The 70,938-nt window shown below is 49.3% G+C and overlaps 2 protein-coding genes and 1 non-coding gene across 7 annotated transcripts in view; 1 reads left to right on the top strand and 2 right to left on the bottom strand.

The window, feature by feature from the left end:
- INSYN1 (inhibitory synaptic factor 1) overlaps positions 1 to 1,079 on the top strand; it is a 16,053-nt gene extending 14,974 nt beyond the window's left edge. Inside the window, exons 2-3 of one of the 2 annotated variants that reach the window (XM_066278108.1) lie at positions 7 to 145; positions 316 to 1,079. In XM_066278108.1, coding sequence (XP_066134205.1) covers positions 460 to 1,038 — 579 coding nt within the window. In that variant the 5' untranslated portion in view covers positions 7 to 145; positions 316 to 459 and the 3' untranslated portion in view covers positions 1,039 to 1,079. The remainder of the gene's footprint in view (positions 1 to 6; positions 146 to 315) is intronic. The other variant, XM_066278107.1, reaches the window with a different exon arrangement.
- A 19,492-nt stretch (positions 1,080 to 20,571) lies between these two features.
- On the bottom strand, positions 20,572 to 67,391 carry CD276 (CD276 molecule). Of its 4 annotated transcripts, XM_066278104.1 has the most exons (11): positions 67,196 to 67,391; positions 50,571 to 50,692; positions 47,994 to 48,114; positions 32,462 to 32,803; positions 31,983 to 32,297; positions 31,063 to 31,401; positions 30,602 to 30,898; positions 26,159 to 26,293; positions 25,044 to 25,085; positions 23,637 to 23,672; positions 20,572 to 21,894 (listed from the first exon to the last, which is right to left on the bottom strand). In XM_066278104.1, exons 3-11 carry the CDS (start codon positions 48,058 to 48,060, stop codon positions 21,872 to 21,874), a joined length of 1,596 nt encoding a protein of 531 aa, XP_066134201.1. In that variant the 5' UTR covers positions 48,061 to 48,114; positions 50,571 to 50,692; positions 67,196 to 67,391; the 3' UTR covers positions 20,572 to 21,871. The 4 variants fall into 4 exon arrangements, with proteins under 4 accessions (XP_066134201.1, XP_066134199.1, XP_066134200.1 ...); XM_066278102.1 differs by lacking the exon at positions 50,571 to 50,692 and having other exon boundaries at positions 67,196 to 67,322; XM_066278103.1 differs by lacking the exons at positions 50,571 to 50,692; positions 67,196 to 67,391 and adding an exon at positions 64,951 to 64,969.
- Positions 28,519 to 28,656, bottom strand: LOC136336688 (small nucleolar RNA SNORA48). The gene has a single exon (XR_010731519.1). It is a non-coding gene; the product is annotated as a small nucleolar RNA SNORA48 (small nucleolar RNA).
- Positions 67,392 to 70,938: the final 3,547 nt, after the last annotated feature.

Genomic DNA, 70,938 nt, shown 5'->3' with positions numbered 1-70,938 from the left:
CCTCAGTCAAAGGAGGATCAAGTCTCCAGAGCAGCAGCTGACCATGGGGGAGAGAGTTGTGTGAATGGACGGAGTGCAGGGCTGGAGGGCAGTCCCCCGCCAACCAGGAGACTGAGGAGTGAAAAACTGGAATGGCTGGAACAAGGTCCGTTCCCCCCAGCCCAGTCTGGGCCTCCACAGGGCAAAGAAGCCTGTGACCTCACCATCCTATAGGGTCACCAGCTGGGGGATGTGGGCGGGAGCATGATCACACCCAAGTGATGCCAGATCCCGCCTGCCCCTCTCACGCCTCATGCCTCTGCCCTTCCCGGCCAGGTGGTGAGCCAGATAGATAAGCTAACCTCAGACTTTGACTTTGAACTGGAGCCGGATGACTGGACCACAGCCACTGTGAGCAGCACCTCCAGCAGCGACAAGGCTGGTGTGGGCGGCCCCTTTGACTTGGGCCACCTGGACTTCATGACAGCCGACATCCTATCAGACAGCTGGGAGTTCTGCTCCTTCCTGGATGTCTCTACCCCGCCAGACTCCGTGGATGGCCTTGAGCCAGCCCGACCAGGAACTGTCCCTGACTACCGACTCATGAACGGCGGCATGCCTATCCCCAATGGGCCACAGGTGGAGACCCCAGACTCCTCCAGTGAAGAGGCCTTCAGCACCGGCCCTGTTAAGGGCCAGCTGCCCCAGCGGACCCCAGGCACACGGGAGAGAGTGCGATTCAGCGACAAAGTGCTCTACCATGCTCTGTGCTGTGACGACGAGGAGGAGGATGGCGAGGAGGCAGCGGCAGAGGAGGAGGTGGGCCTGTCCCCAGAGCCTTCCCATACAGAGGCCCACGTGGGCCTCCTCAAGACCTCCCTGACCCCCAGCAAGCTGAAGCGCTCTCCACTGACTGGCCGACACTCAGGCCCCGCCTCGGTTCCCGAGCAGACTCGAAGGGTCACGAGGAACAGCAGCACCCAAACAGTGTCAGACAAGAGCACGCAGACGATGCTCCCCTACACGGCCACCAGACAGAAAGCCAAGGGGAAAAACTAGGGGCAAGGAGGGGCTGGGGGTGGCGGGTGCATAGAGTTATAAATATATATATATATATGTATGTATATATATATTTAAACAAACACGGTCGTAATAAAATTTTAAAATGCTAAGAATCCAGTCCCACAGGCCCCAAACCTTTCTTGGAGCTCATCTTAGGCAGAGTTGCCGGCTTGCCTCCTAGGGCCCAGGAATCATATCCAGAACCTCCTTCCTTTCCTTCTCGTCACAGTGCTCCTGAGAGGGGGCAGTGTCCCAAAGTGGATCAGTCAGGTCAGGTGGGTCTAACCTGGGACTCTTCTCAAGTCTGACTGCTGACGTGGGCCAGGTCCCCGAGGGACTCAGCTGCTGAGGCAGGCTGTCAAGGAGCAGCATGCAAGACTAAGGCTAACTGGGATGCCAGGGAGACCGGAGGCCTGAGGGCCCAGGGCAGGTGTCACTCCAGGCTGGGCCGACTTTGCCTCTCCTTCCCAGAGGTAAACCTAACTGGATATATACAGCCCTACCCCCTGCCTGACTCCATCTCAGGGTCACCCAAGACACGGAGAAGCAGCAAGCTGCTCCCCTGGGCCGGATGTGCATGCTGGGAAGCTGGGCTTACACAGACCCTGGAGGACCAGGCTGGGCTGGGCAGGTGTTTGGAGAACCTGGACCACTCCCATACCTTCAGGCTCCATGCCTACCCAGCCTTGTCCTCTAGGGTTCAATGACTCCCCGTAGAGCCTCAGCCAGCCCCTGGATCAGCCCTGAGCACTGCTTAGATCCATGTGGGAGAGCCAGCAGCGGCTGCCATGGGCCAGACAGGCCGTTGACCACCATCAGCAGGCAGGCTGCTCCTGAGAAGAATCTGATGGCCTTGCTCTAGTGCGGCTCCTTCATGCTGGGGCAGGTTATGAATGACACCCACAGAGATAACATGGGAGCCTGGAGGTACCAGGGCTTCACCGGGGGCATGGTCCCTCAGACAGCATCTGAATATCCTTGGGCTAATCATCCCAATTGCTGCTCATGGTATTGAGCTGATCGCTGTGCCACTCCTGTGCCAAATACATTGTATAGCCTAATCTCATCTGATCTTCACCTGACAAGACAGGAACTAATGCTATCCCCATTTTCCAAATGAGAAAACTGAGGCTCAGAGAGGTTAAGTGAGTGGCCCAAGGTCGCAGAGCCTGTGCCCCTCTGCCCCCCTGAGCATGTAGTTTCCAGGTTATACCTGGCTCTGCTAGCTATTAGCTGTGTGATCTTGGTCAAGTCCATTTGACTCTCTGAGGCTATCTACCTCATCTGTGAAATGGGTCTGACAGTGTTCACTTACCTCACCAGCTGCTATGGGGCTTCAGCAGGGTGGGGACTGTGAAAGCACTTGGCAAATGCCAACCACTGGACAGGTATTGTGGTCAATGGGACCTCAATTCAGATTCTAGTTTTTTCCAGAGCCGGGAGCCCTAAGCTGGGAGGGAAAGAAGTCACTGTCATCTGCTGGGAGCTGTCCCTGGGCCACAGCTTGCTGGTCTCCCTCCCACTGGCTCAGAGGGGGATGGCCATGGCAGTGCAAGGGTCACTGCTTAGGGTGTCCCTACGGCACGTTCAGTGAAGACAGAGGCACAGCCCACTGAGGACTGTCAGGGATCTCTGCTCCACGCTTGGGATCCTGGGAGAGCCCATCAGAAGGGAGCTGCCCAGCCCTGAGGTAGGAGGTAGACTGTGCCGGCCAGTCTGGGGCTGATGCCAGAGACAAGCCCAGCCTAGGAGGCTCTGCAGGCCTTAAAGAGCCAGCCAAGGTGCAGTCTCTAGGGCAGAAATCCAGAGCAGGGGATCATGACTAGCTGGTAATGCTCAGGCCTGAGAGCAAGAGGTCTGAGCTCCCCTCTCAGCCCCAGGACACTCTGGGGCAGTGGTGGTTATGAGCGATAGGACCATGGCTCAAACGAGGAATGCAAGGGGCTCCCTGAGGGATGGCCTGCTGGGCCCTTCCCTGCCTGACCATGACGATGGGCAGGCCAGGCAGGCCATGCCCAGGTATGGGCATACCTGGCTTTGGGACTCACTTTTGCTCTCCAATGGCGAGGCTGTTTATAGAATTCCAGTCTCTCAGCTTTACAGCAGTCAAGGAAAAACTGTCTGCAGGGAGCACCATCTCACCTGGAGGAATCTGAGAGAGCCCTAGGGAAGACGCTGTCCTCTCCTGGGAGACCCCGCCCCACTCTGCTGTGTGATTACATGTGGCCACCGCTGACATCTACTACCTGGTGACTTGCCCCAAATGGGGCAGTAGTGCTAGGGTGTCCTGGAGGAACAGGGAGTGGGTACTGAGATGGGTATAGGTTCTCAAAGGCCTGGAAAGTACTTGGCTGCCCTTGTTTTACACCAGAACCAGTCTGGGCCTGACAGAGGGGTGGATCCCTGAGGCTTTCTTATGACTTGAAATGCAGAACGTGGCTGCTGACTCAGGGAACTGTGACTGTCTGAGCTGCGGGAGCATACTTGGCTTCAGGGTAGTGAGCTCCCCATCCTGGAAGCAGACACAGCCATCCTGGGACTTCCTCTAGAACAGGGGTCGGGAACCTTTTCGGCTGAGAGAGCCATGAACGCCACATATTTTAAAATGTAATTCCATGAGAGCCATACAACGACCTGTGTACATTATGCATTATCCAATAAAAATTTGGTGTTGTCCCGGAGGACAGCAGTGATTGGCTCCAGCCACCGGCAACCATGAACATGAGCAGTAGGAAATGAATGGATTGTAATACATGAGAATGTTTTATATTTTTAACGTTATTTTTTTTTATTAAAGATTTGTCTGCGAGCCAGATGCAGCCATCAAAAGAGCCACATCTGGCTCACGAGCCATAGGTTCCCGACCCCTGTTCTAGACCTTCCTACTCCATCAGGTAGGCGCTGCCTGCTCTTGCCACCTCTGGTTTCTGGGTTCCCTCTCCCAGGATGCCCTACCAGACCTCCCCGTTTTCAGGAAGTCTTATTCTACCAACCACTGTGAGCTCAGGCTGTGACATCTGGTAATGTGGAGGAAGCAGACAGGTGCTGTGAGACAGAGGGAGCCAACAAGACAGTTCTGTTCACTGGACATGCACTATGCACTGGGCATGTTCTAAGCATATGTCTTATTGCATTTATGTCCTCACAGGAAATGTGAGATTATATTTATACCCATTTTCCAGATGTGGAAATTGAGGCTTTGAGTTCACAACTTGTCTAAGGGATAGATATGGCACCAGAGTTTGATCCCAAACTCAGTTTGACCTGGCACTCAAACATATGCTATAGTCCAGTCGATGGTGGAGAGAGTGCCCTGGCTTCTGGGGGCAAGAAGGGGCTGAGATCCAGGTGGGCCTTTGTGGGGTGTGGGTGTTGGGAGCAGGAAACCTGCAAATGCCATTCAGTATTTGGAGAACTTGGCCACTACGAAAGGTCCTGGCACCAAATAAATTGTGCGTTCAATAAATGTTTGTTGAATGAATGAATGAGCCCCATTTGCAGAGGGGACATTCATTCAATCAGCTTTCATTGCAGACCTCCCCATGCCAGATCTCGTGTTGGTTGTGCGTGCACCCACACATACCCAGCACCCCTGGGAGGGTCTGGTTGTGTGTGACCTTGCAGCCAGACAAACTCCAAGCAAAGGGGTATAGGGTTTCAGCATTGAGAAGCCAAAGGTGGTTGTGTGAGCAGCCTGTGGTCCCTGGGAGAGAAGCCAGGAACATGAGACATAAGGCCAGCTTGGTGAGGAGACCACTCTGGAGTATGGGAGGAGTGAAGAGGGGTCCGCAGCCTGACACCAGTTTCACGGGACAAGATTGTGGCAGTGTTTCCAATGTCTGAGAATGAGGAGACCCTGCTGTCTCCACTCTACAGGCAAGGGACACACTGTCCAGTTTTACAAAGGTCCAATGGAACTATGGAGCAGAAAGGGGGGCAAACTATTCTGAGACCCCAGCACCATCCCCCACCCTTAGGGACAAAGTGGGGCCCTGTCAGTGGAAGGGAAAAGGGTCAAGGGGAGCTGGGAATTTAAGTAGGTCGGGACCGCCACACTACCCTTCCTAAGTTCCCACTCTCTGACCCTCACACTGCCCCTCACCGCCCCCACCAGCTCCCATCCTCCAGCTACAACTTGAGTAAGAAAACTGACATTTATTGACCACCTTGTAGATGCCAAGCCCAGTGTCATGTCTTTTAACTAACACTAAGTGACAGATGTAGTTGTGCCCAACACATAATAGGTTGCTCAATAATTATCTATTGAATAAATGGATGACCCACAATCTTCATTAAGGTGAGAAAGCTGATGGACTAATAAGGAATTTGTTTCAAAGTTGCACAGTCAGACATTGGCAAAGATTTGGGATTACTATTATTTATTATTTATACTATGTAAGAGTTGCTATTTCTAGAACACCTATAATTTGATGCATTAGGCAGTTTACATAAATTATCTTACCTGCTTTAAAGCAACCCTCCAAGTAACCCAGACAATACCAATTAAACACATAAGAAAACAGAGACTCAGCAAGGTGTATTATCATGCCCAGAATAACCAGCCCTTGTGCAGGAACAGGACCTGGACCTAGACTTTGCCCTGCTTATCACACTCCTTGCTTCAGGGGACCTAGAGCCCCTGCAAACAGAGGCCTTGCTGGAGTTCAGATTTGCCCTCAGCACCACTGAGCAGTGCTCACCGGGGGTCAGGCCCCTGGAAGCATTAGTCCAACCTCCTAGAACTCATCTCCAGTTCCTTGTGGGTGTGGGGCACTGACTAGACAACCAGCCCAAACAGCTCCAAGTCCAGTGCCCTTTCCTCTTCTTGTCTTAGTGATAGAGCCTGGAAGACTAGGCTGCCCTCAAGCCCTTTCTGGTCTGGGCTGAACTGGCTTTGGGTTCAGGGTTGGAGTATATCTTAGGAAGGCTTCTGGGAGGAGGAGGGAACTGAAATGAAATTCCTTGGCAACACAGTAGAACCTGGACACCTAGAAGTGGAAACTGAGGGCATCTGGTCCAAAAATGGCTGGGGTAGCCATACAAGGACTAGAGAGAGGCCCTGCCGAAACAGAGGGTACTGGTGGGAAAGATGTGAGTGCTGCACAGGGGACTTGAGAGTCCCTTAGCCTCTTAGAGCCACTCCGTCCTCTTGACTGTGGGAGAAGGAATGGGGGTTTCCTGTCTAGTCTGAGGTGGGAGGCTAGATTTGAGAGAGCTCAGTAAGCAGGGACCCGCTGTCGTGAACAGATATGACCAGCACATAACTACACATTGGTAAGGGGAAAAGGTATGCTAAATCCCTTGGAAATCCTGTGCCTCACAAATAGGTTAAACATCCCTCATGCAGGCATTCTTCCTGAACTGCTCTTTCCCCAGAGACGGTGAGGACACTGGGGCCTCACTGCCTCACTCCAGATAAGCTAGCTGAGATCCTGATGAGACCGGACTATGCCCCCACCTGCCTGCCCTGAGTCCTGACTGAAGACCTAGCCACCATCACCACCTGCCTCTCCCACTGCTCCTGTCCCCAGCTATCCCAGCCAGGGAGACCCCAGGCCATGCTGTCTGCCATGCCTGATCAGACCTGACTCCCTGCCAGAACAGCTCAAGCTCACGTACCAGCCTGTGGCCCTCTGTCCCCTGTTCAGGCTGCACCCTCTCCTGTCCCTTTGCATCTGTATCAAAGACTGTGGCCCAGCAGGGCATCCTTCTGCAACCTCTTAAAAGCACATAGAAACCCAGTCTCCAGGTGCTGGCTCACCTGCCACGTTACTGTACCCCTCCTGCTCTCTACCTCAAAGAAGGCAGTGCAGCCTGACCAGGCGGTGGTGCAGTGGATAGAGCGTCGGACTGGGATGCCAAGGACCCAGGTTCAAGACCCTGAGGTCGCCAGTTTGAGCGTGGGCTCATCTGGTTTGAGCAAAAGCTCACCAGCTTGAACCCAAGGTCGCTGACTCAAGCAAGGGGTTACTCAGTCTGCTGAAGGCCCACGGTCAAGGCACATATGAGAAAGCAATCAATGAACAACTAAGGTGTCACAATGCGCAATGAAAAACTAATGATTGATGCTTCTCATCTCTCCGTTCCTGTCTGTCTGTCCCTGTCTATCCCTTTCTCTGACTCTCTCTCTCTGTCTCTGTAAAAAAAAATAATAATAATAATAATAAAGAAAGAAAGAAAGAAAGAAAGAAAGAAAGAAAGAAAGAAAGAAAGAAAGAAAGAAAGAAAGAAAAAGGAAGAAAGAAAGAAGGCAGTGCAGACACCCCCCCACTCCCAGGCCACAGTTACCTGACTCACCCTCCAATTCTCTGAGCATTTCTCTTCCTATCCAGAGGTTGCAAATTGTTGACCCGCACACCTGTTTTGCCCCCCCACCACAGTTTTGTTATATTTTATTTATGGTCAATATTGCGGAGTAGGTAGAAGCACCGTACTCACCTCCTTCTGTGACTCCATCAAAATTGCAACTAAAGTATAGAACAATCATCCTAGAGAGCCACTTCACTGAACAGAAGTCCTGTAACTAAGGATATGAATAAGAAGCCACAACCAGATAGGTAGGATGGGCAGAGTCACAGAACGAGCTGGTCCCACACCCACGGGTGATGGTGAAGAATCAGGAGGAATTTCTTAGCTGTGGAGATCCCCCCGGGGGAGCAAAGGGTCCCAGCCTCACCTCAGCTCCCCAGCCCCACCAGTACCAGAAGAGGAACCCCCACCACAGCTGCTGTTGAAACCAGTGGGGATTCCATTCTGGTGAGATAAAAGGCTGCTGTAGACATGGATGTCTTCTTAAAGGGTTCGAGCATAGACTCTAAGCCCTGGCCAGGTGGCTCAGCTGGTTAGAGCATTGTTCCATTACACCAAGGTTATAGGTTCAATCCTCAGCGAGGGTACGTATAAGAGTCAAACAATGAATACATAAATAAGTGGAACAACAAATTGATGTCTCTCTCTCTCCCTCCCCCCTTCTCTCCCTCTAATATCAATCAATAAACAGAAATTAAACCAAAAAAAAAATAAAGGAAGAAAGGAAAGAAGGAAAGAAGGAAGGAAGGAAGGAAGGAAGGAAGGAAGGAAGGAAGGAAGGAAGGAAGGAAAGGAGGGAGGAAAGGAGGGAGGAAAGGAGGGAGGAAAGGAAGGAAGGAAGAAGAAGAAGGAAGGAGGGAGGGAGGGAGGAATGGAGGGAGGAAAGGAAGGAAGAAGAGGAAGGAAGGAAGGAAGGAGGGAGGAATGGAGGGAGGAAAGGAAGGAAGAAGAAGAAGGAAGGAAGGAAGGAGGGAGGGAGGGAGGGAGGGAGGGAAGAAAGAAAGGAAGAAGAAGAAGGAAGGAAGGAAGGAAGTAGGGAGAGAGGGAGGAAAGGAGGGAGGAAAGGAAGGAAGAAGAAGAAAGAAGGAGGGAGGGAGGGAGGAATGGAGGGAGGAAAGGAAGGAAGAAGAAGGAAGGAAGGAAGGAGGGAGGGAGGGAGGGAGGGAGGGAGGGAAGAAAGGAAGGAAGAAGAAGAGGAAGGAAGGAAGGAAGGAAGGAAGGAAGGAAGGAAGGAAGGAAGGAAGGAAGGAAAAAGAAAGAAAGAAAGAAAGAAAGAAAGAAAGAAAGAAAGAAAGAAAGAAAGAAAGAAAGAAAGCCCAAGCCTTCCCCTCTCGCCACACACTCACTCTAAGTGCCAGCAAAGGCCCAGCAGCTCAGAAAGCCCCAGGGACATATGGAGAGAAGATGAACTGTCTGCCTTCAAGGCAAGGGCTGCAGGGACAGCTTTCTTCCAGAAAGAAATGCTAGCAGAAGCTATTACCTTTGCTGAGTTCTCCCACGACCAGGCCAGCAAGTGGATGCCAAATCTGAGTCATCATCAACCTGACTAGCCCTGCGCAGCCCGCCCTGAGACCCCACCTAACCCAACTAAGCATCGACCAAACCTCTTTCAGCAGCTGTTTGTCATGAATAAATAAATAAATAAAGAAGGCAGTGCAGACACCTTCCCACTCCCACCTAGGCTCATGCTGTGGACTTTCCTAAAGTCTCTCAAAGATCCACCCCCCCCTGTAAAATCAATAAATAAAATTTTTTAAAAACCCAATACATTAAAAAGATCATACACCATGATCAAGTGGGATTTATTCCCAGGATGCAAGCTTTGTTTAATATCTGCAAATCAATTAATGTTATACATCACATAAGAAATTAAGGAGAAACCTCATATAACAATTTAACAGAAGCAGAAAAAGCACTGGACAAAATCCAGCATTTACTTATGGAACAAACTCTCAGCAAAGTGGGAAAAGAGGGAACATACTTCAACATAATACAGTCCATATATGACAGACCTACAGCCAACATCATACTCAATGGTGAAAAGTTAAAAGCATTTTCCTTAAGATCACACACAAGACAGGAGTGCCCACTTTTACCACCTTTACTCAACGGAGTGCTGGAAGTCCTAGTCGTAGCAATCATACAAGAAAAAATAAATAAATAAAAGGCATCCAAATTGGAAATTAAGGAGCAAAGTTGTCATTATTTTCCACTGACATTATGCTATATATCAGGGGTCCCCAAACTTTTTACACAGGGGGCCAGTTCACTGTCCCTCAGACTGTTGGAGGGCCGGACATTAAAAAAAAACTATGAACAAATCCCTATGCACACTGCATATATCTTATTTTAAAGTAAAAAAAACAAAACGGGAACAAATACAATATTTAAAATAAAGAACAAGTAAATTTAAATCAATAAACTGACCAGTATTTCAATGGGAACTATGCTCCTCTCACTGACCACCAATGAAAGAGGTGCCCCTTCCGAAAGTGTGGCGGGGGCCAGATAAATGGCCTCAGGGGGCCGCATGTGGCCCATGGGCCGTAGTTTGGGGACCCCTGCTATATAGAGAGAATCCTAAAGATTCTACCACAAAACTATTCAAACAGGTAAATAAATTCAGGAAAGTAGCAGGATATAAAATTAACATTCAGAAATCAATTGCATTTTTATAAACCAATAACAAACTATCAGAAAGTGAAATTTTAAAAATAATTTCATTTACAATTACAAAAAATAAATAAAATACTTAAGAATAAATGTAACCAAGGAGGCAAAAGACCTGTACTAGGAAATTATAAAATATTGAAGGAGAAAAAATCAAAGAAGATACAAATAAATGGAAGTATATATTATTCTCAAGAGTAGGAAGAGGCCCTGGCTGGTTGGCTCAGTTGTAGAGCATTGACCTGGTGTGTGGAAATCCCGGGTTTGATTCTCGGTCAGGGCACACAGAAGAAGTGGCCATCTGCTTCTCCACCCCACCTTCTCCCCCTTCTCTCTCTTCCCCTCCAGCAGCCATGGCTTGAATGGTCCAAGCAATTTGATCCTGGGCACTGAGGATGGCTCCATGGCCTTGCCTCAGGCTCTGAAATAACTCAGTTGCCAAACAATGGAGCAGTGGCCTCAGATAGGCAGAACATCACCCTGTAGGGGGCTTGCTGGGTGGGTCCCTGTCAAGGAACATGCTGATCTGTCTCTCTGCCTCCCTGCCTCCCCACCTCTCACTTAATAATAATAATAATAATAATAATAATAATAAAGAGTAGGAAGAATTAGCATTTTTTAAATGTTCATACTACCCAAAGTAATCCCTAGATTCAATGCAATCCCTATAAAATATCAATAGTATTTTCACAGAACTAGGACAAATAATCCTAAAGTTTATACAAAACCACAAAAGACCCAAGTAGCCAAATAATCCTGAGAAAGAGAACAGAGTCAGAAGTATCACACATCCTGATCTAAAACTACACTACTATATTAATCAATGCTATAATAATCAAATAGTATGGTACTGTCACAAAAACAGACACAAAGATCAATGGAACAGAACAGAAAGCCCAGAAATAAACCTCACGTATATGATCAACTAATTTATGACAAAGGAGGTAACAATATACAACGGAGTAAGGACAGTCTCTTTAATAAAGTGTGTTGGAAAAACTGGACAGCTACCTACAAAAAAAAGTGAAACTAGACCACTTTCTTACACCATGTACAAAAATAAACTAAAAATGAATTAAAGACTTAAGTGTAAGACCTGAAACCATAAAACTGGGTGGCCTGAGGTATTCCCGATGAGGTTTCAACAGACAGGATGACCTCCATCCTGACGCTCAGCACACTTCAAATTAATAATTAAAATGCTTCCTGTCAGATTCCAGCCTATAATTAGAGCTGCTCTGGGCTTTAGGCAATGGTGATGAAAACAGTTTTTGTTAGAAAGAGACATTTCTGGGGACGCGTGGGATGAGGATAGAACCCTCCTCCCCAAATTTCTTCTTCAGGCCCTCCCCTCCATCCACACTGCAGAGATTTAGGACAGGGAATCTCCTTCTCCCTGGGGAAGGGTGGGGATCTAGACCAGAGCATCTATTTCCCCACCTGCACAGGAAGAGGGTGGGAAGGTCCACTTTTGCTGAAGTGAGCAGGCAGAACAGAGGTGAATGCAAGAAGGGCAGGCATGACTCCTTGGCATTTCAAAGGCCAGACAAGCAAATCTGGGGGCAGCTGCAGGCCCCAAATCCCACCCCCAACATGTACACAACCAGATATTGCTCTGATAGCCTTTCCTCCTAGGGCTGATAGGGAGGAGCTGAGCTCAGCCACCACCTGTTCAGTGGCCCCGCCCACCAGCCCACGACATCTACTGCTGCCTTCTAAATAGAGCACAGCCTTCCCCACTCCTATCAAAAAGATGGAGGCACTGACCCGAGAGTCCTAGCTCCCAGCTCCCTGGCTTTTTTGTCACCCAGGAGCAGAGCTTGGAGTGCTGTCCATGGTTCCAGAGAACTCGTAGTTTTCAGCCTCCTCCCTTGCTGTCAGTTCTTCCAAAGCCTCAGCTGGTCTCCTCACTCTCTGGACCCCTTCGCTCTGAGAATCCATTCTTTGAGCCCAGCCCAACTGTCACACCTCCTCACCTGCTGCCAGGCCTGCCCCTTCCCACAGAGAAGGAAGGGATACCCTCTTCTTAGCTCACTAGGAAAGATCCCTGAGGGCCCGCCCTGGGGCTTCCCCCGTGGGCCTGCCCAGAGGCACTTGGAAATCGGAGCTTACGCCAAAGTTACCTATCAGAAGAAACTCATTTTAAGGCAGTGTTGTGCTACTCCACTGAAGTTGCCTTCATAAATATTTTATTTTTTTAAGTGTTTATTAGAAAAACCACAGGAGCAGAGCGGAAGCAGCTGAGGGTGGGAGGGGAGGTGCCCTGTGAGGTCCCACTGCCTTTGCCACCAATGAAACCTTGACTCTTCAGAGGGGCTGAAGCTGTGGGGTGGCAGAAAGGCAGAGCCCACTTTCGGGGCTGCCCCACCCCTCAAAGAATAGGCTGGGCAAATACACACATCCCTGTCCCTGGATCAAACCCCATAAGGTTACATATCAGAGTTCTACAGACACAGAGCAGGGACTTCTAGGTCCTCCTCTGAGCTTTGCTCCCCTTCTCAGAACTCAGTGATGCAATGGAGAAGAAGCAGGAGGTCACTCCTGGGCAGGCTGACAGTTCTAGCTCAGTAGCTGCTGCCCTTGGCTCTCTCCCCCACCCCCTGACCCTTCCCTCTCTCCTGCTCACGACCTATCTGGGGCCTGTCAGATCATCCAGGAGAGCAGAACCAGGGCAGGTACTCAGAGCCAGCCAAATGGTTCCAGGAACACCCCAGCCACCCTCGCCCTACTCCAGCCGGCAGCAGAGCCAGCTTGGGGCCTGGGGAGGGGTAAGAATGGTGTCTGCCTGCTGCCCCACTGGCTCTCTAACATGGGTGGAGCCAAGAGGGAGACACCATGACTGCCTGTGACACAGCTCTTCTCCTTAAGAGAGAGCCTTTCTCTTCCCCGAACCAAAGCCAGCAAGCCAATTAAACCTCAAGACAGCAGAACTGATCTGCAGGCCACAGGATGACATAGACCTGCTCTGCTGGGACCCAGGGGCCATGTCTGCTTCCTCACGAGCCTGGGGCTCCTCTATTGCCCTCTTCCTCTGAGCTGTGAACCATCCTCCAGCCCCCATCTCTGTCCTATGCACCTTCCCCCACCTCCAAACACCTGTCTCACTGCCTGGCCCCCCTGTTGGTCGCAAGGCAAATCTCTCTGCTCTGTCCAGGCTGAACCTGATGCCACCTGCTCACACCTATCCATTCACATTGTGTTGTGAGTGCAGGTGGGGTGACCCCATGTAGCCTCTGTCCCCTGGGTGATCGCTTTCCACATCAGTCCACCAGGGAAGGGGGGTACTCCTCTTGACTCCATTGCACAGGTGCAATAACACAGGTCTCAGCATTCAGCTCCCCATGGGTCAGCAGGCACTAGTCTTCTACACAGAGCACAGAAGGTGGGCGAACAGAGCTTAGGGAGCCTTCTCTGGTAAACATAGAGAGTGACTTTGCAATTACCCCATCCACTGTTTAGGAGCAAATAGGGGCTTCTATGAGATTTTAAAAATAGATCGCTGCTTTAAGTAGGTTAAGCACCTTTTGGCAGCCTTAATTTCATTATCCAATTCGCTGGGAAATCCTGTTTTCAAGGATATTGATTTCAACTTCAGCTGGTCCTTCCCATTCAGAGACTGAATGGATGTGGTCTGGGGACTTCCTGCTGGCACTGGGCTGAGGGGTGGGAGGCAAATGCTGACCTGCTCTGGGGAGGAGATGGACTCCCGGAGAACAAGGAAGGAGCCACTGCCCTGTCCCGGCTGCGAAGCCAGGTGCAGTCAGAGACTGTGTGATACAAGGGAGGGTGTGTGTATGATTTGCACGGGCAGAGGAGACGGGGTAGACGAGGCGAAGAGCCCAAGCCAAGCTTATAACCAAGACTGAAATGGGTCCATGCAACTTCTTCCCCCAGAGGTCACCTCTGTCCCCTTCTCCTCATTACCCATCCTCCTGACACAGCAGAACACACCTCTCTCCCTATACTGTGGAGCCTGTTCCACAAACACCAGAGGCCCCAGAATCCCTGGCTGCTGGCATAGTCTGTCTTGGGACCAATCCAGATCTTCTTGGCCACAATGGGCAGGGGACACTCAGAAGGATGGCATTTAAAGGACCAAGGCAATCAGCACCCTAGCCAAGCCTTTGGGGTCACCAAGGCCCTTAACATGGGCAAACAAGGGGGCTAAGCTCTCTTAGCAACCAACTGGCTTTGGGTTCCCACAATGTTTGCTCAAGCTACCGTGGTGAGCACATGTGCTGCAAAGCTATTGCAAAAGCTAGAGGAACAAGATGTGGTACATCCATTCATTAGCGGCAAGTTACACTAAAATATCTTCGCAAATGAGGCAAAATATTGGTTCAGTGGCTGGCAGAGATGCATGTCGTTCCGCCCACACCACTCAACTAGGGGCCACATTTTGCAGGACATGTTTAGGAAAGAATATTAAAATACGGGAGGCAGAAAGGGAGCCTGAGAGCCCGTGAATTATAGGTAAGTGCCAGCTAGGTAAATGTTGAGCTCGAGGAAGGACTCGCAGCTAGAGACCCTGCAGGAGGGCTGTGGGGGGCACTGCAGAGGGGAGAGGCTCTACTCTGGTCACTCTCGATATCACTGGTCTGCAGGACAGTAGTGACCCCAGGGTACTCCGGAGCAGAAGCGAATTTGAGACAAGGAGAGAAGAAGGCGGGGGGGGGGGGGCACTGAGTCAGCCTTCCTGCACCTGGCACATGCGTGTAACGATGGTGACCGAGGCAGACGATGCCCTTGCCAGATAGAGAACACAGTGCTAAAGTGGGAGGAGCCAGAACCAGCCACATGAGTGTGCATATCTGGAGGCCTTGGATGACAAAGGAGAGAGACACAGGGAGGCCAGAGGGGAACAGCCCCTCATTTTCTATACTGAACTGAGAGGGACTGAGCCATTGTCCACGGTGCCCCATCCTTCCTTCCTCCTCCAGAGCCTGGGTGCTGGTCTGACAGAGGGCAGGGACTCAGGCAGTGGTGGGATTCAGCCGGTTTGCACCGGTTCAGCAGAAATGATACCTAAGTTTTTGTTGAGTTTGGCGAACTGGTTGTTAAAATGGCACTTGTAATCAGGGTTCTCTCTAAAGTGAGCGCCTGGGTTAAATCACAAATTTACATTCCTTATACTCTTTTTTAACGTTCATCTGTGCAACAGCATATTCTAAGCCCCCATAGTAATGTTCATTCCATCCATAGCTGAAAAAAATCTGACGAAACTATGCTTATATTTATTTATTCATTTCATAAAACTTATTATACCTTTGAATCCAATCAAACCAATCTTACCAATAGGGGTTTAATTACCTATACTTTAACATGTATGTGAGCCAACACCTTAGGGCCCTAAGAAGATTTTATAAGGCAATATGGGAATATGGGATAACAGTTTTATTGTTTTTTGTCAGGTGTTATTTAATATTTTTCCATTAGTATTTTTTTATTGATTTTTAGAGAGAGAGAGGAGGGGGAGAGAGAGAGAGAGAGAAGGGGGGAGGAGCAGGAAGCATCAACTCCCATATGTGCCTTGACCAGGCAAGCCCAAGGTTTTGAACCGGCAACCTCAGTGTTCCATGTCGACGCTTTATCCCACTGCGCCACCACAGGTCAGGCATAATATTTTTCCATTAGTATTTTAAAACTCTTTCTTATAACATAATCTAGTTTTGTGTACCTCTTTTATTGTTCTTATTTAAGTATTAAATGCATGAAATAATAAACCATCTTTCAGTATTTTTTTTATACTTAAAACAGTCATTAGGGCAGAGAAGTGGTTTAGTTATTTAAATCCCACCACTGGACTTGGAATTCCTATTCTCCCCTGGGCCCCATGGTGCAGGGCACAGCCCCCTCTTCTCCACACTGACCGTGCTAGTGTCCCTCAGTCCTCCTTGCACCTGGACTTTCTGTGCACCCTTTATTGAGAAAACAAAAACATTTCTTGGTCTAATTCCGGGATCACTGAGAACAGCTGGCTCATCTCAAGTACCTGGTCTCAGGGTTGCCCTCTGAGTCCTAGTTTGCACTAACTCGGTTACGACAGCAAGAGCCTCTGGGAGATGCCCATGAAATATTTAGTGATGATCTCAACCAACTGCACCAGAACTTCTAGGGATGGAACCCAGATACCTCTATCTTTAAAAATCCCCTAAGTGATTTTAATGTGCAGCTGGGGTTAAGAACAACAGGATCAATAGGGCCCAGAGCTATATCTTGAGGAGCATGGTACTCAGGATCAAGGAAGTGAGAGGCTGATCAATTATGAGCTGAAATATTACAATCCATGCCAGGGTCTCAATCTAAAAGGACAATGGTGGGACATGTGCAGAGCGTGGCAGTGGGGTGGAAAAATCATACCAGCTCAGAGAGGTGGTGTGGTGAGGGGTGATATTGCTGCTCAGATGCTAGGGAAAGGCTGGGACAAAGGCCACAGGCACTCTGATTGCCCCATGGGGCTCAGGGTTTCCTGTGCTCTAACAAGCATCACCTCATTAGTGATGAAATATTGTCACCATAATTACCTGGAGCTGGTGCAGCTAGATGGCAGGTTAAGGATGTCCTCAGACAGCAAATGCAGGAGATTTAACTTGCCCTGAGGCACCTGCGCCAGGGGAGGTGCCCATGAGCCACCCCCATCCATTGTGGTCAGGTGTTCCTGGCCCAGGATGCACTCTGACAGACTGCCTCATCCCACAACAGGGAGATACACTCACCTCTACGAATGGGGTCCCAGGAAGGTGAAGCTAGCTCCTGGGGAACTGAGGTGTCTGACGCCGCAGGACAGATGCTGAAAGAGAAAGCGGTCCAGACCAGGTGGGAGAGGAAGAGATGACTACAGGCCCATCTGCTGCTGCATCAGGCCCTGACCAGCTAGGGGTGGGAATTCCCAGCACCTTTACTGCCTTGTCTGTAATCAATTTTGCTAGTGGCCCTAAATATTCTTTGCTTCACATTCCTGCTGCCACAAGGACTGGGCAAAAAAAAAGGGAGCCCAAACAATAAGGCAACTCTACCAATATTTAAATTGCACAGGCCTGCCTAATCTGCAGAGTGGACAAAACATCGACCTGGAACGTTGAGGTCACCAGTTCAAAACCCCAGGCTGGCCCAGTCAAGGCACATATGAGAAGCAACTACTACTACAAATGGATGCTTCCTGCTCCTCCCTCACTTTTTCTTTCTCTCTCTATAAAATCAATTTAAAAGTAAGTAAAAAATAAAATGCACATGCCTGTAGCCCCAAGGGCCCACTTCTTGGGCTCCATACTATAGAAACTCTAAAAAAAAAAAAAAAAAAAAGAAACTCTAGCATAAGTCAGCATTATTTATGTCCAAATTACATATAGCAACTGGCAAAATATATTCTAGAACAGTAGTCCTATGAGATACTACGCAGCCATTTAAATAGGAGGGAGGCCTTTGCAAGAAGCTGGACACAAAATAGTATGTATTACAGAGTTCCACTTACATGAAGCTAAGGAACAAGCAAAACGAATCCATGGTGAAAGCAACAGGACCTCTGGTGCAGTTGCAGACTGATGCCGGGGGTAGAAGCAGGGGAGAGGAGTTCTGGATTCTGAAAGTGTTTTATATCTTGACCTGGGTGACAGCTACATGAGTAGACATATTTGTGTGAAAATTCAAGGAGCTATCCACTGAGAACAAGTATCTTTTAAAGACTAGATGTGGCCCTGGCCAGTTTGCTCAGTGGTAGAGCATCAGCCAGCAAGTGGATGTCCCAGTTTGATTCCTGGTCAGGGCACAGAGGAAAAATGCCCATCTGATTCTCCACCCCTCCCCCTCCCCTTTCTCTCTCTCTCTCCAGTAGCCATGGCTTGAGTGACTCGAGTGAGTTGGCCCAGGGCCAGAGAGGTGGATTAAGGTCGGTTGAAGCCCCAGGCGCAGAAGTAAATATTGGGCCCCTTAAAAAAGAGAGAGACAGGAAAAATAAAAATACATGTTAACCATTTTTAAGTAAATAAAAAAATATTATGTACTATTAATGTTATAATTGTACATATCAAATCAAACTTGGTGTCATTAGAAAAAAGTGTCAAGTTGGAGTTTTACAGGGCCCTTCAGCAGTCGGGGCCCAGGGTGCGCACCCAGTGCACCTGTTGTTAAATCCACCTCTGCCCAGGGCACTGAGGATGGCTTTATTGCTTCTCCTTCAGGTGCTAAAAATAGCTGTTGCTGAGCAATGGAGCAAGGCCCCAGATGGGCAGAGCATTGCCCCATAGGGGGCTTGCCACATGGATCCCGGTTGGGGCATATGTGGGAGTCTGTCTCTCTACTTCCTCTGCTTGCACTTAATTTAAAAAGTAAAAATAAAAAAATAAACACTAGATGAATGTTACACCTCAATTTAAAAGGTAAAGAAACAGAAGAGCTGTCCTGGGGAAATGGGAAAGAAAAGACAAACAAGAAAAGTGGTAGAATCATAGGTATGATTTCATTTTTGTAAATTTGTAACCTGGGGAAAAGTCTGGAAGGACAGCAACCCCTTATGGTGTTTCCCTATGAGTAGGGGGGTGGAGGGGAAGACCAGCATATTCGCCATGCCTCTGTTGTTTGCATTTGTAGCGTTTGAATCTGCTGCCTCCTACCCCCATCCATGCCAGCTCTGGTTTCTCTGTGGGTTCCCTGCCCTTGGAGGCCTGGGTTTTGGCTACTGGTGGCAAATTTTGGTTTCATTTTAAAACTTGGGTTTTGCAATGGGATGTGTGGACATCTCCCGGCTCACAGTCCAGGGCCTTGGCTCCTTGGCCCACACAGACCAGCATCCCACATGACAACCGCCACTGGGATGAGCAAGGTCAGGTGCCCCCACCGCACAGGCCCCATGGAAGGCACTGTTCATCCCTGTGAGCAGAAGCTGAACATCTGAAGGAGACAAGCAGGTAGAGAGGGAGGGTGACTCAGGGCCCCTGGTCACACTGTCTCACTCCCACCCGGCCCCTCCCTCTGAGTGGTGCCCTAATTGGTCTTCACAGCCTTGGTGACAAATGATCCTGAAAGTGAATTCCAGTCATACCTTGAGCCAGGCAAATGCAACCTTGCTCTGTCCCCTTTTTAATATGCATGTGGCACCTGCAGGCTACAGCTTGTTGTGCTGTGAGAATTATTTCTCCATTAAAATGCAGGAATTGGAGCTTTGCCCAGAAAGAGCAGCTAAAAATACTCTTCTCTGGGACATTTGTCCCCAGGATCTCAGTGGCCCCCGCCCTTCCCTCGAGCCCCTCACCTGCTGGGTCACTCCCACTAGCCTTGGATGCAGTATGACGCCTACTCCTTAACCCAGTTCCGTTGGGAGGAAAAAGGACTGGCATTCATACCCATTCCATAGAGGGGGCAAACCGAGGTTCAGGCAGCTTGTTCTGGGCCATGGCACTCTACCTTCAAACTGGTCCTGGGAGTGGCAGTGTGCAGCCTGGACTGCAGGGATGGAAAGCCCTCCTGTGCGACCCGCACACCATTGTTGGCAGCATCCCCTTACCCACAACCATGTCCAACCCTCACAATGATCCTATGGAATGAACTACTATCATCCCTCCTTATAGGTGGGTAAAGCCCAGTGAGGTGAGCAAACCCACGGTGGGGTGGGGGAAATGAAGGCAGAGACCCTCCTGAACCTTTTGATTCTAACACCAGTGGTGGTACATTAGGCAGGGTGACCGTCTTACTCACTCCCGGGGTCATCTACTTTATAGCAAGTGCCTCAATCAATAAAGAACATCACAGACATTTCAGAAGAGGACTTGTTGGCCCTAATTAATGGATAAGAAAATAAAGGTTCAGAGGTACAGGGGACTTATTCACAAGTTAATAGTGAAAACCAAGGACAAAAGTCAAGCGTCCTGACCCCCTGTGAACCCTGGCTCCTCCTGCTGCCCCTGCGCTGCCTGGTGCTGAGACTCAGTGGCCCGGGGGCAAATGATTACAGGGCCCTCCACAGGCTATCCCCACCCCAACCGTCCCTGAACCGGGCCCTCTGCACTCCTGTCTGCCTGCCATGTTCCCCCCTTTTTTTCAGTCTTTGGAGGTGGAAAGTGGTGAAACCTTCAGCCCTACTTTTCATATGAGTAACACCCTGCTCTGGGTCACAGGGCAGAAGGAGGTCCTGGGCCTCTGACTCAGGCCTGGTGCCCACTCCACTGTCAGCCAAAACAGGACTCCTTCCCTGATGTCAGCTCCTCACTGGGTCCCAGTTTTCCCATCTGCAAAATGGGCCATCAGCAGAGGTCCTAAACCAACATAGGGGAGGAGGCTTTTAAGACAAAGAAATCAGGGGCTGTTTTAGGAGTGGGCAAAGTGCCACACAGTAGCCCAAGAGCCTGGCTCTCCGCACAGCCAACTTCACTTTTCCAAGAGGGAAACTGAGGCCAAGGAGGGGCCACATGGCTCTGAAGACCCAGTGCTGTAAGGGTGGTGAGAGAAAGGATATCTGGTCACACGTCCAGGAGGACCCCAGGAGAGGGTCCTTCCCACGGAGTCCTGACACCCACCCCATTTCTACACACTTCACAGAGAAAAAGCTTTCTACAAAGGCATTTATTTCCCCCCAGAAACACCCCCCAGTTAACGAAATTCCTCAGAGTTCCACATTTAAATTAGAAATCCCCATGTCTTCTGTTGCTGGCAAAGGGAAATGTGTCAGTGGAGGTACATCAGAACATCGTCAGAAGTTCACTCTCCCAGAGGCTGGGGGCCGGCCAGAGACAGGTCAGGAGCCGTCGGCCCCAGAATAGCAGCATGGTGGGGGAGGAGGAGGGGCTGTATCCCCAACCCCAGTGGCCCCAGGTTTCGCCTTTGCTGGGCTCTTGGGGTCTATCAGGTTTTGGCTGCCTACCTACCTGCTCACCATGGAAAGACACTTGGGGAACCATCAGCCTCTGGCCAGCGGCAGGGAGAGGCTCCCTCCCTCTGTCCAGGATGCTGTCCATCCCCACCACTATGGGCAAGCAGTAGAGACAGGGGTGGGGTTGAGGCACCCAGGTGGCTGAGAGCACAATAGGGAGCAAGGCCAGAGTCCCCCTGAGGGAGCAGCCTGTCTTTTCAAGGAGGGTCCCATATCTGACACAATGCCAATGCCCTGTGCGCTCAGTGGGCATTACTGGAATGGATAAACAAAAGGTGGAAAACACTGGGGGACAGAAGCTGCCCCCCAGAGACCCAGTGTGACCAGCACATGTTTCCTGTGGGGAGAGTGGGCAGAAGGGTACTCACAGGGCACAGCCCAGGACACCAGGGAGGAGACTGGACCAGGGGAGGTACGTACATGAGTGTTTCAGCAGGGCACTGGTGTGTCTCTGCACTGACGGGCAGGAGAGGCCAAGACCAGGGCAGGGCAGGAGAAGGCAGGAGGAGGCACCGCTGCACTCAAGCAGGCACCCAGGTCGCAGTGCCCAACCTGAGGGCATGGGATCACGAGCAGGTCAAGGAAGGCTGAGAAGGGGGAGAACTAGTGTATCAGGACCACTGGAGAGAGGAGGCAGTGGCTGGCTGAGTGTGGCGTCTTTGGAAAAATAAGGCAGTGTCGTCAGAGAAGAAAGGCAGCAGCCAGATGTGCATGTGGCATGTCCGCTGGAAGAACAAGGGGGTGGGGTGGGCTGCATCGTGTGTCCACAAGAAACAAGGCAGCAGAATGACTTGGGAGTCACGTCCATTGGAAAAGGGAGGCTGCCGCCGGTGGTCTGCGGATCGCATTCTTTGTAGGACGAGCAGACCCACTGAGGTGGAACCCATGTGTTGGGGGCAAGGAAGCCCCAGTCCAGGGCTCACACTGAGGCCCCAGTATAGTCAGAGGTGGGGGCCCAGGACAGGGGCAGCAGCTCCTTGGCCATCATGGTCAGGCTATTTCTTGTCCATCACCTGCATTTCATGACAGGAAAGGGGGAGAGGGAAGCATTAGGTATAGGAGCTCTACTCTTGGGAGTTTGCCAGAACCCTGGGCACAAGGTCACACACTTCAAGGTGGGAAGTGTGCGTGAGAGTGGCCACAGATGTCTGCCTAGGGGTCCCCAGGGCTGAGCACTGCCCCAAAGCCCTGAAGCCCCGAAGGACACAACGCAGGAGCTAGGCGTCAGGCAGACCACGAAGGGCATCTCAGTCCCCGTGGGTCCACTCACCCTAACACTTCCCTCCCAGCAGCCCTCTGCCTGGCACATTTCCCTTCTCATCCCCCTGCCTAGCCCACTTCCCTCTGCTACAAGGAAACCCTTTCCAACTACCTTTTCCCACTCCTATGTCCCCAACAGCCACACTGTAGGGATTCTCCTTCCCCCTGGCTCCTTGTCTCTGTTCAGAGGTCACCCCATGGATCTGCAGCCCTGGCCTCACCCCACTCCCTGCCCTGAATGGAGCGTTTAGGAGGATGGGGCATGTGTGACCCAGGCCAAACCTCCCCATTCTTTGGGGGTCTGTCTGCCCTGGAAAGTAGCTCTACCTCCTGGGGACTTCCCCAGTGATTGTCCAGCAAGCCCAGAGGCTGGGGCCAGAGCAAAGCTAACCCAGGGAGGAGCACCCAGGAGCTCCAAACAGGGACCCAAGGTGACGTGAAAAAGATTACAGGTTCCATAGCCTTTGGCAGCCAACCTTGACTTTCTGGGTGGAAGCCACTCAGATCTGGTGGCCATGTTCTCTATCAAGGAATATTTTGTTCAAAGTACACAGAAACACATGCAGAGATACACATATTTATATACAAACATACATGCAGAGATGTGGCTGTTGGTTACTTTCAAGAAGAAAGAATCTCAAACTAACCTCCAAGTGACTATTTCCCAATGCAATGGTTTTCAACCTTTTTACACACTCGGGGACCGGTGAAAACAGGCAAATTATTTCAGGGACCACTAAGGAAGAAATCACCCTGAGCATATACAACATCAACTAAGATCTCTGGGTCTATGATCTTCATACAACATCAGGGTAGTTAACTCTTCCACAGACTGGCTCAAAATTTTTGGCAGACCGGTTTGCCAACAGGTGGTTGAAAAACACTGACGTAATGTAACCACTTGTTATGTGATAATGTTATAATATGGATACTAGTGATTATTAACATTTACTATCCAACTATGTACCTGGTCTGCCCAGCTGAAAACTGCACTTCCTAGTCTCATTTGAGTTAGAAATCACGTGACATGTTCCAACCAATGGGATGTAAATAAAACTGCTGGAGCTATTTCTAGCTAAGCCCTGAAAAAAAATGTACACACCAGTCCCCCTCTCCTTCCCCACACCCCCAGCTTCGGGGCATGGGTGCTGGAGCATGTTGGACTTGGGGAACTTTAGGTTCAAGTTGAAGAGGGCAGAAACCAGGTAAGTGAACGCTGGCCGCAGAACTTTGGTGGTCTTGATGTTACCTAATCTGAGACGGTTATAGGAGAGAGAAGTAAGCTCTTGTCCTGGTTTAGCCTGTCGTATCTGTGTCCTAAGAGAGCAGCGGGACCTTGGTTACTCTGCCCTCTGCCACTTCATGGAGGAGGGCTGCACTTCACCAGGGAGGGGTGATAATCACTTCCCCAAATCCTCCCCCTCCCTACATACAGGTGCACGCCACAGACACACACACACACACACACACAATCTCGTGCCACATGTGCCGTTACCTTCTTTGCTTTCTGAGAGTTTCAGAGGCCGTAGGACTGCAGAAGGAAGAAGCACATGTTGAGGGGAGGTGCGTACAGTGGTGGGGTTGAGGGCAGGGTAGGGAGAGAGGGACTAGGATGCAGAAACAGGAAATCAGGGGCAACATCACAGCACCAAGGAGGGTCCCGAGGCTGCTGCCCCAAGTTCTGGCTCCATTCTGTGGCTGGTGGCACCCCATGCTGGGCCTCAGTTTTCCATACCTATGGAATGGGAACCACTACCCTGCCCTCCTCTGAGCTAGAGATGCAGAGATGCACCAGGTCTGCCCCCAGACACAAATGTGGTGAACTGAGCAGCAAAGGGGCTGCAGGTCGCCTCAGATGGCCTCAGGACCGTATGGCACTAACCACGTCTCTAAGCCACCAGCTTCTTCCCACCCCTCACCCTTCTGTAAACTACATCTTCCTCAGAGGGTGACGAAGTTGGCCTGACCCCAGAGCTGTCTCCACGCCCAGACACCAAAGCAAGGAATTAACTGGCATAATTCACAGCAGTCCCAGGCGTCCATCTCCTGCCCTTGCTTCTGCCAGTGTGGGGAGGGAACTGGTGTCAGCTGGCACCATCCCAAATAGCTCAGCAGAAGCCAGAGGGAAGGCAGTGAGGCCACCATGGCCATGGGACACCAGTGCCTCCGCATCCACACATGCTGGGCTCCCAGTTGGAGTTCCCAAAGCACCATGACCTTTGCAAACCCGTCTCCTATCCAGTCACTCCAGAGAGCTTCAAAACAAGCCTCTGGCATCAGTGGGGCAGAATCAGGATGACATTTTACAGACAGGCAACTGAAGCCCAGAGGAGCAAAGCACTTTGACCAGAGTTACCAGACCTCCGACCAGAATGGGGCTATCTTAAACCAACTGCCTAGTAACAGGGCTCCATGGTACTGAGCATTCTGTAGGCACCTGGTATGGTACTAGGCCATTTATAAACATTACCTCATCTCTTTAACCCACACAACCAATGAAGAGAGTCTGTTCGTATGAGGAAACTGAGACTCAGAGACGAGGATGCTGAGGCCCAGGGAAGCATATGGCCACTCAGCTTGTATGACCAGGAGCTGGAACTGAAACCCAGGCTGCCCATCTCCTGAGCCCGCTCCCCTGCCCTTGTAAGCCACCAGATCCCACAGTACAGGGCCCCCAGGGGTGGAGCTGGCTGGGAGGCGGGTGAAGGGAGGCAGAGAAGGGGAAGGGGCACTGGGAAGGAGCCAGGAGAGCCCACCTCCAGGCCTCATACTGAGCAAAGACCACTCGCCTGGGTGGGGAGGCCTCTGTCCACACTCAAACCTCAAGCAGGTCCTGGCGTCCCCTCCCCTGTCCCCGTGTTCTTCCCTCCACCAGTGAGGCCAGCCTTGAGCTTAGACTCACCCGTCTTAGATCCTTCGCCATCCCCATCCTGGTCCTCAGCTCCTAGAAGAGCAAACAAAAGACATGCTCAGCCGCATTCTCATCACCGCACCTCCCTCCTGGGGGATGCAGGAGGCAGGCCTGACCTGTGGTCCTGTAGCTGCAGCCTGAGAGCAGGCAGCACAGAGTACAGGCCTGGGACAGGATAAGGGGGCTCCCCCCCCAGGAGCCTGCCACTCACCTAGCCAAAGAGCAGCTACTCTGCTCCACCGCCCCGCCGCCTCTATCACCTCACCCATCCACTCACTCCCCAGTGCAGTCAACCACCAACCTCCAACATGTCCACCCACTCCAGCCGTCAGCTCACCCATCCTCCCTCCAGCCAACCAGACACCACTGCACAGACATTGTCCGTCCTGAGCAGCCTCTTTCTGTGCACACACCCACCGTCCACCCAGCCACCTCCTACCTCTCACCATCTGCTTTCCTGCTTACCCAAGAAAACCCCTGTGAGCCCATGCACCACCCACTAAGGTCAACTTATCGCTCACCCATTTCCACTCCTTCACTCACCATGCCCCCATCAGCTTACTCACCAATGGGCAAGCCACCATCTGCCAATATCAGCTCACCACCTGCCGGTCACCAAAGTCAGCTATAACCACCCAGCCCGGCAGGTGGCAGCAGCTTTGTCAGGCTCTGTCAGCTCCAAGGCAGACACACCCACTCACAGCATGACCCTATACCCATGAAGCATGCACACTTGTGCTAAATTCCCACACTCTACACCCACGCTCTCCCTCAAAAACATCCTTTCTCATGGGACTCCCAGTCACACTTGTTTGCACAGGCGCTCTCATCACCTGCTCACACAGTCAGCTTTGCACTTCCCCCCACTCTCTCCCAGTCACACTTGGGCACACATTCAACCTGCCTTATCTGCACACCCACAGGCAGTCTGGCTCACACTTGTTCACATTCAAGACATACTCAGCCTCAAGACCACACACACACCTGGCCCACTGGCACACCCACACTCAATCCCATCACTAGAGAGTGACACTCCTACTGATGTCACAGATGCACCAACATGTCCCAGGACACATACATGCACATGCACCAGCATACTCCCTCACCTGTGTGCTCCTCTTCACAGCTCTGTTTGAGCTTCCTCCAGCACACGAAGCCCAGGGCCACCAGCAGCACAATGAGACAGATGGAGAGTCCAACAGTCACCCACAGGGCCTCTGGGGGGAACGTCATGGGCTGTCCTGGGAGGGACAGTGGGGAAGATGGGGAGAAACCATCATCTCTGTCCCCATAGCCATGAGGATGTCACCCTCTGGCTCCAAGGTGTCAGCGAGGGACTCCCACCTCTCTGGGCCCCAGCACTATGCAGAGAGCTCACTTAAGTTCATATGCCTGCCCTGGTCGGTTGGCTCAGTGGTAGAGCATCAGCCCAGCTTGTGTATGTCCTGAGTTCAATTCCCGGTCAAGGCACACAGGAGAAGCGATCATCTACTTCTCCACCTCTCCCCCTCCCCCTTCACTCTCTCTCTCTCTTTCTTCCCCTCCTGCAGCCATGGCTCAACTGGTTTGAGCACATTGGCCCTGGGTGCTGAGGATAGCTCCGGGCACTGAGGGTGGCTCTGTGGAGCCTCTGCCTCAGGCACTAAAAATAGCTAGGTTGCAAGCATGGCAGGTGCAGGGTGGATCTTGGTCAGGGCAAATGTAGGAGTCTGTCTCTGTCTCTGCCCTCCTCTCACTTGGATAATAAGAAAAAGGTAAAAAAAAAAAAAAGTTCACATGTTCCCTGCCCACTCACCCACACACCCTCCAAACCCTGCCACAGCCCTGGCTGGTGTGAACGTGCTGCAACGGGGCAAGGCTAAGGAGTGTGCAGTTGGTGGTGCTCAAGAACCCATGGCTCCCTGCTGACATGAGGTCACGCTTCAATCTCTTTAGGGGGATTCAAGGATCTCGGTAATTTGGCTGCCGCTCACCCCTCCTCCCCTGGCCTTTGCATCTGTTTCCACCGCAGGAACCTCTACTCTGGCCAGACTGGTGTCCTGACCATTCTCTGCAGAGACAACAGGCTTCTTCCTCTGGCCTTCACACATTGCTGTCAGTTTCCCCTACCTGAAAAGGGTTCCCAAGCTCTCCACCTAGCTGAAATCCACCTCTCAGGAGGCTCTCCCTGACTACCCAACCCCACCTGCTGACCTGCCCCACCCTACAGATGAGGATTCGGCCAACAACAGCTGTAGGCCACACCTGGCCACCCCGTGGCTTGCGTCTGTGCTGCCTGTGAGCTAGTGTTGGTTTTTCCATTTGTAAAGGGTTTCCAGAAAAATGGAAAAGGAGTAATAGGAGATGAAAGAGAAGGAGCAGCAAGAGCTGGTATGCGGCCCAGGGAGCCTAAAATACCTCCTGTCCAGACTTTCACAGAGAGTGTGTGCAGACCCTGTGTGTTGATGAGGGTGGGTACTGGGGGCACCAGAGCGAGGACACGTGGCAGGGGCGTGTCTCCATGAAACATCAAGGGCCTTTCTGAGCTGTCTCATGGTAGACAGAAGGAGCTGGGGCGCCCACACCTAGGTTGTTGGCAAGACGCTGTTCTGAGCACACCATCCTCTGGCCCAGTCCCCGGAGCCCTGCCGGGTCCACGGCAGAGGCCTTCAGGACAACACATCCAACCACAGACGGTGCTGCTGTCCGTGCTCTCCAGGCACTGCGAGCACCCAGAGCGTCTGCAGCCAGAGTCCGCAGCTCCTGCAGAAGGTGCCCTGAGCTCCTCGGCATTGGGGGCCCTGACACAGACGTGGGCAGTTGTGACAGATGTCACCTTCAGCTGGCAAAGCTGCTGCCCTGGACACTGGAAGCAAAGGGGCACGTTACCCCAGTCAGCAGGAGTGGAGGCGTCAGGAGGGCCAGTCCAGGACGTACATGGAAGAAACCCCCAGGGAGTATAGATGTCATCCTGCAAGGATGACAGAGCAGAGCCACAGAAATGCCCAGGGGAAGGGAGACTCTTCCTGTGTTCACCCCTAGCTGGTGCCTGGGACACAGGGCAGACTTGCCCTCACTAAGCCCATAAAGGACAGAGCAGGGCTCAGACCTGCATCCTCAGGCCCCATGTCCAGTGCAGGCTCCCTTAAGCCCCCTCCACTCAAGCACACTCAGCTCCACAGGCCTCCAGCGTATGGGGGGGGGGGGGGACAGGCTGAATCCCAGGGTGTTTTACAAGACACAGAGCTGCCTGGAGCAAAATACAGGCCAAGGGCTCCGAAGTAGGCCAGACCTGCTCTAACAAAAATAGGAGGCTGGGTGTTGGGAAGGAGAGAGAATTAGACTGAGAGGCTAGAAGTTGAATTCTGGTCCTGGTTTCTCTGCTGACTGCATGGTACTGAAGTCAAGTTCCACAGACACCCATGCATGAGCTTAGAGGGGCTAAACATCCTCAAATTTATTTATTTATTTATTTATTTATTTATTTCCATGTGTTCAGGGCATGAACCAAGCAAGGGCACAGACCAAAAAACCAAGCTGGGATAAAACAAGGAGTTACTTTGTCCCTGGCTGATATGAGACAAACACCACCAAACCAGATGTAACTCTGCCGAAGTCAGGGAAAAATCCTCAAAATTTCAATGCACACTATTCCAATTCTCAAAGAGGAACCTGACCTCTGGAAGAGCCAGGTGCTAGTCTGTGGCCCTGGTCAAGTTCTCTCTTCTCTCTGGGCTTCAGCCTCCTCATTGAGAAAATGAAAGCACTTTCCATGTTAGTCACTATAGTTTAGAGCAGGGGTCTCAAACTCAACTCAGCATGTGGGCCGCAGAGCAAGATCACAGCCCTTCGGCGGGCCGCACTAGGTCTACAAAAGGCAACTGTTACGCAACACTTTTCTCACTGCAGTTAAAAACCAAAAAAAATCAGTACAACAAGCACAATCGTACATGCAGTTTACTCAGTGTCACAAAACGACCAGAAACTGTAGTTCGCATCACAACTGCTGTTAACTAAGCTAATATCTAGCTAGGATGCTAGAGAAATGAAAAATACAAGTAGGCCCCTAGGCTTACTTAATTTTATCCAAAATATTTTGAACTTTGTGGATTAGTCTGCGGGCTGCACAAAATTGTTCAGCGGGCCGCATGCAGCCCGCGGGCCGCGAGTTTGAGACCCCTGGTTTAGAGTAAGGATTTTTTCTTTTGCGTGAGGTAAATGTGCTCCCGGCAATCACATCTATACTGGCAAACCCCTTCTGCACAGTGTGGCAAATATCCAACTCAGCCCAGTGTGCAGATTACCAGGCAGTCCACCAGTCCTTCAAGGTCCTCCCAGCTCCTACCCGTCCCTGGAGAATCCCTGTGACCACTCCAGGCAGTCTCACAGTCTGATAGTGCTCATTCTTTCCCATAAAGCACCAGAAAACCTCCCCTTCTCTAAAAGGTTAAGAAGACCCCTCAGAATACCTGAGAGCCTGGGGCCGTGACTTCCCCACAAAGAGCACTGACCCAAGGGGCTCCCATCCTGGAGAGGGGGCAGACACAGGGAACACTGCCTTGCCAGAAGGAAATGCCTAAAATAGAAGAAGTGAGCCTGAACACCTGGAAGATGTGTGAAGGCCACGTTAGGTCCTGGGATACTCAAGTGGAGGAAGAGAGAGACAGGAATAAGTCAGAGAGCCCTGAGGTTCATGCAGCAGCTGGGGACCAGATGCAGATCTGGCTGCGGGTGGGCTGGGGAGAAAACAAGACAGACCCTCCCCAGAGTACATGGAGAAGCCCCTGGGAAAGTTCAGTGTGTCCATGGGGAGGGACTGAGGGGTCAGACTGAGACCCAAACACATACGGAGACAGCCCCCCTTGGCTGAGTGTGAGCCTAAGCCTGCTCCACATGCCCAGGCACAAGGGATGCCCCTGAGATGGGCACTCAAGGAAAAGGATGTCTGTCTGGACTAGGATTCCCAAACCAGAGACTGTGGTGTCAATCTAGTATTTGACCACATGGGGGCAGCAGAGAGAGTCGTCCCGTCCCCGTCCTCCACCCCCCCCCCCCACCCCCCTTCTGCCGTCTGTTGGCCTGGGTTAAGAACTCCATTACAAAAGGACTGACTTTGATAGGGTTGCTAGGGACTGACAACCTGCAGAAGCCCAGCTATCTCTGGGGGCCTCCGACTCAGAATGTGACCATGGATGCAGCCAAGTCTTCCCATCACCCAGATAAGTTCCCGAACACTCCCTCACCAGTTCTTGGGCCTGTGCTATGGGGCTGCCCTAGAACTCCCACCCACATCTCAGATTCTGGGCAGAGACTTGGCTCCCCGCACAGGAAACCTAAGTGCCACCTAAAGTGCTCCTCAGAGAGCAAATATTACAAACGCCTCTTCTCGGCTCTTTAAGGTAAGTCTCTTAAGAACTTCTAGGGGGAAAGTTTAAGACACTTTTTCAAAATGTATGAAAATAGTTTTCCAAGTCGTCTGAGCACCCAGATCAACCTAAATTCCAGCCCCGGGTCTAGGAGAAAAGGGGGTGGCTCCCTCCATCCTCCCCAGCTGTTCATCTGACCCCTACCTGTGACAGTGACGGAGCCGTGAGCGTCCTGCTGCAGCACGGGATTGCGCACCAGGCAGCTGTACGTGCCGTTAGCACCCAGCACCACCTTCAGGACGCTGTGCACGTCAAACAGACCCTGCTCATTGGCCATCTGCGACGTGGTCACATTGCCCACCAAAGGTCCTCCCTGCCCATCCTGCCAGAACACCTCGGCCTCAGGGTAGCCCCGGGAGCTGGAGCATGTGATGGTCACTGTGTCCCCAGGCCGCAGGTCCTTGCTGGGCTCCAGGGTCATGCTGGGCTTCGAGTAGGGGGCTGGAGGGGCACAAAGGGTAGAGGTCAAGGCAAGGCAAGGGCAGAGGGGCACAGAGGAGGAACTGGTAACCCAGAGCTATGAGTACAGGGGTCAGCACCAGGCAGTGGGTATGGGGATAAGTGAGGGGTGTGTGTAGGGGACGGAGCCCCCTTCTAATGCTCACCTGCCACCTGCAGGCTGACCGCAGCGCTGCCAAAGTCCTGTATGCTCACAAAGCAAGTGAAGCTGCCCTCGTCAGCCACGCGCACGCGCTGAAGCCTCAGGGACGCGTTGCCCTGCGCCAGCAGGTCCAGGAAGAGCGCGGTGCGGTTGGCATAGGCGCTGCCCTGGTCCCGGCCCTGCGTGAAGCTGTGTACCAGCTGTTTGGTGTCTGTCAGCTGCCAGATGAGGTTGAGCTGTGCCAGGCTGAAGCTGGGCTCAGGTGAGAAGGAGCAGCATAGGGTGGCATCCGTGCCCACCAGGGCCACCACGGGGTCTTCGGGGACCTGGACCTCCACCATGCCTGAGAGCAAGTTGGAAGAACAAGGGCAGGGCAGGAGGGTTGTGACCCTCCCGGCTACCACCCCACAGCCTCCTAGATCCCCTCGCCAGTCACCCCCAGGTCCTGTTCCATTTCCCCATTTTCTGCCCATACCTCAAAGCAGATAGACTCGGGACTCCCAAGAGCAGAAGCTTTCTAATCTGCTGACAAGAGTCACAGCACACTGACCTTAGCCTGACGAGCTCCATTCCACGGGTCAGACTAGGGGCAGCCTCCAGCCCTAGCAAGCCCCTCTCCCAACTAGAACCCATTTCCCCTGCCTTCCCTTCATCTCTGCTGAGGTCTGAAGGCTTCTCCTTCCTCCTAGAGGTCTCCGGAGCCCTGAGTCAGAGACTGGAAATCCAAGAAGGCCTGTGACCATCACCCTCACCAGGACCACCATAGTAAAGTTCCCCACTACCCACCCTGTTTCTCTTTCCTTTTATTACTGGGCATTGCACTGTCCTGGGGGACTGAAAGTGGGGGGGTACATTCAGATTCCTGGCCCCTGCTGATAGGGCCAGAACCGCCCTCCCTCAGGGAGACATTAAAGAAAATAATACCTGTAGGGCCTTTGTGGAGTGTGACGGTGACGGAGCCGTGGGCGTCCTGCTGCAGCACGGGATTGCGCACCAGGCAGCTGTACGTGCCGTTAGCACCCAGCACCACCTTCAGGACGCTGTGCACGTCAAACAGACCCTGCTCATTGGCCATCTGCGACGTGGTCACATTGCCCACCAAAGGTCCTCCCTGCCCATCCTGCCAGAACACCTCGGCCTCAGGGTAGCCCCGGGAGCTGGAGCATGTGATGGTCACTGTGTCCCCAGGCCGCAGGTCCTTGCTGGGCTCCAGGGTCATGCTGGGCTTCGAGTAGGGGGCTGGAGGGGCACAAAGGGTAGAGGTCAAGGCAAGGCAAGGGCAGAGGGGCACAGAGGAGGAACTGGTAGCCCAAAGCTATGAGTACAGGGGTCAGCACCAGGCAGTGGGTATGGGGCTAAGTGAGGGGTGTGTCTAGGGGACGGAGCCCCCTTCTAATGCTCACCTGCCACCTGAAGGCTGACTGCACCGCTACCAAAGTCCAGGACCCCCATTGAACAGGTGAAGCTGCCCTCGTCAGCCACGCGCACGCGCTGAAGCCTCAGGGACGCGTTGCCCTGTGCCAGCAGGTCCAGGAAGAGCGCGGTGCGGTTGGCATAGGTGCTGCCTTGGTCCCGGCCCTGCGTGAAGCTGTGTACCGGCTGTTTGGTGTCTGTCAGCTGCCAGATGAGGTTCAGTTGTGCCAGGCTGAAGCCGGGCTCTGGTGAGAAGGAGCAGTGCAGTGTGGCATCCGTGCCCACCAGGGCCACCACGGGGTCTTCAGGGACCTGGACCTTCAAGGCGTTGCCTGGGGGTAGATTCGGGGGGGTGGGATGGTCAGGAAGAGGGACATTCTTGGCCTCCTTAGTCCTATATTTTTTCCAGGTTAACTCCAATGCTCATCCACCTGTCGTCCTTTGAGGCCTGAGACCTATAAGTAAGTGTATTGGCTACAGCCCTCATTCAGGTAACATGAACACAGTAAACACCTACTGTTTGCCTAGTGTGTGATATAGGAATGCAAGAGAATAGGACCAAAGTCACACCTCCACAGAGCAGACATTTTAATGGGAGAGACAGACATACTAGCACACACATTCTTATTAGTGTGTTATTAGGGACAGGAAGGAAGAAAACATACCATTGGATTAGAAAGTAAGGTGGTAGCCTTTCAAACACTTGACAAGCAGGTACCAGTCTGTGCTGTTTCACTTCCCCACAAGTATATATTATCTTTCTAAATTGGAAAGCAAAGTCTAAAAAGAGTATACACTGAAATGTTAATAGGTTTTCTCTGGATGAGGAAGGATCACAAGTGCTTTTTCTGTTTTCTTTTCTTAAATGTGATTAGTTTTATAAGAAAGAATGAATATCCATACCGTTAAATACAGTAGTGAGGCATGTTGTTAGAGGCATTGAGCTGAGATTTAAAGGAGATGAAAAAGAGCCTGACACACCAGGGTCCCACTAAAGCGGCCGTGTTCTGTAGGGTCAGCCCCTGCATAATAGGTCCTCCACTATAGTCATAGCCAGTCCTCACAGCCAGGCAGTCTGAGGTCAGCCCCTCCCACTAGCATGCTGTCAAGGCTCAACTACAAGAGAAGGGCACACACAACCCACACAATGGACACACCTGGAACACCTGCCTCAGGTGACCACAGAGATTTTGCTGTGGATCCCCACAGGACAGCTACTACATTAGGCCACTCTACTGATCACAGGGGATGTAGCAGCTCTAATGCACAGAAACAAACCCAGGGAGACTGACAAAATGAGGAGACAAAGAAACACATCTCAAATGAAATAACAAAAACAAAACTCCAGGAAAAGAACTAAACACAATGGAGACAAGCAATCTACCAGATGCAGAGTTTAAAACACTGATTATAAGAATGCTCAATGAACTTAGAATTTAACAAAAATGAAAACAAAAAACACTTTTAAAAACACAGTAAGAAATAAAGAATACAATAACTGAAATGAAGACTAGATGAAAAGGAATCACCAGCAACTTAAATGAAGCAGAGGATTGAATCAGCGATTTGGGAGATAAAATAGCAGAAAACACCCAATCAGAAAAGCAAAAGAATCCAAAGCTTGACCAGGCGGTAATGCAGTGGATAGAGCGGAGGACCCAGGTTCAAAACCCTGAAGGTGGCCTGACCTGTGGTGGCGCAGTGGATAAAGCGTCGACCTGGAAATACTGAGGTCGCTGGTTCGAAACCCTGGGCCTGCCTGGTCAAGGCATATATGGGAGTTGATGCTTCCAGCTCCTCCCCCCTTCTCTCTCTCTGTCTCTCTCCTCTCTAAAAATGAATAAATAAAATAAAATTAAAAAAAAAAAAGCCTGAAGGTCACTGGCTTGACCATGGGCTCATTCAGCTTGAGCAACGTTGCTGGCTTGGCTTGAGTGTAGGATCATAGACATGACACCATGGTCACTGGCTTGAAGCCCAAGGTCACTGGCTTGAGCAAGGGGTCACTTGCTCTGCTGTAACTCCCCAGTCAAGGCACATATGAGAAAGCAATCACTGAACAACTGAGGAGCTGCAACAAAAAATTGATGCTTCTCATTGCTCTCCCTTCCTGTCTGTCAGTCCCTATCTGTCCCTCCCTCTGACTCTCTCTCTGTCTCTGCCAAAAAAAAAAAAAAAGAATCCAACAAATGAAGATAGTTTAAGGAGCCTCGGGGATAGGATCAAGATTGCCAATATCCATAGCATAGGGGTACCAGAAGGAGAAGAGAGAGAACAAGACTTGAAAACCGCCTGACCTGTAGTGGCGTAGTGGATCAAGCTGAATTCCTCAACCTGGAATGCTGAGGTTGCCGGTTCAAAACCCTGGGCTTGCCCAGTCAAGGCACATATGGGAGTTGATGCTTCCTGCTCCTCCTCCCCCCTTCTCTCTCTCTCTCTCTCTCTCATCTAAGATGAATAAATAAATAAAAATAATTTTTAAAAAAAAGACTTGAGCCCTGGCCGGTTGGCTCAGCGGTAGAGCGTTGGCCTAGCGTGCAGAGGACCCGGGTTCGATTCCCGGCCAGGGCACACAGGAGAAGCGCCCATTTGCCTCTCCACCCCTCCGCCGCACTTTCCTCTCTGTCTCTCTCTTCCCCTCCCGCAGCCAAGGCTCCATTGGAGCAAAGATGGCCCGGGCGCTGGGGATGGCTCTGTGGCCTCTGCCTCAGGCGCTGGAGTGGCTCTGGTCGCAACATGGCGACGCCCAGGATGGGCAGAGCATCGCCCCCTGGTGGGCAGAGCTTCGCCCCTGGTGGGCGTGCCGGGTGGATCCCGGTCGGGCGCATGCGGGAGTCTGTCTGACTGTCTCTCCCTGTTTCCAGCTTCAGAAAAATGAAAAAAAAAAAAAAAAAAAAAAGACTTGAAAACCTATTTGAAGAAAGAATGACAGAAAAATTCCCTAACTGAAGAAGAAAATAGAAATACAAGCACAAGAAGCTCAGAGAGTACCAAACAAGATAAACTCAAAGAGACCCACACCAAGACACATCATAATTAAAATGCCAAAGATTAAACACAGAGAGAGAATGTTAAGAGCAGCAGGGAAAAAGCAGTTAGTTACCTATAAGGGAGCTCCCATAAGACTCTCAGCTGATTTTTCAAAAGATTCTTTTTTTTTTATAGCTACCCAGCAAAGTTATCATTTAGAATCAAAGAACTGATAAAGAGCTTCCCAGACAAGAAAAGCTAAAGGAGTTCATTGTCACCAAACCAGTATTATATGAAATGTTAAATGGTCTTCTTTAAGAAAAAGAAAAAAGAATATGAATAACAACATGGCAATAACTTCATACCTATCAACAATTACTTTAAGTATAAATGGATTAAATGCTCCAATGAAAAGGCACAGGTGGCTAAATGGATAACAAAACAAGACCCTTACATAGGCTGCCTATAAGAGACCCAGTTCAGATAGACACACACAGACTGAAAAGTAAAGGAATAGAATTTTTTTTCATGGAAATGAAATAGGCCCTGGCCGGTTGGCTCAGCGGTAGAGCGTCGGCCTGGCGTGCGGGGGACCCGGGTTCGATTCCCGGCCAGGGCACATAGGAGAAGCGCCCATTTGCTTCTCCACCTCCCCCCTTCCTCTCTGTCTCTCTCTTCCCCTCCCGCAGCCAAAGCTCCATTGGAACAAAGATGGCCCGGGCGCTGGGGATGGCTCCTTGGCCTCTGTCCCAGGCGCTAGAGTGGCTCTGGTCACGGCAGAGCGACGCTCCGGAGGGGCAGAGCATCGCCCCCTGGTGGGCAGAGCGTCGCCCCTGGTGGGTGTGCCGGGTGGATCCCGGTCGGGCGCATGCGGGAGTCTGTCTGACTGTCTCTCCCCGTTTCCAGCTTCAGAAAAATACAAAAATAAAATAAAATAAAAAGAAATGAAATAAAAAAGCTGGTGTAGCAATACTTATCCCAGACAAAATAGACTTTAAAACAAAGGCTATAAAAAAGAGACAAAGAAAGACTCAGCAATTTCACTTTTGGGTATTTATCTGAAGTAATCCAAAACACTAATTTGAAAAGACATATGTACCCCTCTGTTCATTGCAGTGTCATTTATAATAACCTAGATATGGAAAAAACCTAAGTGCCCATCAATAGATGAAGGGATGAAGAAGTGGTGCATATATACAATGGAATATGACTCAACCATAATAAAAGAATAATGGCCCTGGCCGGTTGGCTCAGCGGTAGAGCGTCGGCCTAGCGTGCAGAGGACCCGGGTTCGATTCCCGGCCAGGGCACACAGAGAAGCACCCGTTTGCTTCTCCACCCCTCCGCCGCGCTTTCCCTCTCTGTCTCTCTCTTCCCCTCCCGCAGCCGAGGCTCCATTGGAGCAAAGATGGCCCGGGCGCTGGGCATGGCTCTGTGGCCTCTGCCCCAGGCGCTGGAGTAGCTCTGGTCGCAACATGGCGACGCCCAGGATGGGCAGAGCATCGCCCCCTGGTGGGCAGAGCGTCGCCCCTGGTGGGCGTGCCGGGTGGATCCCGGTCGGGCGCATGCGGGAGTCTGTCTGACTGTCTCTCCCTGTTTCCAGCTTCAGAAAAATGAAAAAAAAAATAAAATAAAAAAAAATAAAAGTACAAATTATTAGTTACAAAATAGTCACAGGGATATAAAGTACAGCATAAGGAATATAGTCAATAATATTATAATAACTTTATGATGTTAGAAGGGTACAAGATTTATCAAGGTTATCACTTCGTAAGTTTTATAACTGTCTAATCACTGTGTTGTACACCTGAAACTGATATAAGTCAACCATACTGAATAGTAAAAATTACTTTAAAAAATAAAATTAGAGTGACGTCAGAGAAATGGCGCCGTGAGGAGCGCGACCAAAAAATCTCCCCAAAATTTCAACAAGTTCATCAACCAGAGACAGAAAAATCTATCCTTGGAGCGTCCGGGAGTTCCACACACTGAAGGCGAAGTGCTATCAACAAGACCACCCTCAGATGCCATTAAGGAAGAGAAAATTGAATATCATGGATACAAAAGAAAGAGAGGTAACACAGCTAGATGAGGAAAAATCTATGGAGAAAAAATTTAATATATTGGAAAACTTGGAGCTAAATGACAGAGAATTTAAAATAGAAATCCTAAAAATACTCAGAGATATACAAGAAAACACAGAAAGGCAATTTAGGGAGCTCAGAAAACAACTCAACAAACACAAAGAATATACTACCAAGGAAATTGAAACTATAAAAACAAATCAAACAGAGATGAAAAACTCAATTCATGAACTGAAAAATGAGATAACAAGCTTAGCAAATAGAACAGGCCAGATAGAAGGTAGGATTAGTGACATAGAAGACAAGCAACATCAGGCACAACAGAGAGAAGAAGAGAGAGACTCAAAAATTAAAAAAATGAGAAAGCCCTACAGGAATTGTCTGACTCCATCAAAAAGAATAACATAAGAATAATAGGTATATCAGAGGGAGAAGAGAGAGAAAATGGAATGGAGAATATATTCAAACAAATAATAGATGAGAACTTCCCAAGCCTGTGGAAAGAACTCAAATTCAAGAAACAAATTCAAGAAGCAAACAGAACAGAGTTTTTTTAACCATAACAAACCTACTCGGCAGATGACGTCACAGTAAAAGCGCGGTAGGAAGTGATACCAATAAATCTCCCCCAAAACTCAACAAGATCTTCAACCAGCCTGACCTGTGGTGGCACAGTGGATAAAGCGTCGACCTAGAAATGCTGAGGTCGCCGGTTTGAAACCCTGGGCTTGCCTGGTCAAGGCACATATGGGAGCTGATGCTTCCTGCTCCTCCCCCTTCTCTCTCTCTCCCTCTCTGTCTCCTCTCTAAAAATGAATAAATAAAATAAAATTAAAAAAAAAAAAAAAAAAAGATCTTCAACCAGAAACAGAAAAACCTATCCTTGGAACCTCCAGATGGTTCGCAATACACCGAAAGGTATCGTCGAGCAAAAAATTGGCTAAATATATAATCAAACCCTGAAAGGGAATGCTCCGCCTTCCTCACTAACCTAAACAGGGCGGCTTTCACTGGGAACTGAGAATATAGAAACTAAGGCATGCAAAGGGGGTGAATAGATCCAGGTCGCGGCACAAACGGCCGAACCAGGCTGTGGCACGAAGATCCAAGCCAAGGAAAAACTGTTCCTGTGGCAACCTGGGCAATACATACTAACACTCGTGCCACACCCAGACAAAGAAAGACAAGTGGGGCAGCCATTTTCCCGGATCCCATGGTCAGCGCCGCATAGTGGGCGAGAGATTCCTTCCAAAGCCCCGGGAGTGGGTGCCTGTGTTGTCCCACAGAGAGGCAGAGTCAGAGGCCTTTGTGTGGGCTGAAGGCGGAATCTCCGGACCGCCTCAGCACCCTGGGAAAGCCATGCACGGGGAGGGAGCGAGAACTAATTCCAACGCTGGAACTTTTCTATGCGGGTGGGGGTTTCACTCAGAGGGTGAGGCGGCCAGCCTGATATCCTGGTCTGTGCACGCAGATAGTGAGCGAGAGATTCCTTCGAGTGCTTCGGCAGTGTGCGCCCGTGTTATCCCACAGAGGAGCAGAGTCAGGGGCCTCTGTGTGGGCCAAAAGCGGAATCTTGGGCTGCCCCAGCACCTTGAAAAAGCCGTGCACGGGGACGGAGCGAGAGCCAATTCCAACACTGGAACTTTTCCATGCGGGTGGGGGTTTCACTCAGAGTGTGAGACTGCCGGCCTGATATCCTGGTCTGCGCATGCAGATAGTGAGCGAGAGTTTCCTCCAAGCGCCCCGGGAGTGGACGCCCGCCCGTGTTACCAGACAGAGTGGCAGAGCCAGAGGTCTTTGAGTGGGCAGAAGCTCTGCCTGATTATGCTAGCAGCTCTGACTGACTGAGCCTTACCCAGAGCCCTGTGCTGAGTGGGAATAGAGTGGGGAGTTGCCAGCTCTTTGAGCCTCTTAGTATCCAGGCAGAGGCAGCAGCAACCCCATAGCTGGATTATCAGGCTACTAATTGAGGAAGGAAAGAATAGGAGAAAGGCTCCAAGAACACAGACTGTCTCACTGGCGGAGCCAATAAATGCTAATGAGCCTCAACTGCCAACGAGACTAAAGCACAATACATGACATCGCCATAGAGATTTATCAACTGCAAACCTCTACCTGAGCGTGCCAAAGGGGCAGGACCCGGGGTACAGAGTCACTGACCAGGAAGAGGGAGAGAAAAGAAAAAGCAAGAAGATAACCTCTCAAAATCAAGAATAATACACAGACTTTATAACCTATCCCATTTTATTATATTTGTTCGTTTGTTTCTCTTATCTTCATTCTTGATTTTTTTTTTTTTTCCTCCTCCAATTTGGTCGTTTAACTCTCTGCCGGTCTTACTCTCTCCTCTCCTTGAACTACAATAACCATAAGTGTTACATCTCCCATTATCTTTTCTTTCCTCTTCCTTTCTCTCTATGAGGGTTGCACTCCAAAACCCTTAACTCTCTCTCTTTCTCTCTCTCTCTCTCTCTCTCCTCTTTTTTCTTCTTTTAGTGGTTCCCTCTTTTTTCTCTCTCTCTCTCTTTCTTTTCTCCCTCTATATTAGTTTCTTCCTTTCTCCTTTACGTCTCCTCTCATTCAAACCTCAATAACGAACAATATCTTATCTGGGACTCAAACTTATGTTTGTGGCATTTTGGGGGGTTTTTACTTCACCTTTTTAACACACTAGAAGTGCTCCCATCCCTGGCTCTCCATTTTATTTAGTTCTTGTTCCACTAAATACAATAGTAATTTTTTAATTTGTCCCCCCATTTTCCTGTTTCCTTCTTATTCCTCTCATCATAACTCTTAGTCAACCAACACCTAAAAGCAAATCATTTTATTCTTGACCCAAATTTTTTTCTTATTTGCTTTTTGTGGGTCCATATCCCCTTTTCTTTTCTTTTCTTTTTTTTTTTGCCCCTTTATTACCTCTCCCCAATTCAGGCCCCCCATTACAGGCATTGTTTGTTCTATTTAGTACAATATAATTCACAGTTCACCACAAGATTTTCTCAAGAAAGAGGGGAGAGGAGAGGAGAGGAAAAAAGGAGGGGGGGAATAATTTCCTTTTTTTAATTTTTATTTTATTTTATTTTTATTTCATTATTAATTTTTTTTTAAAAAAAACAACTCTTTTTGATTTTTTTAAACTTTTTATTATTTATTAAATCTCATAAATACTATCAACAAAACTACCCTCAGATGCCATTAAGGAAGAGAAAATCGAATATCATGGATACAAAAGAAAGAGAGATAACACAGCTGGATGAGGAAAAATCTATGGAGAAAAAAAATTTAATATATTGGAAAACTTGGAGCTAAATGACAGAGAATTTAAGATAGAAATCCTAAAAATCCTCAGAGATATACAAGAAAACACAGAAAGGCAATTTAGGGAGCTCAGAAAACAACTCAACAAACACAAAGAATATATTTCCAAGGAAATTGAAACTATAAAAACAAATCAAACAGAAATGACAAACTCAATTCACGAGCTGAAAAACGAGGTAACAAGCTTAGCTAATAGAACAGGCCAGATAGAAGAGAGGATTAGTGAAAGAGAACACAAACAACTTGAGGCACAACAGAGAGAAGAAGAAAGAGACTCAAAAATTTAAAAAAATGAGATAGCCCTACAAGAATTACCTGACTCCATCAAAAAGAATAACATAAGAATAATAGGTATATCAGAGGGAGAAGAGAGAGAAAATGGAATGGAGAACATACTCAAACAAATAATAGATGAGAACTTCCCAAGCCTGTGGAAAGAATTAAAGCCTCAAATTCAAGAAGCAAACAGAACTCCGAGTTTTCTTAACCCCAACAAACCTACTCCAAGGCACATCATAATGAAATTGGCACAAACCAACGGGAAAGAAAAAATTCTCAAGGCAGCCAGGGAAAAGAAGAATACAACATATAAAGGAAGGCCCATTAGATTATCATCAGATTTCTAAACAGAAACTCTACAAGCTAGAAAAGAGTGGACCCCAATATTTAAAGTCCTGAAAGAGAGGAACTTTCAGCCACGAATACTATACCCATCAAAGCTATCCTCCAAATATGAAGGAGAAATAAAAACATTCACAGATACAGAAAAAATGAGGGAATTTATCATCAGAAAACTGCCACTCCAGGAATTACTAAAGGGGATTGTCCAATCAGATACAAAGAACAAAAAAAAAAAAAAACAAAGCCAAAAGTAAAAGCTCCAAGAAGAACACAATAAAACCAAATTTAAACTGTGACAGCAACAAAAAGAAAGCGGGGGAGAGGATAGAGATTAACAGTAGCAAAGGACGATGGAGTGCAAAAGTACTCACAAAATAGTGCACTACAATGAACAGGGTAGGAACCCTTTTCATTACTTAAAGGTAACCACCATTGAAAAAACCACCACAGAAGCATATGAGATAAAAAAGATAGCAACAGAGGAAAGATGTATGGAATACAACCAAATAAAAACAAAAGATAAAAAAAATAAAGAGAAGGATCAAAACAGACACAAAACTAACAGAAAGCAATCTATAAAATGGCAGTAGGGAACTCACAAGTGTCAATAATTACACTAAATGTAAATGGATTAAACTCACCAATAGAAAGGCACAGAGTAGCAGAATGGATTAAAAAAGAAAATCCAACTGTATGCTGCCTACAAGAAACTCATCTAAGTAACAAGGATAAAAACAAATTCAAAGTGAAAGGCTGGAAAACAATACTCCAAGCAAATAATATCCAAAAAAAAGCAGGCGTAGCAATACTCATATCTGATAATGCTGACTACAAGACAGCAAAAGTACTCAGAGACAAAAATTGCCATTTCATAATGGCTAAGGGGACACTGAATCAAGAAGACATAACAATTCTTAATATATATGCACCAAACCAAGGAGCACCAAAATATATAAGACAGCTACTTATTGACCTAAAAACAAAAACTGACAAAAATACAATCATACGAGACCTCAGTACACCGCTGACAGCTGTAGATAGGTCATCCAAACAGAGAATCAACAAAGATATAGTGGCCTTAAACAAAACACTAGAGCAACTAGATATGATAGACATCTACAGGACACTTCATCCCAAAGTGACTGAGTATACATTTTTCTCCAGTGTACATGGATCATTCTCAAGAATTGACCATATGTTGGGCCACAAAAATAACATCAGCAAATTCAGAAAAATTGAAATTGTACCAAGCATATTTTCTGATCATAAAGCCTTGAAACTAGAATTCAACTGCAAAAAAGAGGATAAAAAACCCACAAAAATGTGGAAACTAAACAACATACTTTAAAAAAATGAATGGGTCAAAGAAGAAATAAGTGCAGAGATCAAAAGATATATACAGACTAATGAAAATGACAATACAACATATCAGAATCTATGGGATGCAGCAAAAGCAGTGATAAGAGGGAAGTTCATATCCCTTCAGGCATACATGAACAAACAAGAGAGAGCCCAAGTGAACCACTTAACTTCACACCTTAAGGAACTAGAAAAAGAAGAACAAAGACAACCCAAAACCAGCAGAAGAAAGGAGATAATAAAAATCAGAGCAGAAATAGAGAACAGAAAAACTATAGAAAAAATTAATAGAACAAGGAGCTGGTTCTTTGAAAAGATCAACAAAAATAACAAACCTTTGGCAAGACTCACCAAGGAAAAAAGAGAAAGGACTCATATAAACAAAATCCAAAATGAAAGAGGAGAAATCACCACAGACATCATAGATATACAAAGAATTATTGTAGAATACTATGAAAAACATATGCCACTAATTCAACAACCTAGAAGAAATGGATAAATTCCTAGAACAATACAACCTTCCTAGTCTGAGTCAAGAAGAAGCAGAAAACCTAAACAGACCTATTAGTAGAGAAGAAATAGAAAAAAACATTAAAAACCTCCCCAAAAATAAAAGTCCAGGCCCTGACGGCTATACCAGCAAATTTTATTAAACATTCAAAGAAGACTTGGTTCCTATTCTTCTCAAAGTCTTCCAAAAAATTGAAGAAGAAGCAATAATTCCAAACACATTTTATGAGGCCAACATAACCCTCATACCAAAACCTGGCAAAGATGGCACACAAAAAAGAAAACTACAGACCAATATCTCTAATAAATACAGATGCTAAAATACTAAACAAAATACTGGCAAATCAAATACAACAACATATTAAAAAAATAATACATCATGATCAAGTGGGATTCATCCCAGAATCTCAAAGATGGTTCAACATACGTAAAATGGTTAATATAATACACCATATCAAAAAAAAAACAAAAAACCACATGATCTTATCAATAGATGCAGAAAAGGCATTCGATAAAATACAACACAACTTTATGTTTAAGACACTCAACAAAATGGGTATAGAAGGAAAATATCTCAACATGATAAAGGCCATATATGATAAACCATCAGCCAACATCATATTAAATGACATAAAACTGAGGACTTTCCACCTTAAATCAGGAACAAGACAGGGTTGTCCACTCTCTCCACTCTTATTTAACGTGGTGCTAGAAGTTCTGGCCAGAGCAATCAGACAAGACAAAGAAATAAAAGGCATCCATATCGGAAAAGAAGAAGTAAAGGTATTACTTTTTGCAGATGATATGATCCTATACATTGAAAACCCCAAACAATCCACAAAAAGATTACTAGAAACAATAAACCAATACAGTAAGGTCGCAGGATACAAAATTAACATACAAAAGTCCATAGATTTTCTATATGCCAACAATGAAATATTAGAAAATGAACTCAAAAAAATAATCCCCTTCACAATTGCAACAAAAAAAATAAAATACCTAGGAATAAACATAACAAAGAATGTAAAGGACCTATATTAATGAAAACTACAAAGCATTGTTAAGGGAAATAAAAAAAGATACAATGAGATGGAAGAATATTCCTTGTTCTTGGATAGGAAGAATAAATACAATCAAAATGGCCGTATTACCCAAAGCAATATACAAATTTAATGCAATTCCCATCAAAATTCCAATGACATTTTTTTAAAGAAACAGAACAAAAAATCATCAGATTTATATAGAACTATAAAAAACCCCAAATAGCCAAAGCAATCCTAAAGAAAAAGAACGAAGCTGGGGGCATTATAATACCTGACGTCAAACTATATTATAGAGCCACGACAATCAAAACAGCATGGTATTGGCAGAAAAATAGACACTCAGACCAATGGAACAGAATAGAAAACCCAGAAATAAAACCACATATATATAGTCAAATAAGTTTTGATAAAGGGGCCAACAACACACAATGGAGAAAAGAAAGCCTCTTCAACAAATGGTGCTGGGAAAATTGGAAAGCCACATGCAAAAGAATGAAACTCGACTATAGCTTGTCCCCTTGTACTAAAATTAATTCAAAATGGACCAAAGACCTAAATATAAGATCTGAAACAATAAAGTACACAGAAGAAGACATAGGTACTAAACTCATGGACCTGGGTTTTAAAGAGCATTTTATGAATTTGACTCCAAAGGCAAGAAAAGTGAAGGCAAAAATTAATGAATGGGACTACATCAGACTAAGAAGTTTTTGCTCAGCAAGAGAAACTGACAACAAAATAAACAGACAGCCAACTAAATGGGAAATGATATTTTCAAACAACAGCTCAGATAAGGGCCTAATATCCAAAATATACAAAGAACTCATAATACTCAACAACAAACAAACAATTCAATAAAAAAATGGGAAGAGGATATGAACAGACACTTCTCCCAGGAAGAAATACAAATGGCCAACAGATATATGAAAAGATGCTCATCTTCTTTAGTTATTAGAGAAATGCAAATCAAAACTGCAATGAGATACCACCTCACACCTGTTAGATTAGCTATTATCAACAAGACAGGTAATAGCAAATGTTGGAGAGGATGTTGAGAAAAAGAAACCTTCATTCACTGTTGGTGGGAATGTAAAGTAGTACAACCATTATGGAAGAAAGTATGGTGGTTCCTCAAAAAACTGAAAATAGAACTACCTTATGACCCAGCAATCCCTCTACTGGGTATATACCCCAAAAACTCAGAAACATTGATACGTAAAGACACATGTAGCCCCATGTTCATTGCAGCATTTGTTCACAGTGACCAAGACATGGAAACAACCAAAAAGCCCTTCAATAGAAGACTGGATAAAGAAGATGTGGCACATATACACTATGGACTACTCAGCCATAGGAAATGATGACATCGGATCATTTACAACAAAATGGTGGGATCTTGATAACATTATACAGAGTGAAATAAGTAAATCAGAAAAAACCAAGAACTACATGATTCCATACATTGGTGGGACATAAAAACGAAACTAAGAGACATTGACAAGAGTGTGGTGGATACTGGGGGAGGGGGGGCGGCACGGGAGGGAAGGAAGGAGAGGGGAAGGGGGAGGGGGAGGGGCACAAAGAAAACTAGATAGAGGGTGACAGAGGACAATCTGACTTTGGGTGGTGGGTATGCAACATAATTGAATGACAAGATAACCTGGACATGTTTTCTTTGAATATATGTACCCTGATTTATTGATGTCACCCCATTAACATTAATAAAAATTTATTTATAAAAAAATAAAATAAAATAAAATTAGGCCCTGGCCAAATGGCTCAGTGGTAGAGCATCAGCCCAGTATGTGGATGTTCTGGGTTTGGTTCCTGGTCAGGACACACAGAAGCGCCCATCTGCTTCTCCCCCCCTCCCATATTTTCCCACAGCCATGGCTCAATTGGTTTAAGCAAGTTGGCCTTGGGAGCTGAGGATGGCTCCCTGGAGCCTCTGGCCTCAGGAACTAAAAATAGTTCAGTTGCTGAGCAACATCTCAAGATGGAGAAAGCGCTTGCTGGGTGGATACTGGTCTGGGCACATGCAGGAGTCTGTCTCTCTGCCTACCCTGCTCTCACTTTAAATAAATAAATAAGTAAATAAAATTTTCAAAAGGAAAATGTGCCTGACATGCAAAGAACCAGTATAAGAGCTCCACATAGAGGTGACAACGGGTGGGAAGACTCTGAGTCATGACCCAGCTCACTATGTGACAATACCAGGATGCTGTCAGGATAGCCAAGCAGCTGGATGGGAGAGCTTCATGAGACTGGTGAGGGATTTGGGGTTTTCTAAGCACAGAGGGAAGTAGTCAGTCAGGAATCACCTGAGTAACAAAGCAGAAAACTCTCTCTGGCTCCTCTGTGGAGGATGGATTAGGAGGCTAGTTCAGCGGTCCCTGGGAGAAGTAATGGTTTAGCTTCAGAGGGTAGCATTGGCAATAAGAAGAATGAGACAGATTCAAGGCTTATTTAGCAGGAAAAATGAACAAAACTTGCTGATGGGTTTGCGGTGAGGAGGACTTAAGGAATGTGGATTGCAGCAGCCCAGGTCCACTCCATCCTCAGGGGCAGGGACCCCTGCTCCACCCCTGCCCTCCACCCTGTGGATTTACCCTGTGCCTGCCCCACCCCATCACCTCTGCCATTCATCTCTACCCTGGCATTGCCTTTTTTGGGTCATAGTTAGATTATATGTGTGCTTTGGGTACCAGTAAAGCAGGCACATTGAAAACGTGTAAAAATCAAACAGTCCTGACACAAAACTTACTGACTACAACACTCACAGAGGTTTCTTGAATGTAGAAAAATAGCATTTTACGGTAGCATTTTTATTGTGAATTGCACACAGAGGGAGGGTATCATCCTCTCTCCAGTGCCCTGAGATCTCTCCCTTCAACCCCAAGTGACCCAGGCCAGCTCTGCAACTGGAGACCAACTGGACTAGGGTACCCCTTTTAAAAGGGGGAATTTGGGGGATGAAACCCAAGGCATCACTAGACAGTCCTTTCTCTGAGAAATAAGGGCAGTGGGAAGAGAGGCGCTTCGCCTTTTTTACACTAGATGGCGCCAGACGCTCAGCTTTGTCTTCCCGCAACTCGCGGAGGAGGAAGGTGGACCAGAGCAGAGGTACGGATTAGGATTTGAAGTTTATAAAGTGAGAATGTTGTTATGAAAGGAGTTGCCATTGTGGAACGCCAGCTCTGTGCCGGAAGAGTTGGGAAGATTGACATCATTAATACAACACAAATGAGCACCTGTTATGCGGCTGGGACCAATCATGTTCTTTGAGCAGAGAGAGCAGTAGAACGCACTGTACACTATGTCCAGTGGGGACAGGTGCTGGAGAGAGGCATGGAGCAAGGTCGTGGGAGAGCCTGGCTGAGGCAGTGATGTGTGACATGTTAGTGCCATTTTATAGGAGAGGATATGGGGGCTAAGAAATGCAGAATAAGTCACCTGTGGGATCCTGGATGTGGGGATGAAATGGACAACATACAGGGGGGAGTGGGAGGAGTTCCGCCAACCCCCCCCCCCCCATCCCCGACAGACAGATAGGTTCCACGGGACCCACGGAGAGAATCTAAGCCCCTCCCCACCACAGCCCCACGCTACACCTTCACCTGTGAGGCAGAACCACAGCGCTGCTACGGCGGTGGCCACACGCACACCTGGGCCAGGACTGCCCATCTTCCTCTGAGGCCGCTGACAGCTGGGCTCCCTGTGGCGGAAGGCTGTCCCTGCCTGTGAGGAAGAGGAAGTGAGGCCTTTGTCTCAAAAGGTCCACCTCAGGCATGCTGGCCTCATCTCCCCTGGACCAGCTGGGGGCAAGGCTGCAGCACCAGTTGGGAGGTCCTCCCTTTCCACCGCCCACAAGGCTCCCTGTGATGCTGGCAAGAAAGAACTGAATTATGGGCAGGCTAAACCAGGGGAGGTGGCAGGACCCACTCTTTCCGAACAAGATGCAAATATAAGGAAAAGGAGACAAGCAGGGCAAGACTGGCCTGCTCAGGGCAAGGACATACTCAGATCAGTGTGGGAAGGCCACAACCAGACTTAGACACAGGCGGAGGGCCTTTACCCAGAAGGCAGAGGGGAGCCACCAATGACGCTGGAAGTGGAGAGAGGTTATGGCCCAAGCTGCGCTCCCTGAAGGTTACTCTGAAGGTGAGCTGGACAGAAGAGATGAAGCAGTTCTGGTGAAAGAGAAAGGACTAGAGGGTGTGGGGACAGAGAAAGGGAGTAGTCAGGGCCCACGTTCTGTGCCCAGTGACCAGGTGGGGTACTCAGTGAGACAAAGAACATAGAAAGGTTCGGTGCGGGGCATGTGATGTTAGCACAGTTTGTGCAGGGATTTCCAGGGGCCAATTCTAGGAGATAGCAGGGTGTATGTGAGTGAAGCCCAGACAAAGGGAACCGTTTTCTAGTTTAATACATATAAACTGAGTGACCAAGACAGATCAGAAATGAAAAAGGCCAGGACTGGGGCTGACCGCCAAGGCTACAGTCAAGATTGAGCAAAAGGGTAGGTCTGTGGCCTCAGATCCAACACCCCTGAGTACAGCCCTGCTCCCAATCCTGGCTGTGCCTAAGATGACCGACTTGTTCCTTTTCCCTGTGGACCACAGCTGCTGCCCAATTATTTGCTTCAAGCCACATAACCGGTGTTGATTTATGTGGATCAACACTGATTGGCAAGCCTATGAATGATTTCACATTCTCTGACTCCCGGGGCAGACAGGCTAAACTACTTGATCCCATTTTGTAAGAGAAAGAAAAATTAAAGCCCAGAAAAGTGATGTGACATCATATTGAGATGCTATTTGCCAGTTAGCACAGCTGAGAAGAACTTGAGTTCCGAAACACACCACCTGCCTTTCCACAGAGCAAAACTCAACAGCCATTAGCATCAGTTCCAATCAGAGGCTGTGGGCATCAACCCTTCTAATCCCAGCCAAGCACCCCCTGGGGCCCCCCCACACCCTGAAGTTGAGCCGACGGACTCTCTCAGCCCAACCAGGTGCATCCTGCCAGCCCCCCTCCCAGCTGCCCACAGCGGGGAAGCCCTGAGCAGACACTTCCTTCCCAGAGCTTTCAGTCCAAATCTGATGACTCAATGCCTCACCACCTGCTGACTCAGCAGCCTCCCCGCTCCATTCATAAAGGCATCCTTGGAGAGCACCACATCCTGCCTACAAGGGCCATCAGCCCACAGGAAGCTAGCGGCCTGCTGGCCTGCCTGCTTCCCAAGGAGGCACCCAGGGCCGAGGATGAAGAAGCTCCCGGTTCTAAATCTCCCTTACTTGCTTTCAGCCCCAGAAAAACCAAGCCTGTCTCTTCTTCCTGGGCCCCTCCCTCACTGTCTCCCTGCTGCTCATTCCTGACCCTGACCCTCCTCAGTGGTCCTGCTATTCCACTCTGTCCCACCAGTAACTCCATCCTCTACATAGGACTGAAGACCTGCTCACGTCCTTCCCCCTGCTCAAGAACCTCCCGTGGCCGCCCATTTACTGCTGATGTTGGCCCACAGTCCCCTACTCAGCACTCAATGATGGTCCCACCTCTATACATCAAGTTAATTCCTGCCCTGAGTTCTTTTTTTTTTTTTTTTTTTTTGTATTTTTCTGAAGCTGGAAACCGGGAGAGACAGTCAGACAGACTCCCGCATGTGCCCGACCGACCGGGATCCACCCGGCACGCCCACCAGGGGGCGACGCTCTGCTCACCAGGGGGCGATGCTCTGCCCCTCTGGGGCGTCACTCTGCCGCGACCAGAGCCACTCTAGCGCCTGGGGCAGAGGCCAAGGAGCCATCCCCAGCGCCCGGGCCATCTTTGCTCCAATGGAGCCCTGGCTGCGGGAGAGGAAGGAGAGGGGGAGGGGTGGAGAAGCAGATGGGCGCTTCTCCTGTGTGCCCTGGCCGGGAATCGAACCCAGGACTTCTGCACGCCAGGCCGACGCTCTACCACTGAGCCAACTGGCCAGGGCGCCCTGAGTTCTTACTCCCCGGGGTCTCTCTGGGAATGTAGGGGACCAGGGAGCACTTCTCTCCTGATCAGACCTACCAGGGCTTCCTGAAGGCCAAGCTGCCCTTCCCCCCTGTGGAAGAATGAGGGGGCTCCCAGGGCAGGTGCTGGGCTTGCTCCCTTTGACTCCTTTCCTAGACTCTGGACCCAGGACCATTCCCACCTGCGCAGCTTACCCTGAGAAGACCTGAGAACTGCACAGCACTCAGGGCCTCCACCACAGTAGCCAGGCCCAGAAGCAGAGACAGGAAGGAACACACCCGTCGGAGAAGCGTGCTGCTCAGAGATGGGAGCCTGCCTGGGATGGAAGCCAGTCATTGCCCTTGGGGACCGCAGGGCCACCGCCCAGTACACAGAGCCCATCTCCAGGCCAAGGATCTCAGACTGCACTCATTGGCACCGCCCTGCCCGTCTTTCCTACAAAGGGGAATTCTGGCCCCCAGGGCAGACCTGCCCAGCAGTCAGCATGCACCACACCTCCCAGTGAGTTAGTCACCAACCAGCCAGCCAGCCCTCCCTCCTGCTGCTCCTCCTTCTCCCCTAGCCCAGTCCTGGCAGAAGGTAGGAACTCCAAGGAGCTCACAGAAAGACCAGAGTTCCTGGGCTTTACGGAAGAAGCAGGCATGAGGGCCCCAGGCCTCCTTCAGTCTGAGAGGGCAGCAGGCACTTCCAACCCCAGTGGAGGTGGAGCCACAGGAAAGCCCTGGAAAAATCACCCCAGCTGTGATCCCACAGAGCAAAAACCAAAAGAAAGAAAAAACAAACAAACAAGGGCTGAGACTGGAATCTATACCAAGATGCCCTGGACCTGGGAGTACTCAAGAGGGACTCCTTGCCCCCACCACGGCCACCAGCAGCAGCTCTAACCTCCTACTTCCTCCCAATCCCTGCAGGGGCTCCTTGGACAATGCCCCATGAAGTTGGCAAAAAGAGTCAAGCCACATATCTAGTGGCAATCTATGCTAACCAGCACAGCACAGAAGCACCGCTTCTAAAAATAGCAGTTAAGCCCCTGGGGCCGGCTATGCCCAAGACAGATGCACGCTTAGACGGCCCAGGTACTGTGCCAGTCTTTTTTTTTTTCCTTTCCCTTAACCAATTCAAGGTAGGTTTCTATTACCTGCAATGTAAGGAGTCCTTGAATAGACATTCGTTCACATATTCAGTAATGCATTTAACTATTAGGCAAGTACCAGGGCCAGAGAGATGACTCAAACAGAGGAGCCTGCATCCCAGTGGGGAAGGTGGGCGTGCACGTAAGTCACTGCTGTCTGGCACAGTGTCCTGTTTAAGATGCAGTGAGGGCCACTTGGAGGCACCTCAGAAACATGATAACCCCGAGGCCTGAGAAACGCTTAGTGCTCCCCAGGTAGACAGACCGGGAGAGGTGGCCCTTCCTCAGCCTATCTCCTGGCACTGCCTGTCCGCCTCTCAGGTAGATCCCTCTGAAGAAGTAGCAAGTGAGCACAAAGTTCGGGGTCCTAGCTCTGACACTGTACTGTGCAGTCTTAGCAGGTAACTTCCACTCCCTGTGCTCAATGTTCCCACCATAAAAGAAGAGCTTTGCTGGGTACAATCGGAACTTCATTAGAGTGTCATGCCTTCGCATACTGTATTCCTAAAGTCTAGACAATGAGCTGCCAGGCAGGTTACGTTGACTTGGTAAGGTTTGGGTTCGGGGTGGCTTTTAAAACTAGTGCCCCCTTTAAAACTAAAATTCCCCTCACCCAATTTCTCAGCTCGATTCAATCCAGTATATTTTCCTCCCCCCACTGTGAGGTAATTGGCTTGCTATTCTCTCGTTTAATGGCTTCCTTGCCTTCACTCCGAAAAATAACAAAAAGTTTATCTTTGCAAAAGTCAGGGAAAGGGACCTGACAATTACAGGAGTTTAAATCACAATAAATGTTTATAAAAGCCTAGGTGCAGGCCCCACATTGGGCACTGTCTTCTGATAAGCAGTCTTAAGGGATCAGCCCCCAGCCCAAGGGCAGTGCAAACCAGTGGGAGGATGGGGGACTGGCTTGCTTGAAGCTTCGGCCTACCTGGCCAGCCGGTAACTTTTGAATTAGCACAGGCCTTCTTTAGACAGTTGAGCCAGGAAATAAACAATTTGGAGAAACTGTGGTACCTCTCCAATCCACATAAGAAAAAGTATTACTGGCCTGACCTGTGGTGGCGCAGTGGATAAAGCCTCGACCTGGAAATGCTGAGGTCGCCGATTCAAAACCTTGGGCTTGCCTGGTCAAGGCACATATGGGAGTTGATGCTTCCTGCTCCTCCCTCCCCCTTCTCTCTCTCTCTCTCTCTCTCACTCTCTCTCCTCTCTAAAAATTAATAAAAGTAAAAAAAATTTTTTTTTTAAAGAAAAGAAAACGTATTACTTTGTACCTATAGAGGCAGCCACTTTCCAAGACCCCTGACTAACCTATAAATACCTTTCTCCAACCCTCCTTGGGCCGACATGGCATTTGGGTTCATCTCAGCACACTTGAATCCAAGCGTTTTAAATAAACAATCCTTTTGGAATAAACCAGCCTTGTGTTTTCAGTTTGGCTCTCCCTGGTTCCCACCCGTAGACCCGGGAAGGGGTTTTAGCCTGTCAGCTGTCTCACATGGCGTAAGGCAGTCCAGCTGGAGTTCTCTCCAGGTCATACATAGTCGGGGGTTTACACTGACCTGCCAATTGCCAAGAGAAGCTGAAAGGAGGCTTTCCCCTTCCTCCAGAGCACCAGCCACGGGCAGCTTTAACCCAACAACACGTACAAAACCATGGTGAGAAAAATGACTGGTTTTCCCCATTACACCTAATACCTTTTTCTTTTGCAGAATTTTTAGTTAGGCACATAGTCTCTCAGCTAAAAGCTACAGATCCCAGCCTGCCTTGTAGTCAGATGAGTTTTCTAGCTAATAGGATGTGAGAGCAACTGATGTGTACAACTTCCAGGTTGTACCCTTAAAGAGAAGGCAGAGACCCTCTCTTTTCTCTTCCCCCTTCCCACTGAGCTGGCACACAGGTGTGGGGTGCCTTCTGGGCCCTGTTGCCAGAGGCAACACCCTGGGGACTGCAGAGCAGCAAGACAGAGGGGCCGCAGTATGAGCCCTGGACATACCTGGACTGTCACATGGGTGAGAAATAAGCATCTATTCTAGCATGAGTCACTGTAATCTTTGGAGTCTCTCTTACAGCATCTGAAGGGACTCAAAGTATTCCCTCCTTCTCTTCCCACTCTGCTCACCCCATGGAAATTGCCACTGCTCAGAGCAGCTAAAAAAGCCACACCTAAAATACATATTTAAAAATAAGAACTGGATACGGTCTCATCAGTCACTTAGTGATGCCTGGCTCAGATCCAGAGATATTTCAAAGGTAGACGTGACAGGCCTGGGCCTGAACAAACAGATGTGGGCATACAATAAGACAGGAACACCTGGAACAAAGCACGTTTAGCGGGGAGAACAGGTCCTAATGGGTTTGAACTATGGATCACCCATGCCAAAATGTCTGGAGGACTCCTGTACACACACAGCTGGAGCTCAGAACAGAGAGGGACAAGGGAGCCATCCATGCTTTGGAGTAAACAAAAACCAAAGTTGGGATACTTGAGGGAGATCATGGAGTGAGGCGAGGTCTCCCAACAAATTCTGGAGAAGCTGTGGACGTTAATGGTCAGGTATCAGAACAGGGAACCTCTCTCTGGCCACCTCACAACCTCTGTGTTCCCCCTCCACTCACAGACACCCACTACCTCCCAAGTCAGTGCTGGCTTTGAGGTGGCTTCCAGTGGTGGAAAGCTTGACGTTAAAAAAAATTTTTTATTTTTTTTTTTTACAGAGACAGAGAGTGAGTCAGAGAGAGGGATAGCCAGGGACAGACAGGAATGGAGAGAGATGAGAAGCATCAATCATTAGTTTTTCGTTGCACATTGCGACACCTTAGTTGTTCATTGATTGCTTTCTCATATGTGCCTTGACCGCCGGCCTTCAGCAGACCCAGTAACCCGTTGCTGGAGCCAGCGACCTTGGGTTCAAGCTGGTGGGCTTTTTGCTCAAACCAGATGAGCCTCCGCTCAAGCTGGCGACCTCGGGGTCTCGAACCTGGTTCTTCTGCATCCCAGTCCAACGCTCTATCCACTGCGCCACTGCCTGGTCAGGCGAAAGCTTGACCTTATATTGAGCCAAAATCTGTCTCTCGGGACAGCCCACATTTAGTCCTCCTTCGACCCGTTGGACCATGCAGAATAAGTCTATCCCCTCCTTTGTAAGAGCTCTGCAAGTATTCAATCTTCCTTTCTCTTGCTGGGGTCACCAATGGGCAGTCATGTCATATTGTTCACCAAAATGACCCAAAATAATATACTACCAAAGCTATGGCCAACGGCTATAAGTTGTTTCCATGTATTGCTGTTCCGTGTGTGGAGGAAAAAGGAGCCACAGAGTAAAACTGATATGCTCAGGGGAGGGGGTCTGTATGGTGGACCCTACAAACTAAGACCTAAAGTAACCACATAGGATAGTCTGAACATAAAAATCCCTAATTAAAAGTGGGTCATGTGGGTAGTCACAGCCTAGACCTGTAGTTTCCTTAACAAAGGTCAGTCTAGCCTGACCAGGCGGTGGCGCAGTGGATAGAGCATCAGACTGGGATGCAGAGGACCTGGGTTCAAGACCCCGAGGTCGCCAGCTTCAGTGCGGGCTCATCTGGTTAGGAAAAGCCCACCAGCTTGAACCCAAAGTCACTGGCTCCAGCAAGGGGTTACTCAGTCTGCTGAAGGCCCGCGGTCAAGGCACGTATGAGAAAGCGATCAATGAACTAAGGTGTTGCAACGCAATGAAAAACTAATGATTGATGCTTCTCATCTCTCTCCATTCCTGTCTGTCTGTCCTTGTCTATCCCTCTCTCTGACTCACTCTCTGTCTCTGTAAAAAATAAATAAAAATTAAAACAAACAAAAATTAAAACAAACAAAGGTCAGTCTATACCTGGTTGATCTTTGTCAAGCCTGTCTACTATGGTCTTTTTGTATCTAAGATAACATACCTTTGGAATGTCACAGTAATCTTTTTCCAGACCCCTCAGGGCATGACTTTGCCAAAGAGGGCACAGGCCATTAGAACCCCTCCCTGTGGGCTTGTTCCCCTGAATACCACCTCCATGTGCAGTAAACGTTAATTATCCTGTGCCCACCAATATAAGTGTGTGTCTCTCAGTTTTATTTTTTATCCAATCCCAGAGGTTTTCCCCGCTTTGCTTTCTCCCGCCCCCTTAATCTATCACCAATAGATTTCACATAACCCCTTTATGTCTCCTCCTTCGATTCTAATGGATAAAATAAGCTGCAAAACTGCCCTTCTCCAGAGCATTCTCTCTCAGTCCCATTGATATTTTGCTTCCCAGCAATTGTCATCAGTTTGGCTCAAATAAACTCGAAAGTTCTTTACAGGTTTGGATGTCTTAGGTCAGCACATATCTCAGCTGTCCTCTTTTGAAGGATCTGGGGAAGAGATGGAGCTTTCCAGAGGTTTCAGGTGTTACTACTTCATTTCCTCTGGTGACACTGAGTCTACCACTTCCACTGCCCTGATCCTTTATTTTAAATTGTGGCAAAGCGTACACAACATAAAGCTTGCCATTTTAACCACTGTTAAGTGTACCACTCAGTGGCATTAAGTATAGTCACAGTGGACTGTAACCACGCCATGACCTTCCAAAGCACTGCTATAACAGTTCCTGGTTCAGAGAAGGCACTCGATAATTTCTTAGTGGATGAAAACAAAGACTAAATGAACGTCCTCCCAAAGGGTGGCTCTCCTCTCCATGCTTTATCTCTTGTGTCATCAGGGTCCTCAGGAAGAAGACAGAAATGGGAAAACCCCACAGTGCGAAGATCTGCCCTGGATCAATTCATCCAATACTCAGGGCTTGGGAGTCTTCCTACCTGTGCTGCCACCCAGCTGCCCACCTGTTCATCTCAGCCCCAACGCTGTCCATGAGATGCATCATGGCTTCTGGTAGGGAATCAATCACAGAGAGAAAAACCAGGAAACAAAAGGTTCATTAGAAGAAGATGGGCTGATAATTGGTTCCAGGACTTTGTCAGGGATGAGAACAAGGACACCAACCTGTTGCCCCATAAAACGGTGGGTTATCTGCCCACCTCAGGTCTCCCAGCACTCAGTTATCCATTCACGTAACAATGATGCCCCGGGCGGGGGCACTGTGCTAGGGCACTACGAATAGAGACAGAGAACATGGTCTTGTTCTTCCATTGGGTTGGGTTTATCATTAAGCTTCAAAAGTTACCCATGCTGCCTGACCTGTGGTGGCGCAGTGGATAAAGCGTCAACCTGGAAACGCTGAGGTTGCCAGTTCAAAACCCTGGGCTTACCTGGTCAAGGCACATATGGGAGTTGATGCTTCCTGCTCCTCCCCCCCCTCTCCCCTCCCTATAATGAATAAATAAAAAATCTTAAAAAAAAAAAAAAAAAAAAAAAAAGTTACCCATGTTCCTATATTGTTTTGTTTGCAGCAAATACTAAGAATAAAAGCCAACAATGTTGAATGCCTGCCACACACAGGGTTCTGTTCTAAATGCACAATGACTCCTTTAAGTTTCCCAACAATTCTGGGCACTATCATTATCCCATTTCACAGATGAGGAAATTCAGGCAGAGTTGTATCTTGCCCAAGGTTACAGAGCTGCTAAAAGGTACATTTGAAATATCACTCTTATCATAAAATTAGGAAAAGCCTAGGATACTGCACTATTGAAGAGGCGGTGAAGCTACTGGTGCACAGTGGAGGCACCACTGACACTTGGTAATCCCAAAGCTGAACCCTGAGAATTGACCTGAAGCTACTCAGGCATTCAGGTTGGGGAAGGCTGTTCCAGGAGGAGGGGGAACCTGGGCGGGGCACTCAGGGAGGAAGCAGCAGCATGGCCAGCTGGGGGGTCGCAAGCAGTTCAGGACTGGCGGACCTGAACTGCAAGGTGCTGACCGCAACAGGGGCAGGAACTGCAAAGAAGGCAGGGCCAGGGTGGGCAATTTTGTTTGGACTTTGAAGATGATGAGGAAGAAAGAGTTTGGAGGAGAGAGGTAACATTATTGCTATTGGTAGATTCAACCTTGATTAATTAATTAGTATGTAAACTTAACATGGCTGAGGAGGTTTAAATTTTAAAGGAAGATATTTAGAAGGGCAATGGTTTACTCAAAATAAGGAAGAATTGATGGTGGAATCAGGGTCATTAAAGAATTTCTCTCAAGATCAGACCCTCCTGGAGCTGCTCCGAACACCCCCTCCACCTGTGTGTGGATCTGCTGGTCCTGGTTATAGGATCAAGTCAGGCAGTGTCAGCAAAGGTCCAGATTGAAGATATTTTAGGTTTTGTAGGTCATCCAGTCTCTGTCACAACAACCTGCGGTAGTAGGAGAGCAGTTGTAGTTCAGGGATAATGGAAGGAGAGAGCTCCATCCCAATAGAATGTCACGGACACTCATATTTGAATTGCATATAACTTTCACAAATCATGTAATTTTTTCCCAACAATCAGAAATGTAAAAACCATTCTTAGCGTGTGGGCTATACAAAAACAGGCAGAAGATTTGGCCCACAGGCTGTAGTTTTAGAAAATGGTTTGGAGAAATGCAAGCACCAATGCTCAGATACCCAGGTGGCAGCAAAAGTGGGGAACTAGTACGTTAACCGTGGCCAATCTAGATCATGGAATAGCAGCACACAGCTTCTCAAAAGAAGGCATGCTAATATGGAAATAAGTCCATGGCCAGTCAATTAAGAGTGTCATCTCGAAACAAGGTTGCATGTTTGATCCCTGTTCAGGGCACACACAGGAAGTAACCAAAAAATGCAGGACTGAGTGAAACAACAAATGAATACTTCCCTTCCCCCTCCCCTTTCTCTCCCTCCCTTCCTCTGTCTCTCTAAAAAAAATCAATAAAAATTAAGCCCTGGAGGAATGAATATCTCTGTTGGTTGGAGCATCGTCCCAGAGCATGGTTCGATTCCCCAGTCAGCACACATACAGGAGCAGCTTGATGTTCCTGTCCAAAAAAAAAAAAAAGAGTCCATGACATATTGTTGAGCGAACAGCTCTATTTGTATGACCTCATTTCTGTGTTAACACAATGCCCCGTGGTCTCAGGTCTAGTCACCTAGTCTTTCTCCACCTCTCTCCATCACATCCATTTCACTGCAGGTCCCTCGTCTCCAGCACTTCCTTCTGTCTTATAGGCTGCCTTTTCAACTCTGTTACTTTTACCCTAGAGGATTTTATGCACTCCTGTGGATTTAAATGTCATCTATATATTGGCAGCTCCCAAATGTACTTCTCTGGTCCACACTTTTCTCTGAGCTCCAAATTTAAACTCAACTGTTTCCTAAACATCTCTGTTCCAGTGACTCATGGACTCTCCCTCTTCCCACGTTCCTTTTCAAACTCTCCATTTCTCCCCCAAACCTGTTTGTCTCCAGCCCTTCCCACGTGGTAAAGGGACCACTGTCCACCCTCTGCTCAAGCCAGGAACCTGAGTTCCTCTCGCCTCTATCGTCCATCACTAAGGACAGCCACCTCAAAATCTACCTCAGAGGCCCTGGCCGGTTGGCTCAGTGGTAGAGCGTCGGCCTGGCGTGCAGAAGTCCGGGTTCGATTCCCAGCCTGGACACACAGGAGAAGCACACATCTGCTTCTCCACCCTTCCCCCTCTCCTTCCTCTCTGTCTCTCTCTTCCCCTCCCGCAGCTGAGGCTCCATTGGAGCAAAGATGGCCGGGGCCCTGGGGATGGCTCCTTGGCCTCTGCCCCAGGCGCTAGAGTGGCTCTGGTCGCAACAGAGTGACCCCCGGAGGGGCAGAGCATCGCCCCCTGGTGGGCAGAGTGTCCCCCCTGGTGGGCGTGCCGGGTGGATCCCGGTCGGGCGCATGCGGGAGTCTGTCTGACTGTCTCTCCCCGTTTCCAGCTTCAGAAGAAAAAAAAAAATAGTGAAAAAAAAAATCTATCTCAGAGGTCTGCAAACTACAGCAGATCTGAGTACCAAACCCAACCTACCCACTGTGGTTGTTCAGCTCACCAGTTAAGGAAGCTTTAACTGTTTTACATGGCTGGGGAAAATCAAAAGATAATGATAATTCTGTGCCCCAGGGAAATGATGTGAAATTCAAATCTCAGTGTCTATCAGGAAAGTCCCATGGCACTCACCCACATATCACCCATCTGCATGTTGTCTGTGGTGGCTTATACACTACAACAACAGAACGAGTGGTAGCAATACCTCAAACATTTTCTTCCTGGCCCTCTGCACAAAGTTTGCCCAGCCCTGATATATCTTTACTCCCTCTTTCTGCCTCTGCTTCTCTCTTGTCTTCCAACCCACCACCATCTCTTGCCTGGGTAACCACCAAAGCCTGTTCACCAGCCCCCTGCCCCAACTTTATCTCTTGTCCCTCCACATAGTTCCACACTCCTATCTATAATCTGTACCGTATGCAGCAGCCAGAACAATGGCTAAGAAAACACAAATTGCATCATATCATCACTTTTTAATATTTTAATATTTTATCCCAAGACTGCTCCTCTTACTTGGAATATGATCCTAGGTCCTCCATGGCCCTACCTGGCCTGGCCCCCCCACCTCCCCAGAGTCACCATCCTCCCACAGGGGCCTTCCAGTTCCCATGCAAACACAGGTCCTTCTTCTTGGATGGATGGGTAGCACCTCTCTATCCTGAGATTCACCTTGGCAGGAAAATCTGGGTCAGAGGGCCACCACTCTCAGGTAGTCCCTGTTACTTATTGCCTGCTCTGTTTTCTTCCTGTCACACCGGAACTTCCCTGAGCAGGAAATGCATCTGCTTTATTTACTACTGTGTCCTTAATTCTAGCAAAGGTTTGGCATATAATGAATGCTCAGTGCATTGTTCAGTGAATGAATGAATGAATGAATGAATGAATGAATGAATGAATGAATGAGTTCGTGTGTGGTTAGGTGGACAGAGCAATGAATGGATGGGTGTTTGTACATGGAAAAGGGTCTGGAAGCCTGATCGGGAACCCAAGCCTGGGGGTGGGGCTGAGGGTAGAAGTCTACCTCCATTTTCTAGTTGATATACTGCTGTAATTTTGACAATGAGCATGCAATTCTTTCACAATTAATAAAAGGAAAAGAGCAACATTGAGTAGTTATGTGGGTTTTATACCAGGCCCCATCACTCACTGCTGGGGTCCAGCAAACCCATTGTCTTCATCTCCTCAACCCTCAAGAGAGGGTTCTGGCCACCATTCCACGCAATGTGGCCACAAGCTGGGCTGGCACAGTCACATGGGGCTTCGTGAGACAAGTGGACTCTGGTATTTTCAAAGATGACTTTGAAGTCAGATATAGGTTCAAATCTAGGCTCAGTCACTTCCCAGTCATGTGACTTTAGGAAAATGTCCTCTCTAAACCTCAACTTGTTCATTTATTTATAAAATAGGGACTATAAACTCTACACCCCCCCCCCAGGATGATTTTAGAACTCAATGGGGCAAAATTACCTAAACTGATTTGATTAGTATAGGTGCTCAGTAAATGGGTGGAGGCCTAGGGAAGCGGGTCTCCTTAGTTCCTTAGGAACAGCTCTGTGTCAGCCTTCCCTTTTTCTAACAATCTGAGTCAGTTTAGGCCTTCGTATTCAAAGCTGTCCCCTAGGCACTTCTCCAAGCCCCATGATCCCATCCAAGAGAAGACATCAATCAATTCTTCCTCTCAAAGCAGTATCTGTGTGAGTCAGGACAGCTGTGTGTTACCAGGGCCAGCCTGGCAGGGTGGGGCCAAGGTTCTCCTGGCATCCCCTGCCTGCTTCCCTCGAGGCTTTAGGAAGAAGAGGAGGAAGAGAGGAGACTAGGACACAGAGCCCTTGGCCTTTCCAGTCACACCATCCCCACCACAGCACCCTCTCCACAGTAAGGTCAGGGCATCAGGACAGGAGGGGACAACACCAGAGCGAACCCAGCCTGCTGCTGTGGGTCTGCGAACACGGTGAGACTCCTGCCACAGCAGCAGGTCTGCCTGTCACACCCTCTTCTGGCGATGGCAGCAATTTTCAACCCATGTGCAGCAAGAATTCTTAAAACATGCAATACCTGACTATTTATTCGGAGGCACGGACCTCTCCTCCCTTAGACTGTCAAATTAAAAAATCACAATAGCCAATACAACAATAGCCATCTAGTGTGAATAAATCAAATTTATACGGTTTTTTTGTCAGATTGGCAAAAAGTATATTTTTTGGTATGCCACAGAGTTTTAGTAATTAGTTTATGTGTGTCAAGAGATATAAAAAGGTTGAAGATTGCTGGGCTAAGGGGCCACCCCAACAGGAGTTTTCATCTCCAGGGCTCAATGCCACTTGAAAAAGTAGTGTGACATCATCTCAGAAATTGAAGTGTGTACAGAGACTACACACACACACACACACACACACACACACACACACACACACACACGTCATTGCAGGTACAGAACCATGAGGAAAATAAAGCTACTCTGAGCTCAGAAGAAGTACAACCAGAAGGGATGGGAACAAGGGGGAATGGAGAGGGGAACAGCAGAGATGAGGAATCGGGAGACAAAATTGGCAGGGGGTGGGTGTGGCGTCCCTGGCAGGCAGCATCTCTGGCAGGCTGTGGCACACACCTGCATTCATTCAACCTCTGTTGAGTCCTGCCAGGTGCCCATCTAAGCGTGTCTGGAAGTCCCATCCCTTCCAGAAGACTGTCCAGGCTTTGCTCAAGGAAGGACCCACTTTCCCCAGATGTGTTCTAAATGCCTCCCTGCTTCCAAATTCTTTAAGTTTCTATCCTGAAAGATAGCTCATCCTGGTAGGACAGCTCTGCCGACCGCTGTCTCCCTCCGGCTCTCCAAGGAGTCCCCCTCAGGAATGTAGCCAGCTGTTCCAGTCCTCAGAGCTTGAAGGCCTCTTGGCATTCACCTGGTCCAGTGCCCACCTTCCCTGCCCATTGCACAGATGAGAATCTGAGCCCAGACAAGGAGTGCAGGCTGCCCAAGGGCCCAGGCTCAGTCATCAGTCCCCGTCAGAGGTTACTGAGAGCTCTCAAGTGTCCCTGAGACACAATTCCCTGTTAAATGGACTGACTCATCAGGCTTCCCTGTCAGCCCCAAGGTACAGCCTGGGTTCAGGTGCAGGCAGGCCCGAATTCAAATTCTGACCCAGAAGCCTTGTTTAGACACACGACCAAGTGTAAATGCCTTAACTTCTCTGAGACCTGATTCTAGGCTTCTAGAACACCGTAACAACCTCCACACCTCAGGGTTCTGAGGAGAATAAAATAAGACAATACACAAAGAAGACTTAGGAAAGTACCTGCCACCCAAACAGTGGTAACAATTGGTACTATTGCTGTTACCACTGCGTGGTCATGGGGACAAGGCTTCCAGGGGCCCCCTGCCCTGAGTCTCCCCTTACCCTCCCACCCTACTCTCTGCAGCCAATACTCCCCTCTGTCAAGGTTTGAGTCCAGGTCTCTGGGACCATTATTCTTCCTATGGCTCCCTTTCAACCTATTACCCCACTAGTACCCCAGCTCCAAAGCAGCACATGCACAATTTGGCTCTGTTTCTGTCTAGCTCGCCCCTAGTGGTCCTCTCTCCTTCCTCCTTCTGGAAGCCAGGTCACAGCACCACGCATCATGGGCCCCTGCTGCTGCCATGCCCCCGTGTACAGGGCCTCCCCCAAGCACACATCTCAGTGACTCCCCAGGGCATCTCAGCGCCTCAGAGCCTGTGCTGACTGTAGGGTAACTTGGGAACCCTGCCTCCAAGCAGTAGTCTCTCTGCTCCAAGGCTCCCAAGAAAAAATGCTTCTCACCCCCACTCCCAGCAGCTTCCTCTCCAACATGCTCTCCCTACTCCTCACAAAGGCCACATGTCTAAATGCCTGAGGGGTTTGGAGGAGGTCAGAAACAGAGGGCATAGAAGTGGTTCCTGGGGTCACAGTGTGCTGAGGACCAGGCCTGCAGAAGAGTGACATTCTCAGCAGTGGCCCCAACTGGACTAGGACTACCGGGTGGGGGACACCAGATGATGCCTACCCTCTCCCCAGCTCTCCAGGTGAGTCCTCCCTGCCTTGCTGTGGTGACCCTTAGCACATCTTGCCAGGTACCAGAACAAGAGGAAAAGCCTGTGTCGGCTGCCAGAGTGCCAGAAAGAGTAGATCCTGGAGACTGACTACATCCTAGCTCCAGTGTTTTCCAGCTGGGTGTCTATGGGCATGTGACTTCCCCTTTCTGGGCTTCAGTTTCCCCATCTGTACAATAGAGCTAATGATACCCTTCCTCATAGGACTGCTATGATTACATGGGATAATACTTATTGAGCATCCAGCATAGCTCCACCCCCAAAACTTGGGAGCCTGATGCTCTCATCTGGAACCTCGCCCTGCAGACGAGCAGCACTGGGGACAGCACGTGAGGGAGAGTTTCATAACGGCACATGTCCTCTTCCAGATGCTTTTGTTCCACTCTGAACCCAGGAGACCAAAGGACATTTCTCAAGGATCATGTGTGCCCACCCTGTCCCCTCACCCCTTGGTCTCTAGGCTATGCCTTCCCTCTTATGCTGGTAGACCTCCTTGTCACTGTTGCCCTGGGGGATGTGGGAAAAAGATAGCAATGAGAGTTGCCACCCACTGAGAGGACAAGCACATGGGCAGTGACATCATCCTGCCTGCCTTTCTTCTCCTTCACCTGACCCCATGACTCAGGGCCATAGGCTCAAGCCCTGTGTAGTCATAATCTCAGAGGCTGCCTAAACGTGGGTCATTTTCTTTACCCAGCCCAAACCTCTGCTGCATGTCTAACTGAGAACCTGCTAGCAGCAACAGGCCAAGTGCCTGTCATGTCCTAAAATGCTTTCCAGGAGTTTCTTTGGGTGCTGTAGAGTCACGACACATGGCTCTATGATCCCACTGCATCCCTGACCCCAAATGGTCCAGGTCCGTGTGAAACCCAAATTCTGCCCCAGAGAATGAAGATATAGGACTCCGGAGAAGGCCACAGTTTGAGGATGGGGGAATTTCCACAGGACACAGCCTCCTCAGAAGGGACGCCACTTCTCCAGCTGTCTTTCCCACAAACATTCAGGCACCCATGTCAGGCATCTGGTCAACCCAAACACCCAGCCAAGCTGCCCCCATCTGATGCCAGGCAGAGCTGAAAGGACCCCGGGACAGGAAGGAAAGCGGTCCTCAAGCTCAGTCCACTTCTCATACCCAGGCTCATGTGGACACAGGCTGCTTGCCTCTAACAAGCTGGACAGTCTGGTTTCTTGGGAGCTCAGGAGTCTGGAGGAAACTGAAAAGCTCAGAGCAGGCAGGCAAGACAAACTACCAATGAGGTCATTGAAGAAAGAAAAGAACTCCAGAGATCAATCATGGGGCCAATAAAAGCATCACTGAAGCAACTAAGTGAATAGCTCACTACCAGTGTTCCCTCCTTGCCCTAAGACCCCTGAGGGCAAAAACTGATGCCTACAGTGCTCACCCGAAGTCATGAAGACAAATGAATGTCCTGATGTCAGATCGCACTGTCCACAAGCAACAGTTAACAGCAGAGTCAGTGGTGAGGCTTGGAAACTTCAGATATCAGGGAAATGCACTCACCGCAAACAGTCCCATTCCCAGACACGGCACTAGGATCCACCACTGGACTCCCAGCCCTTCCCTGTCACAGAGATCAGACTGACCCATCCCACACGTTCCAACTTCAATTTCAAGTGCAGACTTCAATTCCCCTCAGCCTCCAAAAGCACCCCACCTATGGCTCAGGCCCCCAATGGGCAAAGAGGCTGCACAGCGTCAGATTTCCTAGGTGTTTCTGGGAGGCCAGAGGGAATCAGGAGACCAAATCAAAAAAAGAACTCTCTTAAAGACAGACAGCTTCAAAAAAAAATAAAAAAAAATAAAAAAAAAAGACAGACAGCTTCATTATTTCCCGAGCAGAAGCTAACTGCTAAGGATGCCTGTGAGAAAAGGACCTGCGGCCTTCACTCAATGACAAAATCAGACTCATTTACTGATAGATACACGAATTCCAAACTGCCCTCTTGCTGTTCCGCTTATCTGTCAGACCTCACCCTTACTGGACTATCGCCCCTGAAACAAAGGAATTCCAAAAAGTTGACAACCCGGCCCTGGCCGGTTGGCTCAGCGGTAGAGCATCGGCCTAGCGTGCGGAGGACCCGGGTTCGATTCCCGGCCAGGGCACACAGGAGAAGCGCCCATTTGCTTCTCCACCCCTCCGCCGCGCTTTCCTCTCTGTCTCTCTCTTCCCCTCCCGAAGCCAAGGCTCCATTGGAGCAAGGACGGCCCGGGCGCTGGGGATGGCTCTGTGGCCTCTGCCTCAGGTGCTAGAGTGGCTCTGGTCGCAACATGGCGACGCCCAGGATGGGCAGAGCATCGCCCCTGGTGGGCGTGCCGGGTGGATCCCGGTCGGGTGCATGCAGGAGTCTGACTGTCTCTCCCTGTTTCCAGCTTCAGAAAAATGAAAAAAAAACACACACAAAAAAGCTGACAACCCGCCCCAAGGAGGGGCTCCGGACATACCAGGACTTTTGCCTCAGTATCCCCTCAGGCTCTCCCAAACACTATATAACTCGCCCCTAGTCTGTCACTGGTGCTCTTCTCCCTGGGAGAAGTGCCCGGCAGGGTTCCTTTCTTCCTTTCAATAAAGCCTGTGACTCTGGTCTTTCAGACTCCCATGGATTCCAACATTTACAATTATCCACATCCCATTTGAAGTAGTTTTTCTAATTTAGGTCTAAACTAACCGTCCTCACTCCTCAATTTTTTTTGTTTGATGTTTCCTTTCGGTAACATCCCATCGCTGAGGCACCCATCACACACTTCTTATGAGGGCAGCTTGCCCTCCAAAATAAAAATTCCCTTTTCTTGCAGTTCACTGCCTTAGGCCTGTCCATTTGTTGGCTGAACAGCCTTGGGACCTGGGACTCAATCCTCTTCCCTCTAGTGCACCCCCACCCTGGTCCCCAACTTCCCTTTGGCCCCCTGGCCCCCCCTTCTGTCTCCACCTGACCTCACCCACCATCCCCCAGAGACTTCCCCAGCCCAAACCACTTCACCCCTGGGGTTTCCTATCCTTTGGCATCCCTCTGTCTCCTCCCCGCCCCCAACACCTATTCACTCCTTAGTCCAGGCCAGCTGTCCCTGCTTGTTCTCAAAGTCTGTCCCCATCAAGTCCACCGCTGCCTGTAGAAGTGTTCCCATCATCCACTCCACCCTTCAAGCCTGAGCACAGTGGACCCAAAGCTCTTGACCTTTCCCCCACAACCCCCAGGCAGCTCCCCCTCCTCAAAGCTCGTGATCAGTGTGTGCTCCGCGCGGGACGCTTGACGCTGCTCCCCTCCCGGCTCCAGCTAGCCGGCTAAGCGTTTCAGAATCGCCAACAGATATGCCACACTGTCCCTGCACCCCGCGACCTGGATCACCACCGCCGCGCTCTCAGCCTGCTCCCGCAGCGTCCGGTGCCCCGGTCCCCAGCCCCGGGCCGGAGGCGGGTTAAATCCCACAGCCCCCGCTGCCTCTGGCCCGTGGGTCGGGGTGCCGCGGGCTCCCGTGCTCGCCGCGCGTAAGGCCAGCCCGGGTCCGCGGGGAAGGCCCGGTGGGGACGCCCTGCGGGACTGTGTCGCCCCCTGCCCACTCTAGCGGCGCTGCGGCCGGCGTGGGCCGCAGACAAAGGCCGCGCGAGCCTGCGCCACGCAAGCACTCACTGCGCCGCGCCCACGCGCGGGATCCGGGGCTCGGCAGAACTGCGCAGTGACCGCCACCGCGAGACCAGACCCAAAGGAGGGTCGGGGCGGTCTGAGCCTCGGAGGGCGGGGCGGCTGGAGGAAGCCCGGCCCGGAAAGGCGGCGATGCGCCTAGAGCCCGGATTGGCCCTTTGGCGGCGGTTTGGGACCAAGGCCTGAGCCTGCCTGCGGGGCAGCCACGGAGCCTGGACCCGCCCTGAGCCCTGTCCACCCGGCGCGGGGAGACCTGGCGCCACCAGCAGGGGGCGTGGGGCTGACCGCTGCCACACTCCCAGGATCCAAAGTCCGTTTTCTGCGAGGGGGAGAGGTGACCAGTCCCTGACCCCCATCTCCCATCCCTCCCTCACCAGCTGCTGGTGGCACAGCAGGAGCTCAGATCCCTCTGTCCGACTCCAGGCCTGTTGTCCACTCGGCACCAGGCTGGTACCGCAGCCCAGAAAGGGTTAACCCGACTGCGAGGCATTAGGATCTGCTCTATAAATACAGCGTTGTGGGCGCCCGAGCCAACCACAGGGTAATTTCCACTGAGCTGGTTTCCTTCTTTTCCTTCCACCCACGGCCCCCTGGCCAACCCTGCCCCCAGCCACACACCAGGCTCTGGCCAGCCCAGGCTGCTGCGACAGCAGGAGCAGCTCCTACCCCCGGGGCCTTGGGCTGTGTCCTCAGGAGACCCGTCCAGGCTGGGAGGAAATGGGGGCCTGACGCTGCCTTGGCCCATCCCCCCTGCACCTGTTCTGGGACTTGTTCTTCATCAGTTATAGAGAGGAATAGCCCCAGTGTAGCAGGTTCCGTGGGCCAGGATCTTTCCATGGTGGGCCTTTTTGGATCCTCACAACAGCCTATCAGACGGATAATATTATTCCCGTTTTACAAATGAGAAACCAAGGCCCAACATTGTGCTTTCGCCAGGCCTTCCACAGTAGACCTATAGGGGGAGGGAGGCTTAGGAAGTCTGCGTAAAACGTGGCTCACTACGGAGCTCTTTACCATTTTTATCTCATTTCATCATCACAACAACTCAGCAAAGAAAATGCTATTGTCATCCTAATCTTTACAAATAAAGACATGAAGACACAAAGAGATTAACTTGCTTGAGGATATCCAACGATAAAGTGGAGGAACCAGAATTTGCCTCCTTGAATTTAGAGCTGAATTCAAACATAACTCTGTGTGTGTGTGGGGGGGGGGGGGGGGGGTGTTCGTAGTGCATCGGTATGTGTACTTGTGAACATGTGAGCAACTCAGCATTTGAGTCTATGCGTACATGCATTTCTGAATATACATCTGATGGCAGCTGTGACTGTGTGACTGCTCCTAGGCGAGGAGCCACTGAGCCATTTCACCCCCAGGTGTTGTAAAGTACCAAAGGCTACAGAATTAATATTAATATTTTAGGAGGCTTGGAGAACATTTTATTAATGTGGGTTAAGGTGTGCAGAGAAATTGTGAGACATAGTCTCTGTACTGTGTAATTGGCATGACCAGGATGGCTCTTGCCATTGTATTGTAAATGAAAAGGGAAGGAAAGCATGGATTCCCTGGCATTCCACCACACCTGTGGGGAAAGGGGTGAATGGCTAGCCAGGTGCAGGAAGGGAAAAGCCAAAATAAACCTTTTCTTATAACTATGAGCCATTTGCGGGCATTTGTCCCCACGGAAACTACCTCTCTTATGTAAATGCATGTGGTTAATACGTCTGACTCTGGACAGAGAGATGGCCGATGAACACTAGAAAATATAGGGAGGCCTTTTAATATGTAAAGAGATATCTTTCTACCATTGTGTTGACTTGTAAGTTTTGTTTTCTCCAAAATTATGTATGGTTTGCAAATTGAACGTGGTCCTATCATGTTAAAGGACATCTGACTATAACCAATAGCGGTAAGGGGCTCCTAATTACAATTTCTGCTTCTGTACTTCCCACTTACAAAACTTTAAAAACTAAGTAGAACAAAGGGCCGGTGTGCTCTCCCTCAGATTTCTGTCGGAGTTCCCGCCGCTTGGCCAAGCTAGACAATAAAGCTTTAATGTGTAAACGATGGACATTGTTCCTGTCTTCCATAATTGGGGTCCCTCCGAATTTGGATTAACACTAGGTCTGGGAGCAGACAGAGGGGCATGAAGTCCAGACCATCTGGCCCAGTGCCTGAGGTCATCAGCTTCCTCACCAATCCACACGGCCCCCCTGTCCTGTCAGGTCCGGTGCAGCCTGAGCCTGGCCCTGCCAGCCTCAGGATGTGTAGCCCCCACCTAGCCTCACAAGCTGAGGAGAAGTGTCCATCCAGGGAGAGGGGTCCGTTGGCGGAAAGAGCCAGGAGCCCTGCCGCAGAACCCTTGAACTAATCTAGAAGAACTTCCTTTCCTTCCCTTGTCCAAAAGCCAGTTCTGGGCTTTGTGCCTGTTACAGTGACACCGGTCTGGTTCTGGAAAACTGCTGTCTGGCAGGGGAGGCACGGCTCAGTGATGATGGGAACCGTACAGGGCAGCTGATAGTGGGGAATGGGGCAAAGTTATGCTAAAAGTCAAAAGACAATTAGGATAACATTACTCAGAAGAATGGGTTGGGAGGGAATGGAATGAGTGTTGGCTATCATCCCCGGAAACAGTGGCTTGACAGGGTGCTGATCCCCCAGAAAGGGCAAACCACTGGGCCAGGGGAGAAACAACATGTCTGCAGAGCAGGCTCAGCTGAAACTTGGATACCCAGCTCCATACACAGCAAGAGTGACCGTCACAGCACACAGGAATCTCCTCAGTTAAAAAAATGTGTGTTCCATGCCTTATTGAAAATACATCCTTTCTCAGACTCCTTTGCAGCCAGAGGTGGTCACATGACCCAATGTGGCCCATGAGATGAGAATGCAGCTTTCTGGTTGGGGCTTTGGGGAAGGCTTACACTTTGGAAAACAACAGGGTGGTTCCTCGAAAAATTAAAAATAGAATTATCATAGGATTCAACAGTTCCACTTCTGGATGTGTACCCCAAAAAATTGAAGGCAGGATCTTAAAGATGTATGGTACACCCACATCCATATCAGCATTATTCACAATATCCGAAAGGTGGGAACAACCCAAGCATCTGCCAATGGATGAGTGGATTAACAAAACATGGTATATACATACAATAGAGTATCAGTCTTAGAAAGGAAGGAAATTCCAGCACAGACTACAAAATGGATGAACCTAGGGGACATTATGCTAAGTGAACTAAGCCAGTCATAAAAAGACAAGTACTCTGTGATTCCACTTATATGATGTGTCTGGGATAGTCTCATCCATGGAGACAGAAGGTGGAACAGTGGTGGCCAGCGGCCTGGGGGAGAAGGGGAGGAAGAGAGAAGTACAGAGCTGCTGTTTCATGGGAACAGTAGGTCCGTTTTCTAAGATGAAAAGTATTCTGGAAATTGGTTGCATAACGATGTAAAAGTACTTAACACTACTGAGTGTGCACTTAAAAATGGTTAAGATGGCCCTGGCTGGTGGAGCAGTGGATGGAGAGAGTCAACCCAGAGTGCCAAGGTTACTGGCTCAATCCCGGGTTCACCAACATGATCCTGTGGTCACCAGTTCGAGTTCCAGTCAGGGTACATATGAGAAGCAATCAATGAGTGCACAACTAAGTAGAACAACAAGTTGATGCTTTTTTCTCTCTCTCCTTCCCCTCTCCTCTCTCTCTCTCTCTCAAGAAAAAAGGTTAAGATAG

This window comes from Saccopteryx bilineata, chromosome 4 (assembly GCF_036850765.1).
Source record: "Saccopteryx bilineata isolate mSacBil1 chromosome 4, mSacBil1_pri_phased_curated, whole genome shotgun sequence".
NCBI classification, from domain to species: Eukaryota; Metazoa; Chordata; class Mammalia; order Chiroptera; family Emballonuridae; genus Saccopteryx; species Saccopteryx bilineata.
Note: the sequence above shows the minus strand (reverse complement) of the source record. Positions and strands in the feature narration are given on the sequence as shown.

Bases quoted from the DNA above. Each gene is read 5' to 3' on its own strand.
- CD276 (XM_066278101.1), bottom strand. From the start codon at position 53,196: ATGGGGAAAACCAGTCATTTTTCTCACCATGGTTTTGTACGTGTTGTT. The intron at 48,115-53,073 runs GTCAGTGTAAAC...TCTTCCTCACAG, and splicing joins CTTCTCTTGGCAATTGGCAG to GCAGGGACAGCCTTCCGCCA. The intron at 32,298-32,461 runs GTGAGCATTAGA...GTGCCCCTCCAG, and splicing joins AGTCAGCCTTCAGGTGGCAG to CCCCCTACTCGAAGCCCAGC.